The 72,089-nt window shown below is 48.7% G+C and overlaps 3 protein-coding genes across 4 annotated transcripts; all 3 read right to left on the bottom strand.

Moving 5' to 3' along the window:
- Positions 1-32,857: 32,857 nt before the first annotated feature.
- On the bottom strand, positions 32,858-36,063 carry LOC136453878 (uncharacterized). The gene is made up of 5 exons (XM_066454433.1): positions 35,750-36,063; positions 34,669-34,848; positions 34,067-34,193; positions 33,823-33,936; positions 32,858-33,437 (listed from the first exon to the last, which is right to left on the bottom strand). Exons 1-5 carry the CDS (start codon positions 35,969-35,971, stop codon positions 33,322-33,324), a joined length of 759 nt encoding a protein of 252 aa, XP_066310530.1. The 5' UTR covers positions 35,972-36,063; the 3' UTR covers positions 32,858-33,321.
- Positions 36,064-39,626: 3,563 nt separating this feature from the next.
- LOC136453877 (cysteine endopeptidase Rep1-like) lies at positions 39,627-40,736 on the bottom strand. Its single transcript, XM_066454432.1, has one exon. It carries the CDS (start codon positions 40,734-40,736, stop codon positions 39,627-39,629), a length of 1,110 nt encoding a protein of 369 aa, XP_066310529.1.
- A 1,309-nt stretch (positions 40,737-42,045) lies between these two features.
- LOC136453876 (lysine-specific demethylase JMJ705-like) lies at positions 42,046-48,608 on the bottom strand. 2 transcript variants are annotated; one of them, XM_066454430.1, is made up of 7 exons: positions 47,617-48,608; positions 47,447-47,525; positions 47,291-47,358; positions 46,373-46,523; positions 45,257-45,924; positions 44,227-44,904; positions 42,046-43,875 (listed from the first exon to the last, which is right to left on the bottom strand). In XM_066454430.1, the coding sequence occupies exons 1-7, from the start codon at positions 48,446-48,448 to the stop codon at positions 42,305-42,307; spliced, it is 4,047 nt and encodes a 1,348-aa protein (XP_066310527.1). In that variant the 5' UTR covers positions 48,449-48,608; the 3' UTR covers positions 42,046-42,304. The 2 variants fall into 2 exon arrangements, with proteins under 2 accessions (XP_066310527.1, XP_066310528.1); XM_066454431.1 differs by having other exon boundaries at positions 45,284-45,924.
- Between the last annotated feature and the right edge of the window lie 23,481 nt (positions 48,609-72,089).

Genomic DNA, 72,089 nt, shown 5'->3' with positions numbered 1-72,089 from the left:
CTATCCGGGAGAGACGGCGATTCGAATCGATTCCTATCCAGCTGGAGGGGTATTCCTAAACACAAACCCTGCTTCCCCCGTCAGGGTCGCAAACGAGTCACCTTTGGTACGATTCAGGAGTCGCGAGTCCGAACAGATCAACATTCTCAGAGAACCACTCTGCCAAGGTTGTTCGGGACTCTAACCCGCCTTGGACTTATGCCAATGGCTCTCCGCACATCCTTACTACCTCCAGAATGCTGCCACTGCTCGCGTCCCCGGCCTGAGTCGAGCTACTAGGCTTCGCGGTCGGAACGACTTTATCCGGCCAGCTAAGTGTTAGGCTGCGTTCAACATGACATGAGGACGTACAGCGTATCGGTCCTTAAATGACACAAACGGGGATAGATTCACACCCAAGACCTCCATGCCTTGTTGCTGCACTACCATCATCCCGTCCGGTCTCCTTTTCATTATTAACACATGGTTCTTTTTCATGATAGCAAATATAGCCAACCGTGACCAAAGCTCATCCTACATCTCGTAGGTGACAGGAAATCACCCGACTTCTACCGGTCTATGCATAGCTAAGCATCATTCGATCCTACACTTAATTAGGATTCACAGGATTTTATCTGGACCAGGTAGGGATATAATGCAATAATTGGTTCCAACCAATTCCTATACTTAATGCATCATCAACAATAAGAGATACTCAATATATTTGTAAAAACATGGGAGACTTAGAATGCTCCGGGGCTTGCCTGGGATCCCACACTGAGTCAGTGTTAGTTAGACGACACTCGCTAAGTGAACATCTCCCGTCCTAGCACTTGTCCAGTCCTTCCACCTTCGGGATAGGTCCATCAAACGCCGTCTCCAGGTTTGGCTCCAACATCTCATCCTTCACGTGGTGCATCTAGCGTACCTAGATGAGATGCAAGATGCAAGTGCATGAATATGAAGAATAGTACCATGAGACGCATCACAAATAGCAAGCAAGACAAGCATCGTTTACACTAAACACACTTAAGTACTTTGCGATGCTTAACTTAACATCACACAATCTATCATGCTAAGATAACAAAGAATATTATACATGGCACATAAGTCTCACAAGATCTCAGGTGTATCTAACTTAATTACCAAGGACGTGAACCACACCTAGCAACATGCAAAGCAAGTCAAGGTGAAGCAACAACTATAACCGGAATATGCCAATTTCTGGACTTGCAAACAGTAGCTTCATAAATCAATCATATCTGGAGTTTTATAAATCCAAATGATATGAAACAAGACATTCTGGAAATCTTAGGAAATTATCTACATTTCATCTTTAATCATCTCAGCATGATTCCCAAGTTAAGTAGGTCGAAATTATACATTTACAGAAACTGGTCCACAATTGACAGAGAGCAGCCATTTCTGAAACCCAACTTTAAACAGGCATAACTCACAAACTACAAGGCCAAATACCACCAAATTTTAACAGCAGCTAGATACATGAATTATCTACAACTTTTATATAAACAAGTTTCATTAACATCACTCACACATATATCTTGAAAAGGGTTATCATGTAAACAAGGTGTTTTATCCAAATTCAAGTTGAGCTCAATTTCATACATTGGACTTTGACATCTTCAACACCACTTGATCTATCATGTTTGGGCTCAAACCCATGGCTTAGCTGGTGGCAAACACCCGGGGTGTTACACCACTCGCCCTATATGGTGCGGGACGGCCAGACTACTTGGTAGGATATTGCCACTACCGCTAGGTTGATAGCGGACAGTGTAAGGAGGTATGGGGCATGGAGGATTTCCCCCACACCCTTTCGAGACTTCATGGAGACCTTGTGGACCTGGCTCATGACTCACAGTTTCAGCCACCACAGACTAGACTTGGGGTGTACCAGGGCTGAATGGTAGAGTGGCATTATCCTAGGCTAGCAAGCGGTCGGAATCAGCCCAGTTGATGATGGTTAGCGAAGAAGGCAAATCTTGTGATTATGTGGAACCTCTACAGAGTGTATGGTTGATCGATCGATACATGTGCCGACTTGTCAGCTATGGACCTTTCCTGGGTTTCGCTTAAACTAGATAGCGAGATGAGTCCTTCTCTTCTTCCCCCGTGAGAGAGTGTCGGTCGTAGCCAGGGGCTACGGGCCATGAGACAGCGCCGAGAGGGAGTTGGCCTGTCGACTGAGCGATGGTATGGTGATGATATGGAGATGGTGGTATATCGATCCCAGGATCGAAACCTGGCTCTGGACGGAAATAGGGTGGAATGTGTGTGGGAATGGTGTTAAAACATGACCAACTATTATTATATACTTGATATGCTAAAACATAGGAAACCCCAACCTTGTAGGTTCGTTTTGATTATATCCAACTTGCATCTAATTTCCACAAAGCAATGCTCATAGGGTGGGAGTGGCCAGTACAAATCGTACTGATAAATTTTGGCACAAGGTTCTGCTGAGGAGTATAGCGCTGAGGAGTTTGACGGTTGAGGAGTTCGTTCCTACGCTCGAGTTTGGCGATCTTATCTTCAAGCTGTTCTGAATGAATGCTACTTTTGATTCCGCCGGTGCGGCGATGTAATAATTTATGTAATTCCACACTTTATGTACTCTGATATTATCGTTGTATGGATGTGGTATTCGACTGGAATTTGGATAATATGATCTACAACGGTCATATTACACTTCGACTCTGTGGATTTCCCTTCGCAGAAATCAGGTCGTTTCAGGCACGTCCAGTCAACATGATCGGAGCGTCCAGTCACCCCACAGAGGCACATAACGGTTCGTTTTTCAGCCCATATTTTAAATACTTCCTCCATTCATGTGTGGAGGTACTTTTGCTCAGTCCAACAGCTGAGAAACATCTTTGTGAGTGCCAAGAAGAGCAAGGTCCTAGTGAGGTGATTGAGATTTAAGAATCCCAAAGAGGGCCCTCATTAGTGAGATCAAGAGTAGTAAAGTGTGCATCCACCCTTCTCATTAGGCTTGTCGTGGTCAAGTGAGAGTTCGTGCTTGTTACTCTTGGTGATCGCCATCACCTAGACGGCTTGGTGGTGATTTGGAGCTTGGTGATCATCCAGCGGAGCTTGTGGATGACCCAACTTAAGTTATGAGCGGTTGTGGGTGATTCACCGCGACGGAGTGTCGAAGAATCGACCCATAGAGAGCACTTGATCCTTGCGTGGATCAAGGGAGAGCTACACCCTTGCGTGGGTGCTCCAACGAGGACTAGTGGGGAGTGGCGACTCTCCGATACCTCGGCAAAACATCGCCGCGTTCCTCCTTCTCTCCTTACTTTGAGCATTTACTTCGAGCAATTCAATACTTGTCTTTACATCCATAGAATTGGCATGCTAGAGTAGGATTGGAACTTAGGTTGCAAGACTTTTTGTACGGTAGAACATTAGAAACACTTTCTAGGCACAAGGGGTTAATTGGGCTAACCGTTGGATTTAATTATTGAAAGAAATTTAGAATTAGCCCAATTCACCCCCTCTCTTGGGCATCTTGATCCTTTCAGTTATCCATCAGTTGCAAAGACCATGCCAAACCCTAAGGCCAACATCATCGACCTCAATAAAGTGAAAAGAACTAAGTAGATAAGCAAACAAACCAACATTTGTAAAGACTAAATGAAAACCTAATGTCATCTCGGCATGACGCATTATAGGAGTGGGGGTCGATTTCACCTTGGGGTTGTCATTGGAGCAAAGCAGATGCGCACCACGGAGAAGAAGACGACCCGACAGTGGAAGAAGGAAGCAAATATGGATGAACAGGAAGCACATCCGGGTGGCACGAACATCAGGCACAGCATGAGAGCCGAAGAGGACAAAAGGAAGAAGACCGCCTCCACGGAGTTTGGCGGGAGACGGAGCGATGCCGCTTCCAAGCAGATCTAAGGCTGGGAAACAGAGATGAAGCCCTCTGCGGAAGGACACCGCAGCGACGGACATCACCTCGCCAACACCGTCGGTCGCTCATGGGATTGCAGCGAAGGGGGAAGAACGAGGGAAAGGAAGGAAAGCACAGCTACGGGAGGCGCCTCTTATAAAGGTGGTGGATTTCGCTAGCAGAGAGAGAGCGCGCGGAGGTTTCTACATTCATGCGTGAGCCCCTGTCAACCAAAATCGACCATAAATCGCCTGCATGGAGACAAAAACAGCCGCGCTCAAGAGAAACAAACCCTAATTTCCTTTTTCAGACGCAGAGGCAGAGTGCGTTTTGCACTGAGCTGTTCGAATTTATTGATGGAACTATGATATCAAACACGCGCACTTGCAGCCCACGGCCCTCGGCCATGCCGTCGGGCCACATATCGAACACACCCAAAAGGCAGTCTGGAGTATATCCGCCGGCGCGAGGGCTAGCTCCCCAGGCTTCGTTCGGCTGGCTGGCCGGCTGGGGCTGGGCTGGCCAGCGCACTCACACCGGCACTGTTCACGTGAATCAGCCAGAATAGTATTTTCAGACAGAATAATATTTTTCTCTCACAACAATCAGTCAAAACGGTATTTTAGCTTATTTTCCAGTCCTGCCGAACAAGCTCCTGGTCTCCAACGGTGGCATGGGTTAAGCGTGGGTCCCAGCGTAAGCGGATGTCCGGTCTTGTCGAGGTGTATATTGTGTGTATTTGCCACAGTAGGTATCCTTATCGCCGCAGCCTGACACCTGTATTGTCATTCCACAGCAGGAGTTTTCATTTCACCTCCTGTTGCCTTCTCGCTACGCTTGCGTGATTGCGTCCTCTGATCAATTGATCTTCTCTTCACATGGATCATGGCGACATGGAGAAAAACAATTGATGCCACATTGCCACTGTTGGTTTGTGTTCTGCTGCCGCTGCTGTAGCAGGTGAAGGAGCCATCTGCAGGTTGGGATTTGCAGCAAGCCGCAGTCCGCTCCGGCCTCCGGACAGGCCGAGATGGCGCGGGACCAGGCCAGAGACCACAGGGATTCCACGGAAATTTTTCGGATGGGCGAGCGAGACGGGCGTATAAAGCGATCAACGCGTGGGCGCAGTGATACCTGCATCGCCGTAGGGCGCAAGTGCAGCGCAGCATGGTCACGCTGGCAACGCTCACTCAGGCCTTTTCATAATCTCGCATTCTTGCTTAGGCCTTGTTTAGTTCGAGAAATTTGGATTTTGGGACTACTGTAGCACCTTCGTTTTTATTTAGCAAATAGTGTCCCAACATTGACTAATTAGGCTTAAAACGTTCGTCTCGTAATTTCCCACCAAATTGTGCAATTAGTTTTTCTTTTCGTCTACATTTAATGCTCCATGCACGGGCCGCAAACATTCGATGTAACAGGTACTGTAGCAACTTTTTAGATTTTGAGGTGGAACTAAACAAGGGCTTAGCGTGAATGTTCCACATGAGGCATGCAGAATCTCAGGCTTTTATAGAGAGAAAAAGAGGAGAGGAGGGACTGAGGGCAGTTCGGCATGTCATGGACGTCAGCTGCTGCTAAACGATATGGACTGTCAGGTTGGGCAGAAGGAAAAGTCTCTCCACAGATTAGATGGGCTTTAGCCCAATTGTACAGGACACCCTGCGATTTTCCTGCTAGTACTACATGATAAAGCGCAGAGAATAGATATTGGGCCCGCGTGTGCATGCATTATGCATATCGCCCATAAGCTCGATGCAAAATAACCTGGCGGACTGGCACGTTCGGGCGTTCGGCTCCTATTCCTAGCTATATATGGCTCGGAAAAATAGTGGTACCAGGTGTGTGTGTGGGGGTGGGGGTGGGGGGGGGCACTGTCGTATGCGATGCGTCTGTATAGAACAGTAGAAGTACGCCCTGGCAGCAGCGTCGGCCCAGCCCAGCGCAGCCTACTGAGAGCAGCTACTACGCTAGCTGTCTCTCTCATATGCATGGTCTGATGGACGTGGTGATTTACTGTGCTGGCGGCCGGCGAACAGAGTCGGCGTACAGTAAAAGAAGGGCCATTACAGTTGTATGCTATGCGGCCATACCCTGAGCCCTGAGCGCCGCGGCTACACTGCTGCCAGCAGCCACGCCACAGCGTGAAGCATCATCAGAGAACGCAGTCGTCTCATGCGGCGGCCCGGCCTCCAGGCTCCAGCCGAGATGAGCACGTCAGCGCGGCCGGAGCGATCCCCTAGGCCGTAGCCGGACGTGCCCGGCCCGGCGGCCGCCGACGAACGCGAAAGGCGAAAGGCGAAAGGCGAAAGGGCCAGGGCGAGTGGTTGTTGCACGAGGAACGGGGACACGGGGGCCCTGCTGCACCACGCGGCCGTTGCACCGAAACGGCGCCGGCTGGCCCCGGCGCCAGTTGCTCCGGGCGGTGGGGATGGATGGATCGCGCGGCAGAGCCAAGCCCAGGCTTCATTTATGTGCACGGGGACAAAAGGGCCCAGCACGCTGCGCCCTAGGCTGTTCATCACGCACTACTACTACCCTATACGTATCGTACGCGCAGGCGCAGGGCTCGGCTGTGCCGCTAGGCCGGCAAGGATGATGATACTCTTTCGCCTAGCTATACATGGCTTGCAGTTTGCAGTACCGGTGCAGCAGCAGACCGAGCAGCTCTCCACCGAGAACTAACCACATGCAAATAGCCCTCTGATGATCCGATATCGCTTGCTAATCACTGGAGTGCTACCCTGTTAGTACATGCGGTGTCAACAATTTCTCAATTAAAGGATTAATGGGCTCATACCATATATGTCCCGATGGACTCATACCATGAGCCTGTTTGCTTGCTCGTATACGATCGTGGATTATAAGTTAGAATAATATTTTTCTCTCACACCAAATCAGCCAGCAATAAATAATCCACGATCGTTTACGATCTGCCGAACAGGCTGCATATATGCCAGAGAGGCTATCATATATGCTCTGCAAGCATCTATAAAAAGGAACACATGTACGCCTATATCAATTAATGAAGAGATGACTCGCTTCATATACCTATGTCTTTTACGTGTTCTTGTGTCTTATTCTTGGGACTGGACAAGGGAGACGGGATCTATCTACGAAATCTATACCTCTTTCTTGGGCAGCTCTTTCAACTAGGTTAGCCCTTCATAATTTGTTTGCCATTAAATCAAGATCTATTTGATTTTGCTATTCATAAATTGATTTTTCGACGTGGCTCGATTCGGCAACACGCGAGTCTTGGCGTCCATCCATGCGCTCAGGCTGGCGTTGGCCATCCGCGTTGTCGTCAGGTGCCTGCGTGTAGCCGTGGATCCGATCCACTGGCCCAACGCCCCGCCCCGCCGTACGGCTCCGCCCCAGGCCTCGCGGTGCGCCGCCGCGGGGGCTGTCTCCGCCCCTGGCCCCGTCGCGCCTCGTCATGCGAGCGCCGAGCGGGCTTCGCGCCCCTCAACACTAGGCAGGACAGGCCAATCAAAGCTCTGACGCTTCAACAAGTGCATGCGTATATATACTCCATGTTCCCAGGAATGCAAGAACGAAGGCCTTGTTGTGCGGCATGGCTTCGTCATCCGGTTGACAGGTTCCTGTTTGCCGTTAAATCCCGTCAATATATTTTCTACCATGAATCAATCTTGTACATTTATTTTGCTGGTAGATGAATTTTCTATAGCTGTTTAATCTTGTTTGTCTTTCGATATATAGAGTCGACTAGAATAAATTACTCTGCACAAGTTCTACTTCATTAATCCTGCGGATTACACACATAGGTCCGTTGGGCTTGCTGAAACTTGGCTCAAAGTGGCTGAAAAATACTGTTCTGGCTAAAATATTGTGAGAGAAAAACACTGTTCTGACTGAAAAAAAAAGTCGAACAAGCCGGATATAAGGTAAGCCGGACGGGGCTATACATGCTAGTAGATTGATATTTTTGTCTTCAACAAGCACATATTGGACGTACCGTTGTCGGCCATCGCCGCAACCAGACGTGCAAACGTTCGGTATCGACCATGCTACCTCTACTAGTTGTCAATCTGCACTACAGTGACATGTATCGTCGTCATCAAACGGGTAGATCTACGACAATGCCAAACATCCTACGCGGTATGTATCTACTAACCACTGCCCTACACGATATGTGACGTAGATCAAATTAACATCCTCTACAAGGTATGAATAAATGGTATCTCGAATAATGCATTTGTCTGACCACTAAAGTTGGGTAGTTATTAGTCCGTCACTGACTAATTTTCTTTATGATCTATGATGTTTCTATTAATTAAGGCTCTGTTCGCTCGGAAGAATTTAGAGAAAGATGAAGAAATCTGCGGGAGAGCAAACAGTGTTTTCATCCCTAAACAGTGTTTTCCGGCTGAATTTCAGGGCAGCCGAACGGCCCGTAAGACTGCGACGTGCAGACGTGCACTCGCCGTTAGCTGTCGGCCTTGCCACAAACACATATGGGTTGACGTGGGTAGATGCTCACATATGGCTTGACGTGGGTAGATGCTCCCGTTTGTTGCCGCGGTCGTGCACATCGATCCTATTGCGGTCTGTAGATGCAATGCTTCATCGTGCCTCCACCAACTAGTACAAGCCCTTGCTAACATTTTCATGGTGGACTTCCGTCCCGTATTGTTCACGAGAGCCCGCAAACTTGTGCGCGTGGCCTGAAGCCAGAAGCATGCATAAAAGCAGTACACTGTCTTATTTTTTTTTCTGTTGGGACACGCTCGCCTGTTGCCGAGCTGTCGCTTTTCACATAAGCATAACATATACTTCCATTTTGGCACGTGCCTTCCATGCCATGATATTTGTGCAGTGTGATATTACACAATTTTTCTCGGTTTTATTTTAAGCTTCCGGAAAATTGTGCTAAGTTTTTTTTAGACCCCTTGGTAGTTTAATATGGGTTTATATTTTTTCCTTGCAATATTTATGTATGATTATGTTTTCTATGGGTTAAATAATCCAGATGTATTATCCTAAGACCAGTATAAATATCCTAGAAAACCCACAAGCTTGGAAAATTCTGGGAAATAAATGAAACATGTAGGACTATATATGTGACCATTTTCTCTCTCTCTCTAGCGCTCTCTTTAATGCTTTGGTTTATTTAACCGAAGTAACATGAAGAAAAACCATTGCATTAGACTTATCGGTATATCAGACACCTGAATTTGGGAGTCATTTGTACCTTCCCTCGAGGGGAGATAATACCTTGCCTAGGTATAATTTCTAAAGATGATAATACAGGCTTAAAAACATTAGTTGGGTCAACAAGATCTGAAGTCAACATGTTGCCCTTGTCTCTCTGCTCCAAAACCAGCATGAGGTGTCATCCTAACCGAGCATGGTATGTAGAGGTATGTAGAGACCTAAGACTTGAAGAGAAGCGGGACTGCGTGCCCACTTCAGTGATTCAAAACACTGAATTTCTCAATACTTGTTGATATTGTATGACTTATACAACACCTGTTGTTGGCTTTTCGAAGAAGATGAATAATGTAAACAAGGATCTTATGATACAGGAGCCTTTAGAATCAATTGCTTCTTAGCAATGAAGAGCAACAACAGCCCCATATGAAAGTGCCAGTAGCTGAGGTCCTTGAAGGTCTCAAAGAATTAGTAAACTAGTTTTCTGATGACTATGAAGTCTATGTTAGTAAAGAAACTCAAACGAAGGGTGATCTCACCTCATTTGAAGAAGCCATGTGTCGGGTTCATAAACCCGAGGTCCCCAATGGGCCTGCTTCCTAGAAAAAACTCAGCCCAGCAGACGGTGTAGCGACAACGCGCGCCTCCTGGGCCGGCCCAGATGCCTAATGATAGGCCAGGAGAACGATTTGGTCTCCTACTGGAAGGCCTGGCCAAGGTGGGGACATAGTCCGCCTCTGACCTCCTCCTCTGATTGGGGATACACCGGACCTCTGCTTGTAGCTCTTCCCCGACCGACACTGTCAGGGCCAACTAGGAACGACCGACCGGGGACGCCCGCTCAGCGAGGGCCCGAAGCGTGAAGCATCATCAGAGAACGCAGTCGTCTCATGCGGCGGCCCGGCCTCCAGGCTCCAGCCGAGATGAGCACGTCAGCGCGGCCGGAGCGATCCCCTAGGCCGTAGCCGGACGTGCCCGGCCCGGCGGCCGCCGACGAACGCGAAAGGCGAAAGGCGAAAGGCGAAAGGGCCAGGGCGAGTGGTTGTTGCACGAGGAACGGGGACACGGGGGCCCTGCTGCACCACGCGGCCGTTGCACCGAAACGGCGCCGGCTGGCCCCGGCGCCAGTTGCTCCGGGCGGTGGGGATGGATGGATCGCGCGGCAGAGCCAAGCCCAGGCTTCATTTATGTGCACGGGGACAAAAGGGCCCAGCACGCTGCGCCCTAGGCTGTTCATCACGCACTACTACTACCCTATACGTATCGTACGCGCAGGCGCAGGGCTCGGCTGTGCCGCTAGGCCGGCAAGGATGATGATACTCTTTCGCCTAGCTATACATGGCTTGCAGTTTGCAGTACCGGTGCAGCAGCAGACCGAGCAGCTCTCCACCGAGAACTAACCACATGCAAATAGCCCTCTGATGATCCGATATCGCTTGCTAATCACTGGAGTGCTACCCTGTTAGTACATGCGGTGTCAACAATTTCTCAATTAAAGGATTAATGGGCTCATACCATATATGTCCCGATGGACTCATACCATGAGCCTGTTTGCTTGCTCGTATACGATCGTGGATTATAAGTTAGAATAATATTTTTCTCTCACACCAAATCAGCCAGCAATAAATAATCCACGATCGTTTACGATCTGCCGAACAGGCTGCATATATGCCAGAGAGGCTATCATATATGCTCTGCAAGCATCTATAAAAAGGAACACATGTACGCCTATATCAATTAATGAAGAGATGACTCGCTTCATATACCTATGTCTTTTACGTGTTCTTGTGTCTTATTCTTGGGACTGGACAAGGGAGACGGGATCTATCTACGAAATCTATACCTCTTTCTTGGGCAGCTCTTTCAACTAGGTTAGCCCTTCATAATTTGTTTGCCATTAAATCAAGATCTATTTGATTTTGCTATTCATAAATTGATTTTTCGACGTGGCTCGATTCGGCAACACGCGAGTCTTGGCGTCCATCCATGCGCTCAGGCTGGCGTTGGCCATCCGCGTTGTCGTCAGGTGCCTGCGTGTAGCCGTGGATCCGATCCACTGGCCCAACGCCCCGCCCCGCCGTACGGCTCCGCCCCAGGCCTCGCGGTGCGCCGCCGCGGGGGCTGTCTCCGCCCCTGGCCCCGTCGCGCCTCGTCATGCGAGCGCCGAGCGGGCTTCGCGCCCCTCAACACTAGGCAGGACAGGCCAATCAAAGCTCTGACGCTTCAACAAGTGCATGCGTATATATACTCCATGTTCCCAGGAATGCAAGAACGAAGGCCTTGTTGTGCGGCATGGCTTCGTCATCCGGTTGACAGGTTCCTGTTTGCCGTTAAATCCCGTCAATATATTTTCTACCATGAATCAATCTTGTACATTTATTTTGCTGGTAGATGAATTTTCTATAGCTGTTTAATCTTGTTTGTCTTTCGATATATAGAGTCGACTAGAATAAATTACTCTGCACAAGTTCTACTTCATTAATCCTGCGGATTACACACATAGGTCCGTTGGGCTTGCTGAAACTTGGCTCAAAGTGGCTGAAAAATACTGTTCTGGCTAAAATATTGTGAGAGAAAAACACTGTTCTGACTGAAAAAAAAAGTCGAACAAGCCGGATATAAGGTAAGCCGGACGGGGCTATACATGCTAGTAGATTGATATTTTTGTCTTCAACAAGCACATATTGGACGTACCGTTGTCGGCCATCGCCGCAACCAGACGTGCAAACGTTCGGTATCGACCATGCTACCTCTACTAGTTGTCAATCTGCACTACAGTGACATGTATCGTCGTCATCAAACGGGTAGATCTACGACAATGCCAAACATCCTACGCGGTATGTATCTACTAACCACTGCCCTACACGATATGTGACGTAGATCAAATTAACATCCTCTACAAGGTATGAATAAATGGTATCTCGAATAATGCATTTGTCTGACCACTAAAGTTGGGTAGTTATTAGTCCGTCACTGACTAATTTTCTTTATGATCTATGATGTTTCTATTAATTAAGGCTCTGTTCGCTCGGAAGAATTTAGAGAAAGATGAAGAAATCTGCGGGAGAGCAAACAGTGTTTTCATCCCTAAACAGTGTTTTCCGGCTGAATTTCAGGGCAGCCGAACGGCCCGTAAGACTGCGACGTGCAGACGTGCACTCGCCGTTAGCTGTCGGCCTTGCCACAAACACATATGGGTTGACGTGGGTAGATGCTCACATATGGCTTGACGTGGGTAGATGCTCCCGTTTGTTGCCGCGGTCGTGCACATCGATCCTATTGCGGTCTGTAGATGCAATGCTTCATCGTGCCTCCACCAACTAGTACAAGCCCTTGCTAACATTTTCATGGTGGACTTCCGTCCCGTATTGTTCACGAGAGCCCGCAAACTTGTGCGCGTGGCCTGAAGCCAGAAGCATGCATAAAAGCAGTACACTGTCTTATTTTTTTTTCTGTTGGGACACGCTCGCCTGTTGCCGAGCTGTCGCTTTTCACATAAGCATAACATATACTTCCATTTTGGCACGTGCCTTCCATGCCATGATATTTGTGCAGTGTGATATTACACAATTTTTCTCGGTTTTATTTTAAGCTTCCGGAAAATTGTGCTAAGTTTTTTTTAGACCCCTTGGTAGTTTAATATGGGTTTATATTTTTTCCTTGCAATATTTATGTATGATTATGTTTTCTATGGGTTAAATAATCCAGATGTATTATCCTAAGACCAGTATAAATATCCTAGAAAACCCACAAGCTTGGAAAATTCTGGGAAATAAATGAAACATGTAGGACTATATATGTGACCATTTTCTCTCTCTCTCTAGCGCTCTCTTTAATGCTTTGGTTTATTTAACCGAAGTAACATGAAGAAAAACCATTGCATTAGACTTATCGGTATATCAGACACCTGAATTTGGGAGTCATTTGTACCTTCCCTCGAGGGGAGATAATACCTTGCCTAGGTATAATTTCTAAAGATGATAATACAGGCTTAAAAACATTAGTTGGGTCAACAAGATCTGAAGTCAACATGTTGCCCTTGTCTCTCTGCTCCAAAACCAGCATGAGGTGTCATCCTAACCGAGCATGGTATGTAGAGGTATGTAGAGACCTAAGACTTGAAGAGAAGCGGGACTGCGTGCCCACTTCAGTGATTCAAAACACTGAATTTCTCAATACTTGTTGATATTGTATGACTTATACAACACCTGTTGTTGGCTTTTCGAAGAAGATGAATAATGTAAACAAGGATCTTATGATACAGGAGCCTTTAGAATCAATTGCTTCTTAGCAATGAAGAGCAACAACAGCCCCATATGAAAGTGCCAGTAGCTGAGGTCCTTGAAGGTCTCAAAGAATTAGTAAACTAGTTTTCTGATGACTATGAAGTCTATGTTAGTAAAGAAACTCAAACGAAGGGTGATCTCACCTCATTTGAAGAAGCCATGTGTCGGGTTCATAAACCCGAGGTCCCCAATGGGCCTGCTTCCTAGAAAAAACTCAGCCCAGCAGACGGTGTAGCGACAACGCGCGCCTCCTGGGCCGGCCCAGATGCCTAATGATAGGCCAGGAGAACGATTTGGTCTCCTACTGGAAGGCCTGGCCAAGGTGGGGACATAGTCCGCCTCTGACCTCCTCCTCTGATTGGGGATACACCGGACCTCTGCTTGTAGCTCTTCCCCGACCGACACTGTCAGGGCCAACTAGGAACGACCGACCGGGGACGCCCGCTCAGCGAGGGCCCGAGGATCAGGCAGAGCAGGTAAGGTAAGGCACTCAAGTCAAACCGTAATACCTAGGACCGTACCCTGCCATGCCCTATGCACCTATAGGACTGTGCCACCAGACCAAGCTAAAAAGGCACTATACAACCTTCTAGGCATGTCAGAACCCAAACAGTATTATAGACGCCAATATTTTTCATACCAGGCGAACACGGTAGAGCCTGCCACATGCATCTAGACATAAACAATATTGTGGGTGCCGACGACCATCTCGTACCTGACAACGTGGGCAACAAGACTAGGTAGCACACGTATACATTCTCTCTCTTTCTCTAACTTCCAAGAGCCCATCCCCTTTGATTATAAAAGGGGATGAGCTCTCTCCTAAAAAGGGATCTGGCTATTCTGACTCTGGATCATCTGCTCTCCTCAAAGAAAGAGAAGCGAGATGATTTGAGCACTCAATGACCTGAGAACTCGAGTAGCTCAATAGCTCTAGAACTCTAAAGCTTCATAGAGCATACGCTCCAATACTTAGCGCACGTTAGAGCCCCCATCACTCTCAGCCCTTCAGTTCAGAGTCTGACTGGGCCTTTAACACCCCCTTTTTATTCCTACTTATTTGTAACCCCATAGCAAACTTCAAGCGCCTAGGCTCAGGAATAAAGTCTTCGATCGACTAAAACTGGACGTAGAGCACATTGCTTGAACCAGTATAAATCCTATGTCATTGAGTGCAAGGCCACATCCGATCACAATGCATGGCAAAACTTCAAGTATTTACTTGTTGGTCATTTTTCGCACTGACAGTTGGCACCATCCATGGGGAGGACGCCGTGCGTTCACTCTTTTGGTCATCAGATGGCCCATCTTTCCACCATCTTTGGCATGGCGGGCTCAAGTGATACGATTCACTTTGGCTCGCTAGAGTTTCCCATGCTCCCACCTGTTAGGATGTGGGTTCCTCCCGTCTTTGATCCGCTCCAGACCTTCCTCTTTGGAAGTCTAGACTTCATCGCCGACTAGCTCGGCGTACACCGCCTCTACGAGGAGGCATTTGTCCCAGCGCCCACTAGAGGAGGAGCACCCTCTGCCGGCCCTGGGACACTCGATGATCTCAACGTCAAGACACCCGCGCTTCGCCTCGAGCCCATGCTGGGCTCAAACTCCACGGTGAGTAACATACATATTGTTCTTTATTCACTATTTAACACCTTCCGCTGACTCTCTAGAAGGACCCTGTTGTCATCACCACGACCGCCGTACGATCGGTTCCCCTATGGCTTCGTGTCCCCCGTGGACGCGTGCGCGCGGGGGCTCTAAAGGATACGGACGCTGATGTAGACTAGGCCTAATCTTCCAAAAGGTATGATAGCATCAATTGGTAGAGACTCGACGTTCATGATCTAGGCTTCGAACCAAGACTGATTCGGACCCCCACAACCGTTACACCACTGCTCCACTGGTTATCAACCACGCAAACGCGATTGACCTCGCCGAGAAGGCCTTCCTGCAAGCGAATCGAGAACACAAGCAAGAACGAGATAAACACAATATGAAATTGCAAATAAATATGAGGCTTATGATAATGAGAAAGAGTTCAAGTCTTTATTCGAAAGGACTAATCACCACAGGCGAACAAGATCAAGAACTAGGGCCCTGGTTCACAGCAAGCGGCCTTGGCAGCGACAGTTGCAGCAAAACGACGTCTATTTCACGAGGAAATCAAGAACTAAACAAAACCCAAACCCTAAGGAGAGCGACGGCTAGTATTTATAGAGTCTTGGGCATCACCCCCCTGGACGTGCCCTCTAATGGGCCCAAACACGATACACGGTCCAACGGACCAAAAGACGGTGTCGCAGCACCCTGGCAGATTCTGGATGCTAACTTGTTTCGACGATTCCCATTGATTCTGAAGGTCTTTTGATGTGAAACCAATTGGGTTGGCTTCCTTATCCAATTAGCTTTCCATCCATATATGGATCATCAAAAATGGAGTCCGGATGCATCCTGGGTGACCAATTTAAGGTAGACTGGTCCTGGAACCCGAGACAGACTCAAACTTGAGTTGCTTTGGGCCTCCACCTCGGGGACTCGAACCGAATTAGCCTCGGACCTCCTTCTTGACTTGGACGCCCTCCTTGATCTCCTTGGTCTCCATATGGTTCTCCAAGCATGGTCATATGTATGGAGGTCATGTCCTCATCATCCTTCCTTTCTTGACGAAAAGTCATGCTTGGCGTCGATTTTGCTTGAAGTCGATCCTGCACAACAGGAGGACAAACGAGGTTTCCAAAATAATAGGAATAGACAATGTTGTGAGAAAGAATATGACCACATGTCTAGGTTTGTAGCATGTCTTGTCCTATATACATGTAGTCTGCTCGATTGAAATACACACGATCTTTGCCATTACTATCCTACAAACGATTAGTACTAATAAGAAATATATGCTCTCTTTCTTTGGATTCCACTTGTGTTTGAAAAGCAAAACTAGAGGAATATGGCATAACAACAGTGTTGATTTTACTGTCCTCTAGTTGATCATTAATTTGTACAACAAAAGGAGAATTCAGATTTGTACAAATGTAAACTCGTTGTATCAAATATTACCCTTGGTTGTTATATTTACCAAAAACATGATATGTATGTCTAGAGAACCATGGCAAATTAGCATATGCATAAAGTTTCTCCTCTAAAGAACTAAGATTACATGGAACATCAAATTCAATGTAACCCAAAGTATTTAAAGAAGACACCAATTTCAGTTCATCAACTTCACTAGCATTATGAATAATAAGTCTATTTTCAGCACAAGTGCTCGATTTCAGCACACATATATCATGATCATTCTTCAATGATTGCATAGGTATAACATAAACATCATCATGCAAGTCATCTTCATCATAAGAAACATCAAGCAAATCATCTTGTGACAAAGGTAAATCAAGCGAAGGCTCCACTAAAATTTGCTCTATCATAGCATGATTGGTGAAAAAATTCAGCACATCAAGAGAACTCTCACCTTCCGTGAGTTTAGCATCGTGGGCATTACCTTTGCTCTCATGTTCAGTAGGCGTAATAGTTGATGGTTCTGAATTTTCACATGAGGTTGTGAGCATCTCCTTTTCTATCACGTCATCCTCGCTCTTTTGTACATTGTCCTGCAAAAGGTTAGGCATAGCAGGAGGAATAACAAGAGATTGATCTAGTTGATGCACCTCATCATTTGAATTAATTACAAGAGATGGATTAATAAATTTTTCTCTCATAAGATGTTTCATATCATTCCAAGTTGGAGGTTTATCAGAAGGATCTAAAGACTCCCACCAAGATAAAGCAGAATGTCGCAAACACTAGCTGCATTTTTTACCTTCCTCCTTGGACACATAAAGCGAGTAGCAAATATATTATCGATGGCAATTTCCCACTCCATGTACTCATCAGCACATATACCATTATAAGTCGGTGGATACGAACAACCTGCCATTGTTAGAAGACAGCAAAAGACAACACAAAACTATTATCCCTATCAACTACTTAGGTTGTGGACAAGGAAAAATAAGGCACTCAACTCTCAAGCGTCTTACTACGGTCTTACAAGTGTTCTTACCAAAGCAACAGGCGGTGTAATCGGTCGGTGACTGTGATACCGTTGTAGCTTGAGTGTAACAGTTGCAAGGCGAACCTATACTTGATTAGAAGAAAATAGAGCTTGGACAGACACAATATAGTAGCAAGGAATGGCAATAATTTAATTTAGAAATGGCAAGATTGAAAAGTAGTCCCAAGCTAGTCTATGTCGCTAGCCTAAACCCATTCTGAACCTAGTTCAAGCAAGCAATACAATACAACTCAGCACAAGGACTCAAAAGGATGCAAGCACTTCTGAACTTTTTTTTCCTTCTTTATTTTCTCTCTCTCTCTTTTTAGGTGCGGTTTTTTTCCTTCTTTTGTTTTTTGCACCTCTTTGCCTTTTTCTTTGTTTTATGTTTTTTATCTCACAAAAGTGCCACACATAAGAGATTAGACTTTAGATATTTCCACCGTGGAAGAAAAATACTTAACCGAGGAAGCCGTAGAAGGAATTGCTAGACAAACCAAACTCAATCACGCAACCCACTCCGTGACTATTTTAGATCCAAAGAAAAACTAGAGATCAATCTGATGCAAGCCACACTAGGAAACAAGACTTGACACTAGACCAAGAACAAGATTAGAACACAACGAACACTAAGACGCGGCGAGGGACGACAGATCAATAAAGCAAACTAAAATTAAAAAAATTGCAAAGGTACAGCGGGGCTATAGGACTAGAGATATGTGATAGTGTATATTTTTTTGGGCTTTTTGTGGACTATAGGTAAAACAAAAATAGTAGCAATCTAAAGGGGAAAACAAAGTTATACCTAACGAGCAACAAGGTCTCTGATACCACTTGATATAGACTAGGCCTGATCTTCCGAAAGGTATGATAGCGTCGATTGGTGAAGACTCAACGTTCACGATCTAGGCTTCGAACCAAGACTGATTCGGACCCCCGCAACCGTTAAACCACTGCTCCATTGGTTATCAACCACGCAAACGTGATTGACCTCGCCGAGAAGGCCTTCCTGCAAGCGAATCGAGAACACAAGCAAGAACGAGATAAACGCAATCTGAAATTGCAAATAAATATGAGGCTTATGATAATGAGAAAGAGTTTAAGTCTTTATTCGAAAGGACTAATCGCCACAGGCGAACAAGATCAAGAACTAGGGCCCTGGTTCATAGCAAGCGGCCTTGGCGGCGACAGTTGCAGCAAAACGACGTCTGTTTCACGAGGAAATCAAGAACTAAACAAAACCCAAACCCTAAGGAGAGCGACGGCTGATATTTATAGAGTCTTGGGCGTCACTCCCCTGGACGCACCCTCTAATGGGCCCAAACATGATACATGGTCCAACGGACCAAAAGACGGTGTTGCAGTACCCTGACAGATTCTGGATGCTAACTTGTTTCGATGATTCCTGTTGATTCCGAAGGTCTTTTGATGTGAAACCAATTGGGTTGGCTTCCTTATCCAATTAGCTTTCCATCCATATGTGGATCATTGAAAACGGAGTCCGAATGCGTCCTGGGTGACCAATTTAAGGCAGACTGGTCCTAGAACCCGAGACAGACTCAAACTTGAGTTGCTTTGGGCCTCCACCTCGGGGACTCGAACCGAATTAGCCTCGGACCTCCTTCTTGACTTGGACACCCTGCTTGATGTCCTTGGTCTCCATATGGTTCTCCAAGCATGGTCATATGTATGGAGGTCATGTCCTCATCAGACGCCGCCCCTTCTCACATCTAAATTCGTGGGGATGGCGGCTATGCTCGTGCCTCCTTTCACAACCTCGTAGATGATGATGTCAAAAGTAAAGGCTCCAGCATCAGCGATGTCATGGCATCTGGCCAACCTCTATCCCGAGAGTGCACAATGGTAGATGTCTTGGCGCAGCCACCGGTGGTAGCAGAATCTTTGCAGACTCACACCCCTTCGAACCCTCGTGCGAAGGCCCTTAGGCGTGCGTAGGAGCACGGCGAGGAGTTACGACAAAGGCTACAGAGTCAGCCACCACCTGTGTCGGCGAGCGATGCTCGGGGTCACGCTCGCCAGGCCTAGTGTAACATCCTAGACGGAGGGAATGATCCCCCACAGTTTGGTCAAGCTAACCAGAACATCACTGTTGTGGCATTGCTTCTACGCGACCTTCCTGAGCCTACCGACCCCTAGGAATAGGCAATCCACTGGAACCTTCGGGCGCTGGTGGAAACCACTGCCGTTCAACAGGCGGAGAGTTCCACGTCAAGACACCGGCTTGCAGCCTCTTGCCCCACCAGGGGAATAGGGTTGCACCAGTCGAATCACTCCATCCACTCACCACTATAGTTGCCGCTTGTGGGGTAGGAGGCCCCGGCTACACCATAGACCGACTCGGTGCCCGCTCCACACTGACCACCTATGCGTGAATGGCTTGGGCCGAACCACAACGCTCGCAGTATCATCAGCAATCAATGTCATGCCCGGTGCGATGATGACATCCATCAAGTGGCAGCGAGAGCAAGCGACATGGGCCTACCCTAATCATTGAGGAGTGCGGGGACACCCATCCTAGCCATGGTGGCTGACCAAATGACTGGAGCCCCAGCCCAGATGGCCCGAGGCCACAGGCCTTTGGTCATCGCATCCAGGGAGCACCGTTCCCACAGCGCTTTCGACCATCCACCAACATCACCAGATACACCAAGGAAACAAACACCGGTATATGGCTCGAAGACTTTTGGCTCGCTTGCCGAGCTAGAGGAGTGGATGATGACCACTTCATCATTCAGTACTTCCTATCTATGTGGGGGAGCATGTTCGAGCATGACTCGAATTCCTCCCTCCCGACAACATTCGTGACTGAGCGGATCTCAAGAGGGTCTTCATCAGAAATCTCTAGGGGACATATGTTCATCCTGGAAATTCCTAGGACCTCAAGAGCTACCAACAGGAGTCCAATGAGTTCCTATGGGATTACATCTGTAGGTTCTCAAAGTGGTGCAACTCCGTTCCTGATGACGTTGACGTAGATGTCATCAGCGCGTTCCTCTCTGGGACAACCTATGAGTCCTTGAACCACAAGCTTGGCTGTCTGAAGCCCTATACCACCCGCGACCTGCTCGACATCGCCACAAACCACGCCTTCAGTGAGGAGGTAGTCGGGGCGGTCTTCAGTGACGGTCGGGACAAGGGCAAGGCCAAGCGCAAGTACCAAGGCAAGGGCCCCGCCACACAAAGAGGCAAGAAGAATAAGAAGGATCGGCACTGACCGACTAGCCCAGCTTTGGTCACCGTGGCCCATCGTATGGGCAAGCAGCCCCAGCAGGGCTAGCTCGACCACTTCAACAAGCTCATGGAGAGTCCATGCACCAACCACGCCTACCCTATAAAGCACCCCTACAAGGACTACGAGCTCCTTAAGCACTTTCTGCGATAGGCCGGCAAGCCAAAGGAAGGAAGGGGCAAGGAGGAGGCGGCCAAGAAAGGAGGCACGACGAGCAAGGATGATGATGGCTTCCTCGACCCCAAGGAATGCATCATTATCTTTGGGGGATCTGACGCCATCCACTCCAAGCGCCAGCACATGGTACACTACAGAGAGGCATGTGCTACCGAGATGGTCGTCCCCTCTTTCCTTAGCTGGTCGGACTCCCTGATCACTTTTGATTAGAGAGACCATCCTTCCCACGTCGTATGATTGGGTCGCTACCCGCTCATCGTCAACCCCATCGTCCGCAAGAAGCGCCTCACCAAGGTGCTAATGGACGGAGGCAGTGGCCTCAACATTCTCTACATCGACACCCTTAACACCATGCGCATCCCCTGGTCAAAGCTCTGCCCAGTGAGCTCTCCCTTCCACGACATGATCCTAGGGATGCAGGCATACCCACTTGGGCAGATTGACCTACCCATCACGTTTGGTGACCGAGCCAACTTCCACTCGGAGGTCTTCACCTTCGAGGTGGTGGACTTTCTAGGGTCCTACCATGCCATCTTGGGGTGGACATGCTATGCCAAGTTCATGGTGATCCCCAACTACACCTACCTCAAGTTGAAGATGCCAGGACCAAACGACATCATCACCATAGGTAGCACCTTTTCGCATGCCTACACGTGCGGCCACGAGCATTACGAGCTCGCCATGGCCATCATCAACTCCACCGAGCTCCTAGAGCTTAGGAATTCATCGAGTCCAATAGTCCCAGACTGTAATGCGCTGACCTCCTCGAGTGCCTTCCACCTGACTGAGGAAACCAAGGCGGTGGGGATCGACCCTGCCGACCTGACCAAGACGGTGCGGATTGGGACCAAGCTCCCAGCCAAATAGGAAAGAAAGCTCGCTGACTTTCTACACACCAATAGCGATGTCTTCACATGAAAACCTTCTGACATGCCAAGCATACCAAGGAAGGTTGCCGAGCATGCATTACGCCTCGTCTTGGGCTCGAAGCCCACCAAGCAACGTTTGGGTCGCTTTGACAACGAGAGGCGCAGGGCCATAGGCGAGGAGATCACCAAACTCCTAGCAGTCGGGTTCATCAAAAAGATAGACCACTCTGACTAGATAGCTAATCCTATTCATGTGAAAAAGAAGACCGAGAAATGGAGAATGTGTGTTATTATACTGGCCTCAACAATGCGTGTCCAAAGGACCATTTTCCTATACCATGCATAGACCAGATAGTCGACTCTACCTCAGGATGCGAAATCCTCTCCTTTTTGGATGCGTACTCAGGCTACCATCAGATCACGATGAAAGAGTCCGACCAGGTCACGACTTCATTCATTACCTCGTATGGTTCGTACTGCTATGTAACCATGCTTTTCGATCTGAAGAACGCTGGTGCCACCTATCAACGGTGCATGCAGCGATGCTTCGCCAACCAAATCAACCCGCCCAACCAGCCTAACCAAGTCAAGTGGCCGAAACCAACAATCGCCATCTATGTAGATGATGTAGTGGTGGAAACGGCTCAAGCTAGCGACCTGATCATAAATTTGGCCACAACATTCACAAACCTCCGAGGGTTCAATATCAAATTGAATCCCAAAAAATATGTTTTTAGAGTTTCAAAGCCCTAAGCCAGTTCATCTCCCGACTAGGGGAACACGAGATGCCTCTCTATAAACCTCTCAAGAAGATAGACATATTCGTCTAGACAGAGGAGGCACAGTATGCTTTGGAAAGCCTCAAAGCATCACTAACGTCGTCCCCAGTCCTCGTTGCTCCCGAAGGGGGCAACCCCTCCTCCTCTACCTCACGGCAAACAACCACATTGTGAGTGCCGCCCTCATCATCGAGAGGGAGGAGCCAAGATGCCCCCTAAAGGTTCAATGACCGATATACTTCATCGGTGAGGTACTCACCGACGCTAAGGCTCAATACCCCTATGTGTAGAAGCTTCTGTACGCCATGCTGATGGCGACCCGGAAGCTCCTGCACTACTTCACCGACCACGAGGTCATGGTCGCCACCTTGTACCCACTTGGAGACATTATCCGCAACCGCGATGCCACCAGACAAATCTCCAAGTGAGCTCTTGAGCTCATGGGTCACGACATCAGGTATATCCCTTACACCGCTATCAAGTATCAGGCTCTCACCGACTTCATCGCCGAATGGACAGAATTCTAGCTCCTAACCCCGGATGTCACCCACAAGTACTGGACAATGTACTTCGATGGGTAGGTTATGGCGCCCAGCTCAGGGGCTAGAGTGGTCCTAATCTCCCCAGATGGGAGCAGGCTCTGCTACGCGATCCGTCTTTATTTTTTGGCCTCAAACAACGCCACAGAGTACGAAGCCCTCATTAATGGACTGCACATCACCATCGAGCTTGGTGCTACGTGGCTGTACGTCCATGGTGACTCAGAGTTGATCATCGACCAAGTCATGAAGGAGTCCTCCTACAAGAGCCCTCTCATGGTAGTATACTGCCAGGAGGTGCGCAATCTTGAGGACAAGTTCTGAGGGATCGAACTACATCATGTCCCCCGAAAGGACAATAATGTCGACCCCTCGGCCGTGTGAAAGATCCTAATGGCTAGAGAGGGGTGAATAGCCTATTAAAATTTCTACAACAACACTTAACAAACCGGTTAGACAATTATGAGGCGAAGCAAGTGTTGCGCTAGCCTACTAAAATAGCAAGCCACCTACCTCAATTCTAGTTTATAGTTTCTAACCACACAATAGCTATGACACAACACTAAGTTAGTGTGCTCTCAAAAGCTAACTAAAGAGCCACACTAACCAAACTAATAAGTTTTCACAACTAGCTACACTAAAGAGTTTGACAACTAGTTTGCGGTAAGGTAAAGAGAGTGAGCAATTTATTTATACTGCCATGTCGAGGAAGGAGCCAATCAATCATAAGAATGAATACCAATGAAGACCAATCACCTTGGAATCAAATGATGAACACAATGATTTTTTACCGAGGTTCACTTGCTTGCCGGTAAGCTACTCCTCGCTGTGGCGATTCACTCACTTAGAGGTTCACGCGCTAATTGGCATCGCACGCCAAACCCTCGATAGGGTGCTGCACAACCAACATAAGATGAGGATCACACAAGCCACGAGCAATCCACTAGAGTGCCTTTTGGCTCTCCATCAGAGAAATGTTAAGAACCCCTCACAATCACCACGATCGAAGCCGGAGACAATCACCACCCTCCGCTCGATGATCCTCACTGCTCCAAGCCATCTAGCTGGCGGCAACCACCAAGAGTAACAAGCGAATCCCACAGCAAAACACAAATACCAAGCGTCTCTAGATGCAAACACTCAACCAATGCACTTGGATTCTCTCACAATCTCACAAAGATGATGAATCAATGATAGAGATGAGTGGGAGGGCTTTGGCTAAACTCACAAGGTTGCTATGCCAATGTAAATGGCCAAGAGTGTGAGCTTGAGCTAGCTATGGGGCTTAAATAGAAGCCCCCACAAAATAGAGCCATTGTACCCCTTCACTGGGCACAATGCGGGGTGACCGGACGCTCCGGTTATATTGACCGGACGCTGGACCTCAGCGTCTGGTCACGTGATGCGTGCCACGTGTCCCCTCTCTTTGAATACTGTTCACCTAATCTCAACGGTCAACAGTCGACCGAACACAGCAGCTAACAGTGACCGAACGCAGAACCTCCAGCGTCCGGTCATTTCCAATAAGCTTCTAGAAACAATTTTTCCCGATCGGACACGTCCGGTCATGCTTGACCGGACACAGTCAGCGTCTGATCACATGGTGTCTTCCTCTGTGTTGCCACATCAGCATGACCGGACGTAGCCTTCTAGCGTTCGGTCGCTAAGCGGCCCAGCATTCGGTCATAAGACCAAAACGCACGCCCTCTGCTGCTACTAACTGGACGCACTGGTCCAACCGAGACCAGCGTCCGATCACTTACAGTGACCTCTGTCTTTTCTGTCTAGGGCGTCGGTGGCATCGTCGGACTGTCCGCACTCTATGGGCGAACACTCTGCTGGTGAAGTTACTAACCCTTGCTCAAATGTGCCAACCACCAAGTGTATCACCTTGTGCATATATGTTAGCATATTTTCACAAACATTTTCAGGGGTGTTAGCACTCTGCTAGATCCTAAATGCATATGCAATGAGTTAGAGCATCTAGTGACACTTTGATAACTGCATTCTGATATGAGTTTCACCCCTCTTAATAGTACACGTATCGAACCTAAATGTGATCACACTCTCTAAGCGTCTTGATCACCAAAACAAAATAGCTCCTACTATTTATACCTTTGCCTTGAGCCTTTTGTTTTTCTCTTTCTTCTTTTCAAGTCTAAGCACTTGATCATCACCATGGCATCACCATCATCATGTCATGATCTTCATTTGCTTCACCACTTGGAATGTGCTACCTATTTCATGATCACTTGATAAACTAGGTTAGCACTTAGGGTTTCATCAATTCACCAAAACCAAACTAGAGCTTTCACCGCGCCCGACACTTGGGTTGGCACTCTATCTTGCCCGACCCCTCGGCCGTGCCTGACACTTGGGTGGACGCTCCGTCTTGCCCGACCCCTCAGCCAAGCCCGATACTTGGGTTGGCGCCTGACACTGGGGTTGGCACTTCGTCTCGCCTGACCACTCGACCACACCCGATATTTGGGTTGGCGCTCCGTCTCGCCTGACCCCTCGGCCGTGCCCGACACTTTGGGTTTGTGCTCTGTCTCGTCCAACGGCGACCTACAATCTTACACCCACCGGGTGCACTCGTGAAACGAGTGTAAACAACCCCTTCACGACTTCACAGAAGTCCCAAAAGGGCTCAGGGGCTCCTGTCGGGTTCATAAACCTAGGGTCCCCAATGGGCCCGCTTCCCAGCAAAAACTTGGCCCAACAGACGGCGTAGCGACAATGTGCGTCTCTCGGGCCGGCCCAGATGCCTAATGATAGGCTAGGAGAATGATTTGGTCCCTAACCGAAAGGCCTAGCTAAGGTGGGGACATAGTCCGACTCTGACCTCCTCTTCCTACCGGGGATACGCCGAACCTCTGCTTGTAGCTCTTCCCCGACCGACACGGTCGAGACCGACTAGGAATGACTGACTAGGGACGCCCGTTTGGTGAGGGCCCGGGGATCAGGCGGAGCAAATAAGGTAAGGCGCTAAAGTCAAACTGCAATACCGAGGACCGTACCCTACCATGCCCTACGCACCTACAGGACGGAGCCACCAGGCCTTGCTAGAAAGGCACTATGCAACCTTCCAGGCGTGTCAGAACCTAAATAGTATTGTAGGCGCCGACATTTACCATATCAGGCGAATACGATAGAGCCTGCCACATGCATCTAGGCATAAACAGTATTGTGGGCGTCGATGACCGTCTCATACTTGACAGCGTGGGCAACAAGACTAGGTAGCACACGTATACATTCTCTCTCTTTCTCTGACTTATAAGATCCCATCCCCTTCGACTATAAAAGGAGATGAGCTTTCTCCTAAAAAAGGGATCTAGCTGTTCTGACTTCGGCTCATCTGCTCTCCTCAAAGAAAGAGAAGCTAGATGATTTGAGCACTCGAGGACCTAAGAACTCGAGTAGCTCAATAGCTCTAGAACTCTGAAGCTTCACAGAGCATATGCTCCGATACTTACCGCACGTTAGAGCCCCCATCACTCTTGGCCCTTCAGTTCAGAGTTCGACCGGGCCTTTAACACCCCCTTTTTATTCCTACTCATTTGTAACCCCACAGCTAACTTTGAGCACTAGGCTCAGGAATAAAGTCTTCGACCAGCTGAAACTGGACGTAGGGCACGTTGCCTAAACCAGTATAAATCTTGTGTCATTGAGTGCAAGGCCACATCCGATCACAACATATGACAAAACTACAAATATTTACTTGTTGGTCATTTTTCGCACCGACACCATGAGAAGCGTTTACTCGTTTAAATGGCAAGAAGCTATGCAAGTTGAAATGAATTCGATGTTTGGGACTTAGAAATAATTCCTAATGGAGCCAAAATAGTAGGCTGTTAATGGGTCTACAAGATAAAATGTGACTCCAAAGGGAATGTAGAAAGATATAAATCACGACTTATGGCAATATGCTTTACATAAAGAGAATGAATAGATTACAATGAGAGTTTTCTCTCCAGTCTTATGTAAGGATTCTTTGAGAATCATAATGGTGTTAATGGTACATTACGATTTAGAGTTACATCAGATGGATGTAAAGACGGCATTCCTCAATGGGGATTTATATGAAAACATTTACATGGCACAACCCAAAGGTTTTGTCATGGAAGAAAAAGAACATATGGGATATCGCCTGTAGAAATCCATTTATGAGTTAAAAGTAAGTCTCTAGACAATAAATGGGGTATTTGAAGTTGATGAAGCGATAAGAAAGTTTAGGTTTTAAAGAAAAATAAGAAGGACAATAGCGTTTATGCGAGGATCAAGAATGGAAAATTCATTTTCCACATCCTATGAACAGATGACATTCTACTCATTAGTAGTGATGTTAATCCATCATTGGAGAACAAGAAGTTTTGTCCTCAAGTTTCAATGTGAATGATCTTGGTAAAACGTCATTGATTCTAGAAATCAAAATTTACCGAGATAGAAGAAAATAGGGTATTAGGACTATCGCAAAGACATACTTAGAAAAGATTCTAAAGAAGCAAAGTATGCATGCAAGTAAACCTACGCCTGCTCCTATAGTCAAGGGTAATAGATTTGGAAACTTTAAGTGTTATAGGAACCGATATGAGATCGATCAAATGAATATGGTTCTATATGCTTCAGCTGTTGGAAGCTTGATGTGTGTACAAGTACAAGTAAGAACTTACCCTGACGTAGTTTATGTATCCGGGATATTTTGGCAGAAGTCTAGTTCAGATATAGATCACTGGAATGGAGTTGAGAATGTCCTGTAATTTTATAAAGTATCATAGGCCTCATGCAGAGTAAGAAAGAATAAGTACTCTCAAATAGTTGAGGGTACAAATGTTAAGTCATAGCGAGATGTGTAGTAAAATCCACAGTAGTTGCTAACACTCGATGTTGGAGTATTATTGTGGAAAAGCTCCAAAGAAACAGTTATTATGTCATCAGTGATGCATACCATAGTATAGCTTGACATGAGGCTTAAGGAACAGGCAAAAGGAGGTTAAGGGAATTTATACCTAGATTTAACAATGGTAGACAACAGCAATAACAATTTAAAATAAGTTAAATCCTAAGACAACAGGTCAAGTGTGCTACCAGACACATTGACACTAAGTTATATGTTGTAAAGGAGAAAATCCAGAATCATTTTAAAAACATTGAGCATATAAGTACCGAGTAAGTACTTGCGGATCCGCTTATCAAAGGCTAACCACCCAGTGCATTTAGAGAACACATAGTCGACATAGATTTATGGAAAAGCCTATGATTTCTAGATACTAAGGGCCTAGTTGAGTATATGTTTCAAAATAGAGAGGTGCATTATAGCTATTAAATCTAATGGCAACTGACCGTGACGATGACACACGCTCTATGCACTGATATGTGATGAAATAGGAACAAGATAAAGTAAGTAAGTTAAGTTTAAGTCATAAGGTGAGATCAAGGGGGAGAATGTTAGTTTGATCTTCACCAATTGGCCCAACGACCAATCGGACCTCTTGATCGCGTCCTGATCGGGGACGCTTAACCGACCACTGGTCGGCGGACCCCTGTCACACAACGCTATATAAAGAGAAAGGTGGGGGTCAGGGCACAAGGGACGACGTTTACCGCCGCCACTGACCCACCGAAGTAACCCTAGTAGGCCCCTCCGATCGTGGGCAACGTTGCAAGTGACGGTAAACGTTGTCGACCGCGTCGCCGGCACCTGGACTACACCGTCACGCACTACGTAACCGCTGTCGTAGCGATTTCTTTCCCTCCACCTCCTCTGCCAAGTCCGAAGGTATGGGTCTCTACTCTATCTCCCTCTCCCGAGTCTATCTCTCTCCTAAATCATGTACTTGATCAATTTGAACCAAATAAAGATGAATCCATCTACTAATCTACATCTAGATGATCCTAAAAACTTAACAAACAGCAGATGAACTAAATTCCCCGAGCAGAAAAGCCGGCCTGGAAACCCTAATTTTCTTACTAAATCTACACACTAGACAGAGATATGGGTAGCTAATATCATACCTACAACTATAGGTATATACAGATCCCTCACCGAGATTCACATCGCAAAGCTCACCCGCAGGCACCGGATCCGCGCACCGCCGCCAGGCTCGCTCCGCAGGAGACCGCGGGAGGGCCTTGGCCCACTGCCGAGCTCGCCCCGCGGGGCCGCACGGCACCGCCGGGCTCGCTCTGCGCGTGTCTCGGTGAGGGAGAGGAAGATCTGGAAATCGCCTGTAGATCACCTTCCGGACTGTAGCAAGCCGAGAAAGGTCTCCTGAATTGCTGATGGCTGATGAGAGCCGGCCGCAGCACATTCTATTACCAAGTGATTGAATTCGTTCGGCCCAGCCCAACCAGGCCCTGTGTGCGTAGCCAATGGAGACATGGATGGAGTCACGCACAGCGGCGGCCCATGAATCCGTCTAGTCACGTCTGTTGGTACGCCGACTGCCCTGTAGGCTCCTCCCTGCGTACGGCCGGGGGGATGACGCACGGGAACGGGCACGGCCACGAGTTCCCACAGTGCCCACTACTGTGCCATGGTGGCTCGAGATTGATGGCAAGAATATCCTTGGATATTTTTTTTTCTAAACAGGAGATTGCGCAGTGCGGCTGTGCGCGGCCAGCGTGGGTGGGCGGCCACGCACACGGGGTTTGGTTTGGCGGGCGGGAGCACAGCGTACCAACTCAAATCAAACAGGATGGGGATTGGACGCGACCTGCCGTGCCGGGCTCGGAACGCGTACTGATCCCTGCTCGCGTTCGTGGCTTCCTGCCGCCGCTGCTCCCTTGCCCATGCGGCTATGCCGAGCGCAGCAGTCAGCAGCAAGCTTTGTCCTGTTGCCATCGTTGGGCCGTGACTTCTACGGTGCAAGACGGTCCATGAAAATGAAGTGAGCGCAGCCAACCTAGACGCCTCTTTCTTCCTGTTCCGGCCCGGTTGCAGATGCGAAAGGAGGTTCCACGTCAACCCAGGGCAAGAGCCCACCCATCCGTGGTTCCGTGGCCTGTACGTCCAGGTTTTAAGTTTCACAAAACATGAATGGATAGATTTCATCGCAAGGAATTTAACCAACTCAACTGTACTCAGTTCACAAGGATTTTAATGTTATTAGAAAAGAAAAAGATGCACAAACTGTACACTAGGGTGGATCTGAGCATCCATATACCATTCTTCTGACTCCCTAGGAACGCCGCTAAGACGTGTTGTATTAAACTTTTTTCTCTACTTTAATACAAAGACGCGTAAACCTTTTACGTGATCGAGAAAAAAAAGAAAAATAAAAAAACTACATTAATAATATTGGAGGGTCATATATATAGACTTGAACAGTAACCTACTGAAGATGCTCTGACTCGACACAAAGTTCAAATGCTACTGTTCTACACTGAAAAGTGGATTACTCATCTTGGTCATCGACCTTCCAATTCCTACTCGGTTACTCATTATTTAGGGTGGTGCAGCTCCCATACCTGAGCGGACAGATCCACCCAAATGCTCATGCGAGTAGGAGCACTTCTGACTGCCCGAGCCCAAAGTAAGAGCTATTTTCGCGTATGGAGATGGAACTGCGAAAATTGGCTCCAGCCGGGGGCTCCATCTCATCACCGAAACACACGGAGCGAGAGGTGAAAACTGACGAAAATGGCGAGAAAATCTCTTTCCTATTTTTGCTTCTATATTTTTTTTTAGAAAACAGTATCAGGATATGCTGCTATACGAAAACAGACAAATGCAGATATAGAGCTGAAAAATTAAATTATGATTATATGATCTAATGTTCTCAGGCATGTATGTATCAAGTTACACGACCATATACGTACACGTGATCAATCTAATATTCAATTGTATGTCATCTGTGTTAATATGTTCACATGCTGATTAGTACGTATATTAATGTAGTACTGATTATTGGGCATCGAGATTAATCCATGTCCATCCCGAATAAAGACAGAATTTTACAAAAACAAACAAAAAAAAACTCTCTTTTATTTTCCTTCTCGTTCCTATATTCTTCCGTACGAAATGGGGTAAAAGTAGAACGAACGGGACGAGACGGGGTTTATTCCGTCCGTTATCATCACTGCACAGAGCGTACTACACAGAGCATGAACCGCACCAAAACGCGCCCTGATTACACTTCTTCGCCATCGGTGGCTAACGACTTCGGATTTTCTGGGCCTAAAATTTGCCATGCTAAAACTAGGGCAAGCCAAAACTAGGACGTGCCAAATTTTGGTTGCTAAAACTTTAGCAAGAATTTTGGTATAGCACTTGGTTGGATAAATTTTGGACCTTGATTGATTTGATGCCAAAATAAGAAGTGTCTTTTCTCTTTTATGCAACTTAAGAACTTTCTAGAGATTTACTAAAACTTTAGCCATAAATATTGGTGTGTCAATTCTTAAGTAATAAACAAATTGATGACTAAAAAATTTGGCATGCCATAATTTTGATTGGGCAAAAATTGATAGCCAACCATTTAGGCCCTCCATTTTTCCTTCTATAGCTTTGAATTGAAATTGTACAAACGACTACGGGTCGCCTCTTCCCACGATCTGGGAAGGCGAGATCGAGGCCAAGACACTACAGTCTACAAGGAACGTATCGCCATCGACTGGGAGGTTTGAACCGCATGGAAATGCAGTTTTTTAATCGAGAAGGCATCGTTACAACATAGAAAAAACGACTTTGTATCGAGGAAAATACAACAACAACAACAAAGTCTTTAAATCCCAAATAAGTTAGGGTAGACTAGAGTTGAAACCCAACAGAAGCAATCAAGGTTTATGCACGTGAATAGCTGTCTTCTAAGCACTCCTATCTAAAGACTAAGGGCCTGTTTAGATTTCAAAAAATTTTGCGCAGTACTCGTCACATCGAATCTTGCAGCACATGCATGGAGTACTAAATGTAGACGAAAAAAAAAACTAATTGCACAGTTGGGTGAGAAATCGCGAGACGAAACTTTTGAACCTAATTAGTCCATAATTAGACACTAATTGACAAATACAAACGAAAGTGCTACAGTAGCCAAAATCCAAAAATTTTTGGATCTAAACGGGGCCTAAGTCTTTAGGTATATTTCATCCTTTCAAGGCTCCTTTTATTGCCTCTACCTAAGTCAACTTCGGTCTTCCTCTGCCTCTCTTCACATTACTATCCTGGCTTTAGGATTTCACTACGCACCGGTGCCTCTGGAGGTCTTCTTTGGACATATCCAAACCATCTCAACCGGTGTTGGACAAGTTTTTCTTCAATTGGTACTACTCCTAATCTATCACGTATATCATCGTTCCGAACTCGATCTCTTCTTGTATGACCGCAAATCCAACGCAACATACGCATTTCCGCGACACTTATCTGTTGAACATGTCGTCTTTTCGTATGCCAATATTCTGCACCATACAACATAGCATGTCTAATCGTCGTCCTATAAAACTTACCTTTTAGCTTCTGTGGTACCCTTGTCACATAGAACACCAGATGCTTACCGCCACTTCATCCACCATGCTTTGATTCTATGGCTAACATCTTCATCAATATCCCCGTCTCTCTGTAGCATTGATCCTAAATATCAAAAGGCATCCTTCCTAGGCACTACTTAGCCTTCCAAACTAATATCTTCCTCCTCCCGAATAGTAGTGCCGAAGTCACATCTCATATACTCAGTTTTAGTTCTACGAGTCTAAAACCTTTGTACTCCAAAGTCTCCCGCCATAACTCCAGTTTCTGATTCACTCCTGTTCGGCTTTCATCAACTAGCACTACATCGTCCGCGAAAAACATACACCAAGGGATGTCCCCTGTGACCTCATCCATCACTAAGGCAAACAAATAAGAGTTCAAAGCTGACCCTTGATGTAGTCCTATCTTAATCGAAAAGTCATCCGTGTCTCCATCACTTGTTCGAACTCTAGTCACAACATTGTTGTACATGTCATTAATGAGTCCGACGAACTTCGTTGGGACTTTATGTTTGTTCAAAACCCACCCCATAACATTTCTTGGTATTTTATCATAAGCTTTCTCCAAGTCAATAAAAACCATGGGTATTGAGGAAAATACCAGAGTTCAAAATGATCATGCAAGTTCGCACTTGGGAAAGCATCTCTAACAGTCTACCGTGCGACAAGTGCAAACGCAACGCAATAAACCAAATCCTCTTCCGTCCCACCTTCAGATCGATTTGCAGGTATCTATTTGGATATAGTCCAGGTATGTGACGCACAAGTGCCTCGAACAATTACCACTGAAATATGCCGCCTAGCCATATTCATCCATGTTTTTCTTCACGTCGTGTTACTTCTGGAATTGTACGCTGTAAGAACCAGTGTTTGGGTCTTTGACAGCTTTGAAATTGTCAACACTCATTCCGAAGCGGCCCAGCACAGAGTTCCCCAGATCTTTCAGCTTTGCTGCAAGAGATAACATGGGTCCATTAGTAGGAAAAGGAAAAATGATTCACGGAGAAGAACATGTGCATTACTTGGTCACTAAGCGCAACGGCACATGAGATTATCAGTAAAAAAACAAACAAATCCTGATAACAAAAGGAGGGCATTGAAATTAATTTTGTTCAGTGGTTAGCTTTATGAGCAACGTAAAACTTTGGCATTTTCCTTGCACACAATGCATTCTAACTCCTAAGCACTTCACATTTCATCACCAAGTGTTCCCTGAAACAAACATGCTTTGCAAGAAAAGCCATTTTACAGAAGAGATATCTACAGCTTTCCACAATGGGATCACAAAGCGCCAACAATGCTGTTTGTGATACATGGAAAAAAGGCAGCACATTACCAATCATTTCTTCCTTCATCTTTTCCCTCTTCTCAGCTGCCAGGGGCTCAAGTCGGAAAAGAGACCTCGTGGCTTGTTGATTTGAAGGATCCACTTCAATAACCTTTTTCATATCTATGAGCAGTGATCAATTGACACAAATGACAGCAATCAGAACTACTGAACTTCAGCAATGATGCATGCTTATGTGAAAGGCGATAATGTGCAACTGACACATAAAAAAACATAAGAGAAAACATCTAACCGGCAATAGCTTCATCATAGTGTTCAAGCTTTTCATGCGCTTCTGCCCTCCGAAGCAAGGCTTTCAGGTATGTTGGGTTGAGTTCAAGTGCTTTTGTGCATTCTTTAATCGTCTCATCATGTTTTCCCTAATAACACAAAAGTCAGCATTGGGGTCTGCTTATAATGAGACAAAATAGCTTTATTCAACAGATGTGGTGATCCAAGTAATTAACGAAGAGATTAAAGGTGAATAGTACAATACATTTGAAACTAGACTAAACAAGTGCAAATATTTAGCAAAACTAGAAGCAAAGATTTCGACTACCAAGACACCAGGTAGAACAGCTCAGAGTCCAGCAAGTTCAGGCAGCACATTCAAAACAGTGTTTGCTAGCAAACTTAAACAAGAGCGCAAGGACAAGTCCTCTCAGGTTAAAACAGTAAGAAGGAATCATATCAATCAGGGGATAACAGTAGTGGTAGCAGGCCAGTGGGTACCATCTTTATGAAAAATACATAACCACACTGCACTAATGAACTTCCACAACATTAAGGAATAATCATGGCCCATAAATATGATCTGCCCACCAAAGCTATATTACAATCAGAAAAATGGCTTACCAATTTCAGGAAGCACACAGCACGATTTGAATGGCATGCGGCGCGTATATCCTCAGAAGATTCCAGCTCAGCAGCAATTTGCAATGCCATTTCATATTGAGATAATGCTTCCTCATATTGTCCAGCACCAAAAAGCTTGTTTCCTTCTGCTTTTGCATCATTTGCTTGGCTTCTAGCTTTCTACAGCAAGTAGTAGGAGTACTCATTTACCAGAGTGCAATAAATCTCCCCAGAAAGGATGCTAGAGAATTTGGACCCAAACTAACAAATAATTTAACAACAATAATAAGCTCCAAGCAATAGCCTCCAAGAGGTTGTAAGATGATAATGAATTGAATTGCTGTCTATATCATGCAGTGGCAGTTACTGCTAGCAGCCTAGCACAATTATATACCAAGACACTACATCTGATTGTTCGGGGTCATTCATTCCTACCTATTCTTGCCGCAAAAATTAGCAAATTTTACAGATAAGACATGGTTTATCATTAGTGAAATTTTGAGGATAAGTCTTTTAAAAATCGCGTTGGCCACATCAGCTTTGTATGTTTCACATGTATATGCATAATTTTCTAGCAGAAGAGTTTGCTTTTACTGCATTCATTCATCCTACCTATTTATAACCAAACCAGACACCTGATCAGTATCTCCTATAAAGCATGGTATAATCAAACTACCAACCACTTTCATTCTAATTGAGCATGGTACGAAGCTCAGATATTGTAATATCATATATATGAACAAAAGCACCATTGTTTCTTCACCAGGTAATCTGAAGGAGTTGTCAAATTAGAGAATATATGAAGTCTGACCAATGGAATATAGCTAGTCAGCCACTAAGTACTAAACATATCACCATCTTACAGCTGTTCATAACAAACAGGGCGGTTATTGGGGGTTTATCACTACCCACAATCAAATCTAGCAACGAAACTACTAGCTACTCCAACTCTACGCACGAATCAATCAATCAATCCTACAACCTAGTTCAAACACCGAGAAACTGAACCCAGATTCGAGCATCGCAGTCAGCAATCGTGAGGGGAAATGCAATAAGGATGCGGTGGCGGTCACGGCACTACCTCTCGCAGCTGCTCGTCGGTGAGCGCGTCCTCGAAGGCCTCCTCCTCTTCTTCCGCCGCCCTCGACGCCTCCCCGCTGGCCGCGGCGGCGGCCGCCTCCTCGGGCGCCGCTGAAGACGAGGAGCGCACCGCCTCCCCGCCGGCCGCGGCGGCCGCCTGCTCGTCCGCCGCTGGCGACGAGGGCCGCGTCGGCTCCTCGGGCTCCAGCTCGATCACTACCATGTCTTGCCCACGATGGGAGGATTGGATTCGCGAACTCGCTCGGGAAGTCTTCTCGGAGACGTGCGTAGAGGGGCACCGATGGTTTGTGCGCTTTTGGGACTTGTTCGGAGGATTCTGGAAACGGGCACGAATGGGCATGTTTGGTATTCGAGACTTTTCCTGCGTGTCGTTACAAAAGATCGTAATTTTCTCTGAAAAAATTCAGCGGTCTTCGACGTTATTACTCTAACTTTTTTTTTTTTTTTTTTGTCCTCCATGCCACTTCTGTCAATTTGGACTCTAACGCTGTCAAACTACAGGTGTGAAAAGACGAAAATACCCTTAAGTTCAAATATGTTATTAATTTTTTTTAGCATCTTAACGACTTCAAATGAAAAAACTCAAAACTAGAAAGTTGTAGATCTCGTCGAGATCTATAATTTTCATATAAAAATTATTTTCATTTAATTCCACAAAAAAATATGATTTGATATGATTAATATATCTTAGAAAAATCATATTTTTTTTACGGAATTAAATGAAAAAAAAATTTATATGAAAATTATAGATCTCGACGAGATCTATAACTTTCTAGTTTTAATTTTTTCATTTGAAGTCGTTAAGATGGTAAAAAAAATTAATAACATATTTGAACTTAAGGGCATTTTCGTCTTTTCACACCTGCAGTTTGACGGCGTTAGAGCCCAAACTGACGGTAATGGCATGGAGGACACGAAAAAATTGGAGCAGTGACACTGAAGACTGTTGAATTTTTTTAGAAGCACAGAAAATTACGATCTTTTATAATGGCACACAAGAAAAAAGTCTCTTGGTATTTCAACCACCACGCTTTAAATCAAATCAGGATTTCTTCCACCACTGGCTAAGAATCACGGGCAAAAAATCGTACCATCTGGGAACTCTACGGGCACGTTTGGTTACTTCGTTGGACAGTGTTTAGCCTGCCCAATCAAGGATGCTGGGTGGGTTTGCTTGTTTGGTTCTTTGCCCTGAGTGTCTAGGAGCCTGTGCAAGCGAGATCTGGCTTGCCTGTGTGAGATAGCAAAATTGGCTTGCTGGGCTGGGCGAGCTCCTCGTTTTCTGTGTCAGCCAGGCGAGGCGAAGCGTTGCCAAGAATCAAACGTGCCCTACGGGTCTCGTGAACCACGCTTACGTCATCAAATTTTGTTATGCATGAGTAGAAATTTTATCGTGTGTTAGTTAGGACAACAAATCTTGGATCCAATATAGTAGCTATGGCTTCTAGATATAATGCATTGAGAAACCCCTTACGTGGAGAGTCATAGTTTGCTTAAGATCGTAGAAAATAGATGCCATCACCCAAAGTGCATAGAGGTCTCGTTGTAGGACGGTATTAGCACTAAGGCCTTCTACAATGTGTAGCTAAAGTGATGCCCAGAATAGAACGAAAAGATTTGGGCACCACTCGAAAGTCAAAACACTGCAGCCATCAATGCTCGTCGTTTGGAAAACTAGGAGTGGCGCAAGTACATGCGGCGGTGCCATCTTCGTTAAAAATTGTTTTTAACGTGAGAGTCTGATTGCCACTCAATGAGAAACAAAGAACGAGCAACAGCTTTACCTTTCTCTTAATATATCACATGGGGTCCCAGCGATGCTCCATGGTTTTCGGACTCGATTACTTTTAAGCATCACTCCACACTTTGGAGGGTCTAGGGGCATCATGATTGTAGGAAATAAAGGAATCTTAAGCTTCTTAGTATTGACTACATACACTACATAATAGTGATCTTATACACAGCCCTAGTCCCAAAAGTTTTAAGACTGACCCCAAGATTAGGGTTCAGCCTCACGGAATAATAAAGTCGGTGAGGAAAACACATGCACGAGGGGTAGGCAAGTAGGTTCAGCGACGGCGTGCCATTGGACCATGTGGATGGACTACTGTGGCAGTGGCATCTTTGCTGTGGACGACGACAAGAGCTTTTCTACACTCATGCGCGCAAAAGGCGGAGCTTAGTTGAGAAGGTGGATCATGCCCTCCCCTCTTGTCCACCTAATTCTACTAGATAAACAGTAATTTTAGCATTGTTTATGGTTATTATAGTTTAGTTTAGCTAGACCGACCCCTCCTATTTGCTTTCTCATGCTCCGCCTCTACTTGCGTGGACAAATAATGATGGGTTTCCTACGTGGGTGTTAAACGGGCGGCACCGACGATGGAAGTCTCCACTGCAAGCGAGAGACGAGGGACCTCTATAAACATTTTGGCTTATAGCATGTGGGGCACACATTTAAGGCCTCTAGAAGCCTTAGAGCATCTTCACCGGTCTTTCTAAAATGTACTCTATAAATTATTATTTGGAGGAGTCATTTAAGTAAAATTTTTGTTTTATTTATTTTTTATCTTTTAACAACTTTTATATATCTTGTGCGCACTCTAGAGAGTCATCCTCGTTCTCAATCTTTGGTTAGCGAGAAATTTGGAATAGAGAATATATATTTAGAGATTCAATTAAAAAGGCTTTTAGAGGATTCTTTTTACTAAAATTTTATTCATATAAATTAGGAAGATAGATTAGGAAGGATGGGTTTGCTCATTCGCTCTTGATGCCCTAATGGAATCTGTGTTCCACTCGTACATGTTGGTATGGCCGGAACGTTTGGCATTTTTCCAGTACGGGATTAAACCATTTGTATCTCACTCTATCGACTTGAACTGGGCATTGCGGCCAGTACCAAGACAGATTTGATAAACTTGCTAAACCCAGTGTTTGGATATGCTAAAAATTAACATACCAGTTCTTGACAATTTCTAACATACCTATTAGCAAATGCATGTTTGATCCGATAATACTAGTTTTTAGTTGCTAACTGTTACTAGTACCTGTATCTAAAGGACCTAGTCTCTGCTCACTTCCGTGCAGAAATGGAGCCATAAATGTAAAAATTTATTTCTGTTGCGCCGCAAATCTTACATTTTCGCTAAAATTTGATCGATTTTAAGAATTATCGGTGGAAATGAGTAGTCCACGCTACAGTAAAAGAGCCGCAGCCGCAACGCTACAGTAAAGAGCCGCCGAGCAAGCCCGAGAATTTTCCTTTCCAAGGAGAGGCCAGCGGTATGTATTTTACCAAAATTTGGTTAATTCAAAAAAAAATTCCGGTGGAAATTGTACACGCGAGCATGCCGTATCTGAATGAAATACAGCCCAGTCCATGAAGAGTGCAGCATAAATATATTGTCAGTTATAAACAAGCCGGATTCTGATTTAAATGTCGCCAATTAAACATTCCCGCTTATACTACCTATCCAATTGTCGGAACTGAATGGGAGATCCTCTTCCTCTGCGAAAGTCACAGCTCACACGCGGACACGCCACCGATGGTAGAAGATGAAGAACACATGCATATCCAAGCACGGCAAGCATGCACTGCAACAACTGCTAGCTTACGCATAGCTCCTTCAACACACGCCTAATCTTACTTTGTTGCGCACACGTGCTGCTATACTTATTTATTCTAGTATGTATATATCGTCTCTGATCGAGACCGGCACAATCAAACTGTCATCAGTACAACCCAATCGATAGTAGTACAAGCAAACATCAAACAGTAGTAGTATGTCATCTTAGCAACGTATACTTACGTGCCAGTTGCTGTGTGTGGTACGACGCCGAGATGGATCAGTCTGTCACTGGGAGGAGGTGTCCCTGGAGATGAGCGCGCGGCGGGGCTTGCGCGCCGGGTTGGGCGAGGTCTTGACGGGGAAGGACGCCTCCATGGCGATGCCGCAGAGGCCGCCGTTGCCGGTGCCGCGCTGCATCCGGATGTAGCCGCCCTCGCCCCAGGAGGGGCCCCACGAGTTCTTGACGATCCAGTAGGCCGTGCCGTCGCCGCTGACGCCGTAGCCAACCGCGGCGACGCCGTGGTCCAGGTCCGTGCCGCAATCGCCCGTGAACACGCCCTTCGAGTAGAACTGGAACGCCTGGCCACCCGCGTCGATGGCCACGGACACCGGCTGGTTCGCCACGGCCTTGCCCAGCTCGTCCTCGCTGCCGGTCGGCACCATCTGGTGGCCGTCGATCGACACCACGCGCCCGCGCCGGGCCCGCACGCTGTCGCAGGTGCCGTTGGAGGCGTGGTACGGGTACGCGGACTCGGTGGTGATGCCGCCGTAGGACTTGATGAACTCGAAGGCGTTCTCCATGAGCCCGCCCTGGCACCCGTTCTCGTCCGTATCGCAGTCGATCAGCTCCTGCTCCGACAGCGACACCAGGCTCCCCGTCCGGATCGCGTTGATGCCCTCCACGGCCACCACCGTGGAGAAAGCCCAGCAGCTGCCGCAGTGGCCCTGGTCCTTGACGGCGGTCACCGCGCCCTCCTTCCGCCAGTCCACGGACCGCGGCAGGTCGGTGACGTCGTCGTACATGAACCCCGGCACGGCCGGCGCCGCGGGGGACTCCGCCCGGCGGAGGTCGTTGATGCGGGAGTCGGCGAACGTGGAGCGGAACTCCTCCCGTCCCATGTCGCCGAAGCGGTTCAGGCGGAGGCGGTAGGGTCGGTCGCCGCGCTTGTTGTGCGCGTGGATGAAGCGCACGTTCTCCTTGAAGGTCCCGAACCGGCGGCCCTTCTCGCCGTGGTGCCGGTGCACCCGGTGGTGCGTCTGCCACCGCTCGTACAGGTCCCACAGCGCCTCGTCCGACGCCAGGTCCCGCTCGTCGAACTCGATGGCGCGGCACAGCTCCACCGCCGACACGACCACCAGGGCCACAAGGAGAAGCGCCTTAGCGAGCTGCGCCATCCTGCTAGTGCTTGCAACCTCCTAGCACTAGCACCCTTGTGTTGTGTTACTAGTGGCTGGCTGTGCTAGCGACTGGGGAGCTCGATCACTCGGCTGTTGGAGTGTGAGCTGATGGGTTGGGACGAGAAGGGAGGGGCCGTATTTATAGCGCGGAGCCGGCGAGAGGCGCCTTGCCGCCTTTGCCTTTGCGGCGGGAACGATTTGATTTGAATTGATGGCGGTAACAGAAAGCGGGGGGAGATGGTGTCAGATTCAGCTCGGGAGTTGAGGCCGAGACCGGCCGATGGCTGCGGCTGTGCGGCAGTAAGTTGGTTGCCTCGGCTGGGCTCTTGGGCTGCCCACTGGGGCGTCGAAGATTCAGGCTAGATTCATCCGCGTCTCCTTCCATGGATCGTTCGCGTCCGGTGCCTTCGTGGTGGGGGTGGCCGATCCGGGCCGGCCGTATTGATATGTGTGCAGCAGTTTTATGGATGCTACTCGGTAGCCATGTGTGATGGCCGTCGAGGAGATCACTGATCACAGGCGGCGTTAATGGCGGTGGTCGCTGAGGCCGAGGAGCTACGAGTACTATGAATCTATGGTTGCAAGTCGGTTGCGATAAGGATTCTGGGCGTTGTGACTGCGGTACAGGGACAAGATTGCGTTCCCATGCTCTACAGATTCTTGGACGTTTTCACGCCTTCTTAGGAGAACTGAATAGTGAATACCCAAGTTACGTGTAGGTGTAGAGTGTAGTTTTAGCCAGACGCCCAGCAATACACAGGACGGCGACGCAACTCTCAAAAGTCTCGGTTGATGGCCAAAAAAAGAAAGAAAAAAGACAGTAACCGGAAGTGGTGACGACGCCTTCTGAAATCTTCACTGCCAATTGATGCATAAAACCCCCGCGCAGTGCTAACGATTGGGCAGAAACCTTCGAGGTTAAGTCGTTGTGCTTGAACAGAAATACCGGAAAGGGGAAAACGAACTCGTCAGAAGTGCGTGTCCTGCTTCACGGGCCTCCATACCAGTTTTCAGGGTTGGTCAGCAGATGTTCTCTTGTGGGATCTCCAGCATGACGCTGACGCACCAGGCAGGCAATCTCAAGCCTTGGTAGCAACATGCCCAAGCCGGTAGGCGGCAGCTAACATCAAACACAGATCTACGACAGCAAACGAACCCTTCCGTGTTCACGTGGCAACAGACAGTCTTAGAATTAGCCTAGAGAAACTCTGGGATCAAACAGAAGAAACAGTACCACCAAGGCAAAAGGGTTAGACAGATCTTGTGCTTACCATAATTAAGACATCATCCAGCAAAAGATCAACGAACGACAGGCAACCAACTATATCTGCCTGTTTACCAAGTACGGGGCTACGGGCAAGGATAATTATATGAGAATTAGTTAATGTCTTAATGATAACCAAATTACTGAAAGGGACCAACCAAATTGTGGGCTCATTAGAACCCGTTTAACTACCAACTAATGGAATTGTGAGCAGAGACCATCAGGGGTTCTGGGAGCTAATGGAATGTACAAACTGTCTTCTATTCCTTCCACGACTACTGTAAGTTGCTGCTGCTTTGCCTCACTTCTTTGCTTTCGCTTTCTTGGCTGGCATGCCTGCATGGCCTGTCCTGCGCTTGTGGCGGCTGAAATCAGAGACGAACCTGAATGTCTGCCCGCACTCTGGTTCAGGGCAAACATAGGGCCTGTCACCCGTGTGAACCCTCATGTGCTCTGTCCTAGCCCATGGCCACTTGAACGCCATGCTGCAGCCCTTCCACGGGCATTTCAGTGGACGGTCATCGGTGTGAACCTTGCGGTGCTGCAGCAGATACTTGTGCGAGAAGAACTTCCTGCAACAGCCCTTCTCTGGGCAGATATCATTCTTATGCAGAGACAGCGCCTGTTTTGTGCCAAAACTCATGGAACAGCCTTCAATGTCGCACGCATACTCTTCCTTGCGCTTTGGAGAACTTGGGGGAGCCCTTCCTCTGTATCTAGATTTCTCCATTTGCTGCTTTTCTTCTATTTTAGCCCCCTTCTTACGTAAAGACAGCCGTTGTTTAGTGATAGAACATCCCTCAACATCATATGGCTGCTCTTCTTCATCCTCCTGAGAAGCTGGACTAGGAGACTTTCGCTTTTCTGCTCTAGTTTCCTTTGTTTTCTTCTTCGCGTCTACTTTAGTCTTTTGCCTTAGTGATTTTGCTCTTGAACGGCCAGCAGGGTTATCTTTGTCATCTTCAACCTTTGACTTTGGACGGTTAGCTGAGCCATTATCCTCTTCTTCCATCTTTGATTTCAACATGCTTTTCTTATTGGCAATCCTAGAGCTACTGCGGAATACCATCCCAGCAGGTGCAGGGAAGGAGGCTTCTGAAGGACCTTTTAGTGCTTCCGAAATGACCTTTTCAGTATGTTTTAGCTTCTTGGTATTTGCTTTCTCCACATGTTCTTTCTCTTTGCTTATTTTTTCTAGAACTGTTCTGCTCTTTATCTTCTGTGTGGAGGCTTCAGCAGTACCTTCTAATGATTTGGAATTGTCCTCTTCAGTAAATTTTGGCTTCTTGACATTAGCTTTCTCCAATGGTTCTTTCTCCCTCTTGCTTGTTTTTCCTTCGATTGCTCTGCTGCTACTCTTTCTTGTGGAGGCTGCCTCTCTACTTGAATCTTCAACAGGTTCAGCATTGGATTTCTGATCAGAAGGGAAGGTTTCATCAATTCCTTCCGGCTCATGAATTTTGATTCTGTCAGCCAGGTATGGATGAACCTGGTTTGACATCCATACTTTCCCACACCACCTGCCAGCCAAGACTATTTTCTTTGCCCGGACTTGCCTTCTGGAATAAGTCTTCAGCTTTACTGGTGAGTCATTGGGAGAACCGTAGCCAAATGCCTCATAGATAACTCTATTGTATGGCACTTGCATGTTGTATAAAGGAGACTTAGCAAGATTAGCACTATAGTAAAGATTAATGCCCAGTTTTACAGCCCAATCACTATTTGTTGGTATTGCTTCCTCATCCCGCACAACTTCCTGTATCTTCTCCCTACCCTCGATAGTGGCCTCTTTGAAAAGAATATCCTTCCAATCATACTCAAATTTCATTTCTTCAGCCAGCAATTTTGCTTCTACTTCTATTCTGGGATATTCTGTACAAATGATAACAAATATGTCATTTAAGGTTTTGAGAACCTAGGAAGCAGTGGTCGTTATTTGGTAATTATTATGATCTGGAGCAATGAAGGTCTGAACCTACTTATTCTCACTTCACCAAAGCTAATGGAAGTATAATGTGCCCTCAAATCATAAAGGATGATAATGTAGGACAATATGTCCAATGGCACATGTGTTAATGTATTCAAAGTGTAATAGTTTGGTCAATGATGAACTCATGCACTCTCGAAGATCATGAAGCAAGTGCTCATAATGGTTGATAAAAAAAAGGAACATATTGCATTGCATTAGAAAAGGGTAACGACTGAGGAAGCCTAGTGACTGACCCGGACGGCATAAAAGAAAAATATCGGCACCACCAATAGCTTGAAGTTGCTTCTCGACCTCAATAGCATGTTCAAGACAAAATACATGCATTCTTGATGAATCCTTATCAGGTTTCACAACTGATGTAACTAAGTTGTTCACCATAGTCGTAGAGCCTCTGTTGCTGTCCATACAGATTGTAGCACTGTTATGGCTAACATGATAATCTGTGCCACAAGGACTCTCTGTTGAAGTCTTGTTTGAGCTTGATGGTTCACACTGAACCTTCTTATGCGTCTCTGAATATATATCTTTTGGTTGAAAACCTTCAGAAAGCACCATCTTAAGTAGATCCTTATTTCTAGTGCGAACACCTTTTGGTCCATTCAAGGTGTTTGAGTTACCAATACACTTTGAGCTCTGGGAGGTTGGTCCTTGTTGACGTTCTTTACTACTTGAGGACACCTTTGTTCCATCACAATCACCATTATTTGAAGTATTGGGTTGTGATTCAAATGTGTGATTTATTAATTCGTTGGAGACATCAGGGACCTGATTTTTTTTGTTCATAACATCTTCATCAGAATCTGATGGATCTCCATAAGCTGATACCAAAAGATCAAGAGCAGAATGCCCATTGAGAGGTGCAGCATCAGCATCAGAAATTATACTATTGCCATTCATTTCAGAATCTGACCCTGCATGTTGATTAAAATTACATACATGTATCAGATGCAATTTGAAATATGAAATAAACTATAAAGTTCAACTACTACACTAGGAACACTGCACCTTCCACAGGCTCCTGCATTTCTTGCTGTGTTTGAGTGTCTATGATGGCGAAATGCATGCAGATAGACTAATATCACAGGGAGAGGAACCAGACATAAGATACGCATCATAAACTATTCAATTCCATGACAAGAAAATGAAAGGAAATAACTCAGAACTAAAACACCAGAGGTTGAACTAAAGGTCTTTCAGAATTCACCAATGGGAGAAGAATTAATACAGCATGTGTCCAGTGTCAATTGAAAGAGTATGACTTACGTAAAATTCCACCAGTTGTCCTCCCACCTTGTGATGCATATATATGATGTTCTCCAGAACTAGCAAGTCGATCGTTGATCAAACTAGAATCAGCAGTCATCAACCATTTTGCTGCACACTCCCTTGGTTTGATCACTGCCACACATGAAAAACTCAAAATCCCGCAAGTGACACAGGATAATAAACCCTGGTCTAAAAGCCCAGCAGCACTGTAAATATCCCCCTTGTCACATTCTGCATTATGTGCATATGATGAGCCAGACACGTTTGCACAGTCATGTATGCACGTTGTAGGTGGGACTGTCTTTCCCGAGCAGATTGACAATGAAATTTTGTTGGATGACGACAATTCCCAGTTCTTGTCAGCCCCATCCATTGGTACGCATCTTGAGTCTTTCGGAGCTTCTGTCTTACTGCACTGGTCATGCGATATCCTGGAATCAGTTGTTGACTGAAATTTTGAGAGCAAAGTTGATAGTGGAGAGCCATCATTGTAATTGACTGGAAGAATAATGCAAGGAGACCCATCACTTAGAAAATGACCAAGCAGTTTATTGTCTTCAATAACATTTTGCACAAATATCTTTTTGATCAATTGGTCCCCTTCACTTTTCTTCTTCTCCTTCAATCTACAGCTTCGTGGTTCCATAGCTCCATTTGATGGATCCCTAGAAATGTACAAGTTTAAGCCAAATCAGATAAAAAGGGTCCAGATACACATGTAATGAGAGGCTTCTTGCAGCATAGAAGGACCTAGAAAAGAATGCAACTCCAATAACAGATACATGGTCACTGTAATATAAGAAAGCAGAAATCTTATGCAAATTATTGCCTCATATTGCAGAAACCCAAATGGAGATATCAGACATAGACACCACTGAGAATAGAACCTTATATAAGTAACTAATCAGATGGAAGGTCTTTATAGCACACCCAATACTGTTGTTGATAAAATGATGGAAGTTGAACCCACGAAAAGACAAGCACTACAGCCAAATTGGGCAGTGAAATCAGTTTTTCTTTCTTTTTTGTTTCCCCAAACGGGATGCAGCAGGCCAAAAACTATCTCATAAGAAAAAAATCTGCACTATGAAGCATGCAAAATGTGATGAATACCTCAAGCATAATGACAGCGCAAGTTCATAGAGCAACTGATAGTGCGAAACCATGGGAGGACGATTGATGGAAGCTCTGCGGACTGCTGCCTCTTTTGCAACTCTCAACCATTCAGGAGTGGCTAAATTTGATGCTTCCCCACAATTGAACCCTGCCACATACAAAAAAAACTTCCTCATAAGCTGATCGGAAGTACTAACCACAATAGACAGCAAAGCAGTGACCAAATAACAGCCTAAGCTTACTTTTCCAATAGCATGTGATAGAGAAGGAAATCCTAATGTGGCCATATGCACATGCACTGCTACATTTCGGCAAACATGTACCTTGCATTAGCATACTACACACCAGTCTGGCAGTCTATATGGCATGGATTTACGAAGACTCAATGCAGAGTTGCATGACCAAACCTAATAGGTAAAAGGCGAAACTGAAGAACTTTACCAGAAAGGAAATAGTTCAGTTTCTGAAGAATAAATAGTTTCCTTTTATTGGCAAATGTTAAACCCAAGCGTAAATGTCCTACACTTGTCCGTTCTAAAGCTCAAACAATCCGCTGCCATTTTATTTTCTTCCGTTACACCTTGTATCCGTTACGCAACGTATCTACCATATTTGAATGTTTAAGCCAAAAAAGGAGTTTTCTTTCCCGCCATACCATTCCTAATAAATCAGTCCACATCACATGGACATAAAATTTGCCAAACTACCTTACTGTTTAAGGCATATCTAGTTCCACAAATCTAGTGATAAAATGGGGTCACATTAAGACATTATTCGGGCAGGCATAGTTGACTAAGCAATGAGTCAGAAAAAAGTAGAATATAATGATTTAATGAGCCAGGCATTATTCTACATTGCTCTCTGCAACATAAAAAGGGAAGATTTTCATGGAGGCTAGCTTTTGAGACCGCTCACCATGACTGAACCCGCTGTGATATGCTCCGGGGAAAGTAACCACGAACTCCCCTGCATTCTGAACTAATCTGTTTGGACACACAGAACCAACCGTTCATCAACGACCGAAGGTATCAAAGGAAGTCATTCGGTAAAGGAAGGAAGCAGTAGAAACACCTGCAACAGGGAATCCCTGAATCCACGAGCACTTCAGGGGACATCACCGTCGTCTTATCACCCAGCATTGCAAAGGTTTCTGCACCCCAGATCAAAATTCCGAAATACAAAATCAAGCGACAGTTACAATAGCAGAGAACAGAGAAAACGATGCAATGCGGGCGCCTCACCTAAGGAGTTCACCTCCCCGCCATATCCATGGACGCGCACCACCTCCTCGAAGGCGAGTGCAGCGTCGCGCGGCACCCCGTACCACGTCTTGGGAGCCCCGTAATGCATGTAGTTGAGGCTGTGCAGGTCGTGGTCCTCAACATGCCAGGCGAACCAACTGAACATCATGCCGACGTAGAGCATCGGCGACGTGACCCCGGGCACCTCCTCCCGCACGAAACGCAGCAGAGAAGCGGGGCTCCTGGCGACGCCGCGCATGTTCCACGCCGTCTCGCCCACGTTCGCCGCGGGCAGCTGCGTCGGGCGGGCGGCGCAGGGGGCGAACCCGGAGCCAGGCATGTCGCTGGCGTACTCCACGACGACGGGGCGGTCGGCCGATGAGCGCCAGAAGAGCGCCTCGACGTCGAGCGGCGAGAGCTGCTTGGAGGCGGGGACGCTGAGGCGCGCGAGCAGCGCCTTCCGGGAGGCGCCGGCCTTGGCCTCGAACTTGGGGAGCGTGTAGCGGTGGGAGGAGAGCCACACGGGCTTGAGCGCGGGCCGCGGGCGGCGCGGGCAGAGGCCAAGCTGCTGGTGCCGGATGGGGAATGTCGGGGTGGGATCGTCCGGGTGGAGCGCGGCGAAGGAGCGGGAGAGGTTACCGAGCGTGGTCCGCTTGGGCGGCGGCGGGAGCGGTGGCACGATCTTGCAGATGCCGAAGGGCGCCGCGGCGGGCTCGATCTTGAGGAGGTAGGCGATGGGGTCGGCGAACTCGGCAGCGGTGGGGCGGAACTCGGGCGCCAGAGGGAGGGACTTGAGCCACGGGGGCACCGACTCCCCCTGCGAGGACGCCATGGCGGCGGGCGATCCTTGGCCGCGCGGGGATCGATCTCGCGGGCGGCGCTAATCGCACATTTGGCCGGAGCGGAGCAGAGCGGAGGAGCAGAGGAGGGCTTTGGCCTTTGGGAATTGGGAGGGGAACGGGAGTCGGGACTCGGGAGTGGAGTGGAGTGGAGACTGGAGACTTTACGGCAACCGCTGGCGCTGCTTCGGTTGCTGATGGCGCTCCTGGAAGGGAAACGGTGCCGGCCGCGGGCTGCGCTCTCGCTGGTACACGGCAGGCGGCAGCGCCGCAGCGGGGCGGTTCCGGGTTTTCCGCTTACAGACAGCGGTTTGGCATTTTTGCACATACTTTTTTTTCCCCATGAGTATATCATTGGTGGTTTTTGGTGCGTGTATTGGACTTGAGTCTTGGACCCCCGGCTTACGTGGCGTACGCCTGCGTATGTCAATGGTAGCTAATGATTGATTTGAGTGTGTGATCTCTGGTGCCGCGACGGAGAATGTGAACTGTTAAGGGTCTTTGGTTGGCTACCGCATTTTGCCAAACCGCGCTATAACTCTTATGCCTAACTTGCGGCAAGTGTTTGGTTAGCTCCTATATTTGTGGCATGCTACAAACACGACTACAACACCTTTGTTTATTTTTTGCGCCACAATCTACCAAAAAACTGGCGAGCAAAACAAACGCTGCAATTGTTGCGTCGCCGCTCTTGCGGTTTGGTGAGCCGATGCGCAAGCCAAACATGCCCTTAACACGCACCTTTACCGACAACTTTGTTGTTCCCTGGTACAGTCCGTTTTGGAATTCTTCGTTTTCTTCTCTAGATTTGGTTTTATGCACTCCCTCCGCCGCCTTGATGAGAAATCAATTAATTCTTAATTTATAGATAATATTTATATATTTAAATATGTTTGTTAGCAAAATATATTCTACAAATAATCTAGTGATGCTTATTACACATGGTAAATATCAATAGTTGTTTATGGCCATGTCCGCTTCTTTTATAATTCGTACTTTTCAGCTTGTTTTTTCAGCTGAAACAGTGTTTTCTCTTACAACAAATTAGCCGGAACAGTGTTTCGGCTTTTTTCAGCGAAGCGAACGAGGCCTATATCTACTTGGTCAAATTATAATTATTTGAATCATATTCTTTTAGGGGTGATGGTAGTAGCTAGGATTTAGGAGTCAAGTTCGGGAGCTATTTTGTTGCGGCTGAAAACAAAAATATCTTTCTTCTATGACCTTCCATCCAATTCAGACTATTGACGGTGTTAAGTGTGGTAAAATGATCATTTTACCCCTTATGAAAAAATAAGGTGCAGAGTTTAGTTTATTTGTTTTAGATTTAGAGTAATATATTGCATAAATAAGCTCACACAATAGTAGATAAATTGTAGTTTCAGGGCTTGCACGTGATTAATATTGCCGCTAAAACTTTATATTATTTTTTGAGCATCTTATAGCCATTTTAGTTGGGTGGCTAATTCTCAACCAAGCTCCAGGAAGCCAGCTTTGAGCTGTTTAGTTGCCTGTAAATAGCTCTAAGCCAGGCCTAACCAAGCCACTTTGGAGGCTCTAGCCTGGCTCCCGAAAACAAGATTGAGATCCGTTTTTCGCTGGCCAGGCTTGGCCAAGCCCTTGCGTGCATTCTCGTCACCTCCCCGCGCTGCTCCTCCGCTCGCGGTCTCACGCCCTGCTCCTCCGCTATCCGCTCCCCTTCTCTGGCCGCCACACTTGCGAATCTAGGGCCGCCGGACTTCACGCTCTGCTCCTCCCTTCGTCTTCACCACCGTCTGTGTCCTCCTCACTCCTCCAATCTCGAATCGCCGGGTGCCTGCTTCCCTACGGCGGTGCCGGCGGGTTGGCTGAAGAGCAGTTGCAGGCGCTCCTATCTACCGCCACCGCGGGCAACAGCAGGCACAATAGCAATACGACTGCGTGTCCGGCGTGCCCAGCACCACGAAATCGACCTGACCTGCAACGGCGGCGGCGGCGTGGTGGCGTCACGGAAGGGCGGCAGGGACGGCGACCTCGAGCCTCAGTACCACGGCGGACGCGCTGTTGGCGGCAGCGGTGTCCACCAGCGGGCGCCTGTTGTCCACGGCGGACGCGCTGTTGGCGGCGGAGCTGTGCCAGCAAGGTGGGGAGGTGGACGCGCTGGTGCTCGTGCGGGTGCGAGTGCCTCCACGCGCGCGCTGGAGTGGGCGACGGCAGCGGTAGTGCGAGGTGTTGGCGCGCGTCGCTGCGGCGGGCGCCTCGCTTGAGCTGCGGGAGAAGGAGCGCGAGCTGGAGGCGGCCATGGCGGATGATGTTGCAGTGGCCATGGCGTCGGGCACGTGTTCGACGAAATGTGTCAACGGGTAAATTTACCAGTCTTAGGATAGGTTGATTCTATGTAAGGCAAAGCAAATAACCAAACAAACCAAAACTTAGCCAAGCTTCAGCAATCATTCCAACCAAACAAGTGGCTGTTGGCTTTTGCCAACCTGGCTAAGTCTAGCCTGGCTCAAAAAGCTAGTCAGGCTTGGAATTGAACATGAATCAAACATGCCCTTAACAATCTCAAATGAAAAAATGTGAAACTATAAAGTTGTAGATCCCATCGAGAGCTACAACTCTTATATATAAAATATCTCCATTGACACCATATAAGAAAGATATGATTTTTCGAATGCGACAAGCGCTTGTACGCGATTAATATACTGCTGAAACTTTGTTTATTTTTTTTGAGTATCTTAACGACCTCAAATTAAAATATTCAAAACTAGAAAGTTGTAGATCTCGTCGAGAGATACAATTTTCATATAAAAATCGTCTTCATCCGAGATCATATGGAAAAGATACAATTTTCCGCTGAAACTTTATTCTTTTTGTCAGTAGCCCAAATTGGACGGAAGGCCATAGAAGGAAGATATTTTCGTTTTCGGGCCATACATGTGAGGTAAAAAAAAGACCATAGAAGAAAGATGCTTTTTTTAAGTTAATATAGATAAATATCTTTTTAATATTAAAGCTGGTGATGATAATCTTATCGTTGCAGGACCTAACTAGAACCATTCATGGTGATGGCCGATGGAGTTACTAGCTCAACATAGGGAGACACCACGGGAAATGGAGGGGGGGGGGGGGGGGGGGGGGGGGGGGGGAGGGGGAAGAGAGAGAGAATAGGCCATTGTAGTTTTAATCATTCATGTTATGAATTATAACGGACACTCTGCATTATGCTAAAAAGGCTGTGTCGGTCGGACTCAAGTTGGCAAGCTCTTTTGTTGTAGCTTGGATGTGAATTGCAGAGTCGGCAATGATGAAGGATGATAGGAAAGGACCAAGACCAACCTAGTTTTAGTTGGCTACGGTGGTGGACCAGTCCAAAATTTTAGGTTGGGTAAACATTGGAAATGTGTTCTTGATAATAATGGTATCATGATATCCATTTCTTTTTGAAAAATACAAGGACACAACTATTACGTATTAAATTTAAATATAAATTTAAAGTAAAATAAAAATACAGTATGTATTATCAAAACTACATTATCATCACGTAGCAAAGGTAACATTTGAGCGAAGTGTTGAACATCAACGGAACCTAACGATATAGCGTTTTGGACACTACATAGGTTGGGCCTTGGATCTGACTTTTTCGGCTCTAGCCCTCAATATTTCTCATGAAGTCGAGGATCGGAACATATACTATCTAATAGTTAGCTGCCTAATTTTTAGCCACAACTAACCATAAGTTGTAAACAGTGCAAATAGCCTCTAAGTCAACGATTCCATCAGCTCGGCGTGTAACCTCCGGTGCTTAGTTGCATCTTTCGCAACCTTGAAGAAAGGATGGAGCACCAGTTGTAGCCCGTAATCAGAATCTTGCATTGGGCCAACAGGGTATTATAACATTGTAGAGCACACCAAATGTGTCGGGTTCATAAACCCAGGGTCTCCGATGGGCCCGCTTCCCAGCAAGAACTCGGCCCAGCAGACGGTATTACAACGACGCGCGACTCCTGGACCGGCCCAGATACCTAACGACAGGCCGGAAGAGCGATCCAGTCTCTGACCGAAAGATCTGGCCAAGGAGGGGACAACGCTCGCTTCCGACTCCGACCCGCTTGTTCCGACCGAAAAGACTGGCCAAGGAGGGGACGACGCTCGCTTCCGACTCTGACCCGCTTTTCCGACCGAAATGCACCGAACCTCTGCTTACGGCTCTTCTCCGACCGGCGCGGTCGGAGCCAACTGGGAACGACCGACCGGGGATGCCCGTTCGGTAAGGACCCAAGAGTCAGGCGGAGCAGATAAGGCAAGATGCTCAAGTCAAACCGCAATACCGAGGACCGTACCCTGCACACCTGCAGGACAGTACCACCAGGCCATGCCAGAAGGATGCTTTGCAACCTTTCAGACATGTCATAACACGAAGAGTGTTGTGGGCGCCGACATTTGTCCTACAGTATGGTGGGTGCCAACATTTGCCATACCCGAAGAGCGCGATGGAGCCAGCCACATGCATCTGGGCATCAACAATATTGTGGGCGTCGACAAACTATCTTGTACCCAACAGCGTGGGCAACAAGACTAGGAAACACACTCTCTCTCTCTCTCTCCTAAACTTATAAGGTCGTTCCCTTCATCTATAAAAGGGGATGCGCTCTCTCCTAAAAGGAGGACAGTCATTCCGACTCTCTTTCTCTGCTAAGCTTTAGACCTTTTGAGCACTCGAACAGCTCCACAGCTCTAGAACTCTAAAGCTACACAGAGCATATGTTCCACTACTTAGCGCATGTTGGAGCTCCCGTCACTCTTGGCCCTTCGGTCCAGAGTCCGACCGGACCTTCGACACTCCCTTCTCATTTCCACTCGTTTGTAACCCCACAACAAACTTCAAGCACCTGGGCTCAGGAATAAAGTCACCGACCAACTCAAACTGGACGTAAGGCATGTTGCCTGAACCAGTATAAACCCTATGTCATTGAGTGCTAGGCCACATCCGATCACAACGTACGACAAAACTACAAATATTTACTTGTTGGTCACTTTTCACACCGACAGTTGGCGCCGTCCATGGGGAGGACGCTGTACGTTCACGCTTTTGGTCATTGGATGGCCCACCTTTCCACTATCTTCGTCATGACGGGCTCAAGTGATACGATTCGCTTCAGCTTGCTGGAGTTTTCCATGCTCCCACCTGTTGGGATGTGGGTTCCTCCCGTCTTCGAGCCGTCCCAGACCTTCCTTTTTGGAAGCCTGGACTTCGTCGCTGACCAGCTCGGCGTGCTTTGCCTTCGCGAGGAGGCACTTGTCCCGGCGCCCGTCGGAGGAGGAGTGCCCTCCGTCGGCTCTGGGCCACCCGGCGACCTCAACGATGAGACGCCCATGCTTCGCTCTGAGCCCACGCTGGGCTCAAACCTCACTGTGAGTAACATACATATTGTTCTTTACTCGCTATTTGATATCTTCCGCCGACTCTCCAAAGGAACCCTGTTGTCCCCACCGCAATCGTCATGCGACCGGTTCCCCTACGGCCTCGCGTCCCCCGTGGACGCGTACGCGTGGGGGCTCCAAAAAATGCTAATGCCTCCTCCTCTAACTTCTGAATTCATGGGGATGGCGGGCTATGCTCCCACCTCTTTCCATGACCTCGTAGATGACGAGGTTGAAAGCGACAGCTCCAGCATCGGCGACATCGTGGCACCTAGCCACCCTCTGTCCTGAGAGTGTGCTATGGTGGATGCTCCGGGACAGCTGCCGGTGGTAGTGGAGTCCCTACAGACTCACACCCCTATGGACCCTCGTGCAGAGGCCCAAGAGCATGACGCGGAGTTACGACAAAGGCGGCAGAGCCAGTCGCCACGAGCGCGTAACCCGGTGAGCGATGCCTGGGGTCACGCCCGCTAGGTCCAGCGCAACATCATGGATGGAGGAAACAATCCCCCATAGTTCGCTCGGGCTAGCTAGAACATCGCCGCTGCGGCAATGCTTCTGCGCAGCCTTCCCGAGCCTATCGACCCTAGGAGCAGGTGATCCACTAGAACCCCCGGACGCTGGTGGAAACCACCGTCGTCCAATAGGCGGAGAGCTCCGCGTTGCGACACCGGCTCACGGCCTCTTTCCCTACCAGGGGAATGGGGGCGCACCAGTCGAATCGCTCCATCCACTCACCACTACAGTCATCGGGCGGGGAACAGGAGGCTGCAGCCGCACTACGTCCTGACCCGGCGCCCGCTCCACTGAAAGCTCTAGTTTGGTTTTGGTGAATTGATGAAACCCTAAGTGCTAACCTAGTTTATCAAGTGATCATGAGATAGGTAGCACACTCCAAGTGATGAAGCAAATGAAGATCATAGCATGATGATGATGATACCATGATGATGATCAAGTGCTTGGACTTGGAAAGAAGAAAGAGAAAAACAAAAAGCTCAAGGCAAAGGTATAAACCATAGGAGCTATTTTATTTTGGTGATCAAGACACTTAGAGAGTGTGATCACATTTAGGTTTAATATCCGTACTATTAAGAGGGGTGAAACTAGTATTGGAATGCGGTTATCAAAGTGCCACTAGATGCTCTAACTCATTGCATATACATTTAGGATCTAGTGGAGTGCTAACACCCTTGAAAATGTTTGTGAAAATATGCTAACACATGTGCACAAGGTGATACACTTGGTGGTTGGCACATTTGATCAAGGGTGGTGAAGTTTGGGAGCTAGGGTAAGAAACTCCACCGGTGGAGTGTCTGCCCGTAGAGTATGAATAGTCCGATGGTGCCACCGGCGCCGTAGACAGAAAAGACAGAGGTCACTGGAAGTGACCGGACGCTGGCCTCGGTTGGACCGACGCGTCCGGTCAAGTGTAGCAGCGAAGACGCTGGGTAGCTCTGCGATCGGACGTTGAAGGGCTATGTCCGGTTGTGTTGTCGGTCAGCACAGTAAGAAGTTATAGTGTGACCGGACGCTGGCAGGGTCCGGTTAAGCATGACCGGACGCATCCGGTCGGCAAAAATCGGTTTTGGAACCTTACTGTAAACGACCGGACGCTGGGTGTTCAGCATTCGGTCAACTCAGGCGTAGTGTCCGGTCAAGGCAGATGACCATTGAAGTCAGGACACGTGGTTGACTATGAGCGACCGGACGCTAGGGGCTCAGTGTCCGGTCAACTGACCGGAGCATCCGGTCAGCCCATGTTATGCCCAGTGAAGGGGTATAATGGCTCTATTTCGTGGGAGCTTCTATTTAAGCCCCATGGCCGGCTATAGCTCACACATTTGGCCATTTTCATTAACATAGCAACCTTGTGAGCTTAGCCAAAGCCCTCCCACTCATCTCCATCATTGATTCATCATCATAGTGAGATTGGGAGTGAATCCAAGTGCATTGCTTGAGTGTTTGCATCTAAAGGCACTTGGTGTTCGTGTTTCGCTGTGGGTTTTGCTTGTTACTCTTGGTGGTTGCCGCCACCTAGATGGCTTGGACCAGCGAGGATCATTGAGCGGAGGGTGGTGATTGTCTCCAGCTCCGATCGTGGTGATTATGAGGGGTTCTTGACCTTTCCCCGGTGGAGCGCTAAAAGGTACTCTAGTGGATTGCTTGTGGCTTGTGTGATCCTCATCTTGTGTTGGTTGTGCGGCACCCTATTGAGGGATTGGCGTGTGAAGCCAATTAGCGCGTGAACCTCCAAGTGAGTGAATCGCCACAATGAGGACTAGCTTGCCGGCAAGCAAGTGAACCTCGGTAAAAAATCATTGTGTTCATCATTGATTCCGAGGTGATTGGTCTTCATTGTTATTCATCCTTGTGATTGATTGGTTCCTTCATCTACAAGGCGGTATAATCTTCTTGATCACTCTCTTTACATTACCGCAAACTAGTTGTCAAGCTCTTTAGTGTAGCTAGTTGTGAGAGCTTGCTTGTTTGGTTAGTGTGGCTCTTTAGTTAGCCTTTGAGAGCACATTAAGATAGGGTAGTGTCATAGCTATTGTGTGAATAGATACTATCTAAACTAGAATTGTGGTAGGTGGCTTGCATTTTGAGTAGGCTAGCGCAACACTTGCTTCGCCTCATAATTGTCTAACCATTTTGTTAAGTGTTGTTGTAGAAATTTTTATTAGGCTATTCACCACCCCCTCTAGCCATTAGGACCTTTCATCCACACCGACCACCTGTACGTGAATGGCTCGGGCCGAACCGAGCCGCTCACAGCGTCATCAACAATTGGCGTCAAGTCCGGCATGATGATGGCATCCATCAAGGGGCGGTGATAGCAGGCGGCACAGGCCCCGATCGAACCATCGAGGGGAGCGGGGAAACGCACCCTAGGCATGGTCGCCGACCAGACGACCGAAGTCCTAGCCTGGATGGCCCGGGACCATGGGCCTTTGGCCGTCGCATCCAGAAAGCGCCGTCCCCACAGCGCTTCCGACCACCTACCAACATCACCAAATACACCGGGAAAATGAATCCCGGTATATGGCTCGAAGACTTCTGACTCGCCTGTCGAGCCTGAGGAGTAGATGATGACCACTTCATCATTCAATACCTCCCCATCTGCATGGGGGAGCATGTTCGAGCATGGCTCGAATTCCTCCCACCTGACAGCATTTGCGACTGGGCGGATCTTAAGAGGGTCTTCATCAGGAATTTCTAGGGGATGTGTGTTCATCCTGGGAATTCCTATGACCTCAAGAGCTGCCAGCAGGAGCTCAACGTGTCCCTATGGGATTACATCCATAGGTTCTCAAAATGATGCAACTCCCTTCCTGATGTTGTTGATGCGGACGTCATCAGCACGTTTCTCTCCAGGACAACCTATGAGTCCTTGATCCACAAGCTCAGCTGTCTGAAGCCTTGTACCACCCACAACCTGCTCGACATCGCCACGAACAACGCCTCCAGTGAGGAGGCAGTCAGAGCGGTCTTTAGTGGAGGCTGGGACAAGGGCAAGACCAAGCACAAGGACCAAGACGAGGTTCCCTCCACGCAAAGGGGCAAAAAGAACAAGAAGGATCATGCAGGCAAGCAGGGCCAGCCCAACCACTTCAATAAGCTCATGGAGAGCCTATGCACCAACCACGCCTACCTCATCAAGCAACTCTACAAGGACTATGAACTCCTCAAGCGCTTTCTACGACAGGCCGGCAGACCGAAATATAGAAAGGGCAAGGAGGCAGCGGCCTAGAAAGGAGGCATGACGGGCAAGGATGGGGACAACTTTCCTGATCCTGAGGAATGCCTCATGATCTTTGGGGATCCGATGTCATCTACTCCAAGCGCCAGCACAAAGTGCGCTACAGAGAGGCATGTGTCGCCGAAACGGTCGTCCCCTCTTTTCTTAGATGGTCAGAATCTCCGATCACTTTTGATCAGAGGGACCATCCTTCCCACGTCGCTAGACCAGGTCGCTACCCGATCGCCGTCGACCCCATTGTCCACAAGAAGCGCCTCACCAAGGTGCTGATGGACGGAGGCAGCGGCCTCGATATTCTCTATGTCGACACCCTTGACGTCATGCACATCCCCCAGTCGGAGCTCCGCCCAGTGAGCTCTCCCTTCCATGGCATGATCCTAGGAACACAGGCATACCCGCTCGGGCAGATCGACCTACTCGTCATGTTTGGTGATCGGGCCAACTTCTGCTCGAAGGTCCTCACCTTCGAGATGCTGGACTTCCCAGGGTCCTACCACACCATCTTGGGGTGGCCATGCTACGCCAAGTTCATGGCGGTCCCCAACTACACCTACCTCAAGTTGAAGATGCCAGGACCGAACGGCGTCATCACTATGGGTAGCACCTTTTCGCACGCCTACACGTGCGACCGCAAGCATTACGAGCTCACCACTACCATCATCAACTCATTCGAGCTCCCTCAGCTCGGAAATTTGTCGACTCCAGCAGTCTTGGACTGTAACAAGCCAACCTCCTCAACTGCCTTCCACCCACTCAAGGAAACTAAGGTGGTGGGGATCGATCCCACCGACCTAACCAAGATGGTGCGGATCAGGCCGAGCTCTCGGCCAAATAGGAATACGAGCTCACCGACTTTTTATGCGCTAATCGCGATGTCTTTGTATAGAAACCTTCTAACATGCCAGACATACCACGGGAGGTCACCGAGCACGCATAATACCTCATCCTAGGCTCAAAGCCCACCAAGCAACGCCTATGTCGCTTTGACGATGAGAGGCGCAGGGCCATAGGCGAGGAGGTCACCAAACTCCTGGCAGCCAGATTCATCAAGGAGGTATACCACTCCGACTGGGTTGCCAATCCTGTTCTTGTTAAAAAGAAGATCGGGAAATGGAGAATGTGCATTGATTATACTGGCCTCAACAAGGCATGCCCAAAGGACTATTTTCCTTTGCCACGCATAGACCAGATAGTCGACTCTACCTCAGGATGTGAAATCCTCTCCTTTCTAGATGCCTACTCAGGCTACCACCAGATTACGATGAAAGAGTCCGACCAGCACGCAACTTCATTCGTCACCCCGTATGGTTCGTACTGCTATGTAACCATGCCTTTTGGTCTGAAGAACGCTAGCGCCACCTATCAATAGTGCAAGCAGCAATGCTTCGCCGACCAAATCAACTCGCTCAGCCCCAGTTCTCGTCGCTCCCGAACGGGGAGAACCCCTCCTCCTCTATAAGGCGGCAAGCAACCATGTGGTGAGCACCGCCCTAGTTGTTGAAAGGGAGGAGCTGGGACACCACATGAACGTCCAGCGAGCCATTTACTTCGTCGGTGAGGTACTCACCAATGCCAAGGTTTGGTATCCCTAGGTGTAGAAACTTGTATATGCCGTGCTGACGGTGACCCAGAAGCTTCTGCACTACTTCACCGACCACAAAGTCATGGTCGTCACTTCATTCCTGCTGGGAGACATCGTCTGCAACCACGACACCGTGGGATGGATCTCGAAGTGGGCACTCAAACTAATGGGCCACGATATCAGGTATATCCCCTACACCGCTATTAAGTCTTAGGCTCTCGTGGACTTTGTCGCCGAATGGACGAAGGTCCAGCTCCTAACCCCAAACGTCACCCACGAGTACTGGATGATGTACTTCGATGGGTCAGTGATGGCGCTCGGCTCGGGGGCTAGAATGGTTCTGATCTCCTCAGATGGGAGTAGGCTCCGCTATGCGATCCATCTCTACTTTTTGGCCTCAAACAATGTTGTAGAATATGAGGCCCTTACCAATGGACTGCGCATCGCCATCAAGCTCGGCGCTACATGGCTGTACGTCCGTGGTGACTCAGAGTTGGTCGTCGACCAAGTCATGAAGGAGTCCTCTTGCAAAAGCCCCTCATGGCAGCATACTATCAGGAGATGCGCAAGCTCAAGGACAAATTCCAAGGGATCGAACTACATCATGTCCCTCGAAAGGACAATGATGCCGTCGATTTTCTCGTAAAATTGGCTGCCAGGCGGGTTCTGTCTCTACATGGGGTCTTCATCAATGACCTTTATGAGCCATCTGCCCGTGTCCTGGAAGGTCTAATCCAGACACACCCTGACACCAACCTAACACTCAGGGGCTCTAACCTTGGTGCCTCCATGACGATGTCGCCCACCGACGTCGCTGTGGTAGCACTCGATCAAGCTGACTAGAGAACACCGCTACTCACCTACCTCCTCGAGGAGATTCTCCCACCAGAAAGGACTGAAGCGCGATGAGTCACTCGATGCGCCAAGACGTTTGTTGCATTCGGTAATGAACTTTACAAGCGAAGTCCGCCGAGAGTACTCATGAAGTGTGTCCCTATCGACCAAGGGAAACAGCTCCTTCTCAAGGTCCATGCCAGAATCTACGGACATCACACGGCCCCGACATCGCTGGTTGGAAAAGTCTTTCGCCATGATTTTTACTGGCTCACTACGCTGTGAGATGCAGAGGAGGTCATCCGCATGTGTGAGGGATGCCAGTTCTACGCTCGGCAAACTCATTTGCCGGCGTAGGAGCTTCAAACCATCCGCATCACCTGGCCATTCGTGTCTGGGGCCTTGATATGGTTGGACCCCACAAAAAGGGTCTGGGTGGCTTTACTCACCTACTCGTAGCGGTGAACAAATTCACCAAGTGGATAGAGGTGAAGCCCATCACCAGCATTCACTTGCAAGAGGCGGTCAAGTTCTTCCTTGACATCATCTATCATTTTGGTGTTCCTAATTGTATCATCACTGACCACAAAACTAACTTCACCAGGAAGAAGTTCTAGACTTCTGTGACAGATACGACATTAGGATCGAATGGGCCTCAGTTGGATATCCACGTACTAACGGTCAGGTCGAACGAGCCAATGGCATGGTCCTTCAAGGACTTAAGCCACGAATCTTCGACCAACTCAATAAGTAGGCTGAGCGATGGGTTGCAGAGGTTCCAGCGACCCTCTGGAGCCTAAGAATGACCCTGAACTGATCCATAGGGTTCACACATTTCTTCCAGGCCTATGGAACTGAAGCAGTGCTGCCCTCCAACCTCGACCATGGTGCCCCAAGAGTGAAGGCCTTCGACCGAGATCGAGCCACGGAGGCTCAGTGGGACACGGTTGACCTGCTCAAGGATACTCACGAGACGACCATCATCCACTCCGCTTGCCACCAGCAAACTCTCCATAGGTACCATGAAAGAAAAATCAGAGGGAGGATCCTCGACGTCGGAGACCTTGTGCTCCGAAGAACCCAATCAACTAAGGAGAAACATAAACTCTCTCCACCATAGGAAGGACCCTATACGGTGACCGAGGTGATCCGATCGGGCACCTACCGATGAAAGGACGACAACAGTAACGTTCTCACCAACACATGGAACATCGAACAGTTACGTTGTTTCTTCCCCTAAAACTCGGTCTTACCGCTTTCTTTCATTCAACGTTTGCTCCCACAAGCACCCCATCCCAAATGCTCTCGGCCTAGGTTGCTAGGGGGCTCCACGAGGGTGCGAAACCACCCCTCTTTTTTACTATCATATAGTAATACTTTTCACCTAAACGAACGGGTAGTCCGTTCATTTATTTACCCTATGTAACTTATGTTTTAAACTCCCGACCAATCACACCCCGCCACGACCTATGGTTATGAGCAGCTGAGCCTCGCGGGCCACGCCTAGGTTCTTAAGGTTACAGCCTACGGGTCAAACAGGTAGGTGCGAAAAAGAAAGGATAAAAAACAAAGCTAAGCTAGGGTAAAAACAAGGAACGGATGTGATGAGCTTCCCCTTACAAAGTGATTCCATCACAAAACGAAATTAAAGTATTCATGAATACAAAAAACTATTCACATGGGGGTCCCCCATGAACTTATCATTTACATATACTGACTGTGTCTACTCTAAATTCTATTATGGCCGCCCGACAGCATCGGCTGACGGCACGGTCGACGAGGATAAGGGCTGCTCGCTCTTTGACATGATGATGTTCGGCTCGGTTGGAGGAGGGACGACGCTCGCTTCTGACCTAGTCTCCACTCCATCCGCAGGCTAGATGATATCTTTCTAGCACACGCCTTTAGCCACGCTCGAATGGCGAGCCTCCATCACCCACTATGTGAAGACTTACTCGACAACCATCTGTGCGTATGGCACCAAGCTCTCCCCAAGCGCATGGATTGCGTCCGTGCTCCAGCCATCGACGTACCCTCTGCAGATGGCGGCGAAGTCTAGGTCCAGGTGGTGCATTGCCACTGAGGTCAGCACCCCCAATGTCTCATAGAACATGCCGTCGGAGATGAGTGCCCGAACTTTATTCAGGACCTTCGCCAGCTGGATGGCGGGCGTGCTGGTGCTCGGTGCTGACCCGAACACCTCGAAAACAACCACCTAGGCGACGTTGTGGATTTGGTCAAGATCCCCCTCGAGAGCATGTCGCTCTTCAAGGGACTTGGCTAGCGCCTCCGCTCTCCGATCGATCACCGCCTTGGCTATCTCTAGCTCCGACTCCAGAGAACCAATTTTCCACCCAGTTCTGGAAAAAGGACGACAAGTTCAAAAGCAAAGGAAAGGAAAAACCAAGGCATTAACCAAAGATGGAACATGTACATACCAAGGTGGGTGTTTTTGAGGATGGAGAGTCCTTCCTATCGAGACACCTTCTCAAGCAGTCAAGCGTTTGACTCCTCCGCCCCAAGCACCTGCCACCGAAGCATGAGCACTTCTTGATCAGCCTCCGATCGAGCCTTCCGCTATGTCTCCAGAGCCTCCAAGGACTCCTGGAGCGCCACCTCGGTCTCTGCTAGGTGGACCTTTGCTGCATTAAGTCCCCGCTCGGCAGCAGTCACCCGTTCCATCACGAGCAGTTCCACTGCCCACGCTCCCGTCGCCTCGGCCGCCCAGTTTTGGGACTTGCGATGGGTGGATTCTAGCTGGCGCTCAAGCTCGTTGACCCGCTATGACATCACAGCTTCCCACTCCATCTGACTATGTTCCTCCCAAAGGAAATGGGACTTGTGGATCGACGTCGCCTCTAACTCCTATAAAGCGATAAGCAAGCATGCTGAAACAACTAGTGGAAGACCAAGGAGTCAAGGACAAACACTAAAAACACAGAAATATTACCTCTGCAATGCATGGTAGGTCGACTGAGACCGCCTGATGGATAAGCTCAACCCACTCCAAGGCCTCCTTGAGCCTCGCCTTGGTTTGGGCGAGATCAGACTCCATCGATAGTCCTCTCTCCTCTAGCAAGTGCCAGAGCCCCACCTCCTCCTCATTGCGAAGGATGAACCAAGCCTTCCTCAGGTCACTGGGGTAGGGCCACACCAACTCGCGAGTCACCCCCAACCCACTAGAAGATTTGGCCATCGCAATAACATGCGACGACCAGACCATCGCCAACTCCTGCGACGGTGGGATGTCTGGTGGCTCCACCCTAGTGCCTGCCTCGCCGGAGCAAGGGATCTCCACTATCTTGACTCCATGGCCTATTGGTGGATATTCTACCTCTGGCCTAGCCACATCTCTTCCCGACCCTTCTAGCTCTGACCAGGAGGGCGAGCCGCATGTTCCTCCGTCGGGTGAGGCAGGGAGCCCAGTTTCCCTCCTCTCTTTTGCCATGGCTGCTGGGGGAGGGATCATAAGGGTCACCTCTGACCCAACCTCCACCGTCGCCACGGGGATCGTCACCATCACCACCACTGCCACCATCGCCGTACTCATGACCGGCTGGGAGGACGCAACCCCTAAAAGGGAAGGTCGCACCGTCGCTAGTCTACTTTCCCCGCCGCTCATCACGACTTGCTGCAGGATGGGTCTCCACTCCTCTGGCATGGAAGGCAGGGCGATGCCTAGTCCCGTCAGTCCCTGGCCACTGTCAAACAAGTATAGGTCAGTCGCGCTCAAAACAACTCAACTATGAGATCGAAAAGGAACAAAGATGCATACCTAGACAAAAGCGGCAGGGCCCTGAAGCCCCGACCCACTGGCGATGAGTCCGCCAGATGAGGACCGCTCATGGGTCACGACCCGCGCCCCCTCGTATCAACCGAGGGAGGAGTCAACCTGGCCGGTTCCCGATCAGCCCGCGAATGGCCGTGACTACCGGCTCGTGGCGCACCCACTAGAGCAACTGATGGGGTATCTCCCCATTGTGGGTCGCATGCACGCATCGACCCCAAAGATGTAGGGGTACGAGCACGCTCCTCCGACCAGCTGGCATGCCCTGCCATGCTCAGAACAGGAGGGTGCGAAGCCAACGACGCCTCCAAAGGGTGCGACAACCACGCCCGCTTTGCCTCTCGCTCGACGGTGGGATCCGAGCTCGTGGCGTGGTTCCTTGATGCAGGAACATTGCTGTGCCTCTCTATATCCCGCTCACCACCGACGGACACGGCCACAGGCTCATGATGCTCCACCGAGGTCACGACGCCACCCCTGTCTCCTTCATCCTCAGAGGTGATCGCATCGCCACCCATCTCCATGGGCTCCACCAACTCAAGCTCTGCCTCCATATCGCTCCTATTTTCACCTGCCCAGACCCATCGATCGATCTCCTTTTCCTTCTCGAACCTTTCTCCGGGCCTTCTCAGCTCTCTTCTTATTTTTGGCAACCGCTGCCTCTTTTAGAGTGGCTTGCCGAGCTGCGCCCTCTAGCCCCTTAGAAGATGCAGTCGGGACTTGTAACCCGCAAGTCCCTACAAAACGGATGACTCGAAGTCAACATACAGGAGAACAAGAGGGAAAAGAACACAGAATAAGAAGAGGGAAGCATACTAGATTGGATAGCTTCGCGGCGTGAAGAGGTCCAGTCTTTCCTTCAAGGGACTCTTTGTCCCTTAGTTGTAGCACTCGGTCGAGTTGACTCCAGACTTCGTCCTTCGCCAACTCCTCCGGTGACACACGGTCGGGGTCCATTGGGCCGAAGTAGGCCCACATCGGTCGCTTCCTCTCATCCAGTAGAGCGACTCGACGATGGAAGAAGGTGTGGAACACCCGTAGCCCATCGGGGTCATGTTGCACCAGCTTCTGAAGCTCCGCCTCGATGACCTCTATCTTGTTCTACCGACTGGAGGGACCCCACGACCAGCTCTCCTGCCTCTCTGGCCTTATTCTAGTGAACAGCGGGAACAGTGCCTCCACTAGGTTCCTGATGTAGAACCACTCGCCATGCACCCCCCGATTGGAGTCATAGGGGGAGTACGCGGGATAGGAGCCCGACAGCCTCGGCTTCTTCTATAAGGCAAAGCCCCCAATCGGTGTGGTTCTGGGTGCCTTCCCCTCTGACAAGGCTCGCCCGATGAAGATCTGCTGGAAGAGGTCCACGTGCAGCTCCATCCCAAGGAAGGCCTCGCAGATGGTGACGAAACCGACAACGTGCAGCACCCTAGTCGGATTGAGGTGTTGCAGCTTCAGGCCCCACTTGTTGAGGAGCCCGCGCAAAAACCAGTGCGTGGGATATCCTAGCCCACGCTCGTGGAAGGCGAGAAAGGAGACAACCTCATTGGCCCAAGGTTATGGAATAGCTGATGAGGACATGGCACCTTCGGATACGAACAATGATTATAAGGTGCGCTCGTTCCTACATTTGCATAGTGGCTTTGGTTATAATTCACTTGGTTCCACATGTACATGTCACTATTTGATTGTAGGTTCAAATATGTTTCATAATGGAAGTTCATCAAAGTTGAACTTTCGGTTCGTCGGCAGCCCGACAGTGCCTCATTGGGAAGGTCATAACTCATCCATCCGGAGTGCGATCGAGGTCAATGAGCACTTGATGGAAAGCTTGTTTGATAAGATTTCAAATAGATCTGGTTCCATCTCAATATCACGTCAGCAAGGCCTCCAAATCACCAATATATTCTGTTACTATTTCTGGCGGGAGCTACACTGTTGTCATGGGCTTGTTATTCATCCTTGGGACCCTGGCCCAAGTGGAAGCACACCCCAAGGACTTGGAGAACCCACCAAGAAAGCCCTTGGACGTCCTCCTCCTTGGCCACCACCTTAGGAGGCCAGCAAGGACGTCCAAGCCAAGCCAGAGGCCCAGTCTAATCTGAGTTCGAGTCTATCTCGGCCGTCAGGATCAGTCTGCAATAAAATGGACACCCAGGACGTATCTGGACTCCGTTTTCGATGATCCACATATGGATGGAAAGATAATTTGATAAGGAAACCAATCCAAGTGGTTTCACGTCAAAAGCTCTTCGGAATCAACGGGAATCGTCGAAACAAGTCAGTGTCCAGAATCTGCCAGGGTGCTGCGACACCTTCTTTTGGTCTGTTGGGCCGTGTATCATGTTTGGGCCCATTAGGGGGCGCGTCCAGGGTAGGTGACGACCCTAAGACCTTTATAATCATATGCCGCCACCGTCATTAGGTTTTGAGTTTTGTTTTAGATCAATCTGTCATTGAACAGTCGCCGTTATCGGTTTGCAAGACCCCAACTTCGAGTGCTTAATCATTCATCTGCAATTGTCACTTTAATTGAGTTGCTTTTTATCTTGTTCTTGCTTGTGTTCTTCGATTCGCAGCAGGGATTAGCCTTCTTGGCGAGGTCAACCGAATTGTGACACGGTTGATAACCAGAGGAGATGTGGTGCTAAGGTTGCAGGGTTTGGGTCTTTGTGATCTGAAGCCGGATCGGTGTGTCACTCTCCGAACAAATCGTTGTTTATCTTGAACCTGACGGAAGATCGGGACCCCCGTCTACATTAATAGCTTCCCCTGATGTAGGAGCCCTCTAATGCGTCACCTCCTTCGATGGGAGCAGCCCCTTCTAGGTGAAGGTGGCTAGCACCACCATATCTACGTTGGATGGCCTCCAGTTTGACATCATGCTCTAGATTCACGAACAAATCTATGAGTTTTGCTCTCCCTTGCTTTACCCTCTCTCTCTCTTAGAAACCGCCGCAGTGCACGAACGGGCTTGGCAAGAAGGAAGAAGGAGCAGAGACGGCAGATGGAGAAAGGCAAAGGAATGTGACAAAAACCCTCTCCCTTCCCCTATTTAATGCAGATAGGCATGCGGTAGGACACATCCTGACTGATGGGACGCGCCCTGTCCAACGAAACATCGTCCGATTAAAATGGGACATGGCCTGGGTTGGGCCCACCACTACCACAACCTAGGCGTAGGAAACAAGGCGCAACCGCATGTAAACGACCCTCTGCCTTCCTATGTAGGGTTTGGAAGGGCCCACCAATAGGATCTCCATCGAGGAAAGACCAACGAGCTACCTGAGTCGATTGGACGGCTCAGGCGACTGCCGAGAGACAGGTAAGGAGCAATGGGCTGCCCCATGCGGGCTACACCAACTCCATCATGATTGACGAACACAGATCCCATTCGGACATATCCGATAAGAGCTCCTCAAACCCGCCACTCGAGTCATCAAGGTATCTTTACCAAACCTTCATACTTTATTTTTTTTGATGCATAATCATTCATTCATCCTTCCTCATATATGCATCCACACATTCATCCATGCAATCATTCATTCATCCCATACATCCAAAGCATTGCATATGCAATTGATGCATCACAACGCTTCGTGTTGTGTCACAAAGTGGTAGTCGCCTCATTTGACATGGGCGATGACTGACTAGGGTTCAACGGCTAGCCCACGAAGGGCTCGAGGCTGCCTCGTGTCAAACAGAGCCAGGGGAGAAAACGTAGATGAGCCCTAGCAGCCCTCGCCCGATCTGCTTAGGAGCAGACAGGGTCATCTCGACCTTCTCGTTTGATCCTAACCTCGAGCCATGCCCACAGAATCTCCATCAAGGGGAGGCCAGCGAGCCACCTAAGTCAGTCTCCGGAATGGCTCAGGCATCTACCAAGAGACGGGTTAAGGAGCAGTGGAATGCCACATGAGGGCTATACCGACCCCGTTACAAACGATGGATCTAGATTCCACTCGGACATACCCGTTAGAGAGCTCACCGAGCGCGTCACTCGAGCCATCGAGGCAAGCAAAGTTAGCTCAGCCCCTCCAGTTGTGGAAACCACAGATGGGGTAACGCACGAAACTAGACCAACCCTTTAGCCACGCCCGGCACTTGGGTCTGCGCTCCATCGCGCCTGACCCCCTAGCCGCGCCTGATGTTTGGGTTGGCGCCCGACGCCTGGGTCCATGCCCCCGGAAACGATGGCTTAGAACGTTGGCAAGTCGAAAAAATCCCCCAGATGATTCTACCCAAATCGCCCGGTGGCTCGGGGGCTACACCCATCGGGTGCGCTCACGCGCACCCACTGGTAAGTTAAAAAATCCCATAGGCGATTCTACCCGAATCGCTCGGGGCATGGGGGCTACATCCACCGGGTGCACTCGCGCGCACCCGCTGGCAAGTCGAAAAATCCCCTAGGCGATTTCTAGGACCACCAAGGCCACGACCCTTGCTGGGCTCTGCCTCATTCAACCCTCAAGGGTTGGCTCGGCCTTGCCCGACGTCTGAGGGCTAGCCCTGCTTCACCTGATCCCTCGGACATGGTCCCTAACGAAAGCTCACTCCACCACCAACCACTATGGGCCAGAAAGTACAATCCTAGGTCAAACTTCTGACATCGTACAGGGAGCGGTCATGTCTCAGCACGACCCGTCTCTGTGACATGACATTCTAGGGGACTCACATCGACCCACAGTGACGGACGCATGGTCACTATGCTGCCTACACCCGGTACGACCGCTAATCAGCATGCTAGTTCGTCGGTCCGACGCCTGGGTCCACGCTCCGTCACGCCCGACCCCTCTGTCGCGCCCGACGCATGGGCCCGACCCATTCATTGCTCTCATACAATGAGTATAAACAGCCCCTTCACGACTTCACAGAAGTCCCAAAAGGGCTCGGAGGCTTCTTTCGGGTTCATAAACCTAGGGTCCCAGATGGGCTCGCTTCCCAGCAAGAACTTGGCCCAGCAAACGGCATTACAACGATGCGCGACTCCTGGGCCGGCCCAGATACCTAACGATAGGCCGAAAGAGTGATCTAGTCTCCAACCCAAAGACCTAGCCAAGGAGGGGACAACACTCGCTTCCGACTTCGACCCGCTTCTTTCGATCGGAAGGACTGGCCAAGGAGGGGACGACGCCTGCTTTTCCAACCAGGAATGCACCGAACCTCTGCTTACGGCTCTTCTCCGACTGGCGTGGTCGTAGCCGACTGAGAACGACCGACCGGGGACGCCCATTCGGTAAGGACCCAAGAGTCAGGCGGAGCAGATAAGACAAGGCGCTCAAGTCAAACCGTAATACCAAGGACCGTACCCTGCACACCTGAAGGACAGTACCGCCAGGCCATGCTAGAAGGATGCTTTGCAACCTTTCAGACATGTTAGAACACGAATAGTGTTGTGGGCGCCGACATTTATCCTACAATATGGTGGGCGTCGATATTTGCCATACCAGAAGAGCGCGATGGAGCCTGCCACATACATCTGGGCATCAACAGTATTATAGGCGTCGACAAACTGTCTTGTACCCAACGGCATGGGCAACAAGACTAGGAAACACACTCTTCCTCTCTCCTAAACTTGTAAGGCCGTCCCCTTCATCTATAAAAGAGGATGCGCTCTCTCCTAAAAGGAGGACGGTCATTCTGACTCTTTCTCTGCTAAGCTTTAGACATTCTGAGCACTCGAACAGCTCCACGGCTCTAGAACTCTAAAGCTACACAGAACATATATTCCACTACTTAGCGTATGTTGGAGCTCCCGTCACTCTTGGCCGTTCGGTCCAGAGTTCGACCGGACCTTCGACACCCCCTTCTCATTCAGCAAACTTCGAGCACTTGGGCTCAGGAATAAAGTCACCGACTGACTCAAACTGGACGTAGGGCACGTTACCTGAACCAGTATAAACCCTGTATCATTGAGTGCTAGGCCACATCCGATTACAATGTACATCAAAACTATAAATATTTACTTGTTGGTCACTTTTCGCACCGACAAAATGACTGAGCCATCCATTTTAATTAGATCGGATGGTTAGGATCATCTATTACTTCATAGGAGGTGATAGGTGAAAACTATATTTAATTTAATTTTTAATTTTGTTAAATAGAATAAATATGGTAATTTTTATTAGATATACAAAATCTTTTTTAGATTTATTTGATGCATGCATGATCTATTGGATATGGTAAAATCTTTTTAATTTTGCAACACGACATGATATAATTTGATAAAAGTAATTTGAGTAGAATGTAACGTGATAGCTAATTTGGTTAGTACAATTTGGGCATAATAACATGATATAGCAATTTGATTAGCACGATTTGGATTTGGCATGTACTCCACTTTTGTGGGGGATTAGGGCGCTGCATCGTAGTGGCACGTAGGAGGGATACGGCATACGTCCTTACTGGGAGTCTGGGACCAGCAATGTCGCTGACAGAAAGCTTCGAAGAAGTCTATGAAATCCTTGTCCGTTGGGGCGGTGTAATCCTGGAACTAGAAGTAGAAGATATCAGTCACAGCTTCGGTGAAGTCAGTGGAATGATGGAACGGAGGTAGCTGTTGCAGCTGCAGCTCTTCTTCAGAAACGTTGCCCGCTGCATCCGGCGCCACGCTGCCGTGGCAGTGGCGGCGCGCGCGGCCTTCGTCAGTCCGGTCCACGGGAAACAGTTCCAGTTCCAACTCAGGAGGTACAAAGGAATCGTCACCCAGCGCCGTCCAGTCTGGAAAGCAGTAGCCCCGCGGCGACGGGTTCCTGGCCATTGTCCACGGGCGATCGTTCTCGCCGTGAGGCGTCGACGCTCCGTTCCTCGACTTCAGGAAATTGTGTCGACACGTCCCGCATCACCGACGTATGGCACCCCGCAAGACGGCAGCAGGAGGTCAGCTTCGGAAACTTGGGTTGCCACGTCCCGCTTCCCGCTGCTAGAGCCCATCGGGGCCGTCGCAACGACGGGCTCATATGCCGGCCGCGCGTCCTCGACGGTGAAGGGGGCGCGCCGTGCCGCGCCACGAGCCCCGCCCGCGTCGTCGTCCGCAGTGCCCCGACCGCGCTTCTGGCCGCGTGGCGATGGCAATTTCGTCGTGCTGGCGCCGGCGGCTAGCGCGGAGTCGGCGTAGGCGAGATCGAAGGCGTCCATGTCTTGGGTTTCGAGGTCCAGTGGCCACCACATGCAGCCGAAGAACGTGTCGTCGTCTCCGACGGCAACCACGTCGCCGAAGTCGCAGGGATCGACGCTACCTTGGACGGCGTCGCGCTTCTGGCTGCGTGGCGACCGCATGTCGAAGGTGCTGGCGGCGACGGCGTGATAAAAAAGTGGCTCCACCTCCAGGTCGTCGATGTACCCACCCACGGCGCCGTATTGCTCGAAGTAACCGGGTGCGAAGTAGTCGGCGTATCGGGCTTCCAAGGCGCAGATGTCGTCGATGACCTCCATCGAGAACGCAGCGCCGTCGATGCTCTCTGGTCGGGTTGCGATGCTCGGGATTGCTTTGCGATCGATATGGCATTAGGTTAGGGACATGCTCCACTTATAAAGAGCAGGACTTCGCCCGCCGCTTTCTTCCAGGAGTCCGACTCGAACCCGCGTCTCCGACTCCGAGGATCCGCGAGTGCGCGGGCCATCACCGCGTGCGATGCTGCGGGGGCAGGGTGGGCTGGCCCTGGCCGCGCCAACCTCGGCCGGGAGGCGTCGGTGGCGGCGTGCCGGCGTTCCCGTAGCCCTAGCAACAGATAGAGACGCCGACACGCCGTGGCAAGTGGCAGAGCTGCAGGCGAGGCATCACGGCAAGGCCGTGGACGCGGCGGCGGCGGACGTTCAGGACTGCGGCGGCTGGAGCACTGCCACCGTCTTGGAGGCCCGCCGGCGCGACGACAGAGGCCACGCGCCGCGTCGCCCTCCTCCTCCTCTTGCCGGTCGCCTCCACTTGAGGGACAGGCACGGCTCCAAGCGATCGAGGCAGGAGACCAACGGTCGCGGGCACGGGGCGGCAGGGCCATCGCTGGTGCACCCGCGCAAACGCGCACCAACGTGAAGGTTCGGCGCCTCCTTTGTCCACTCGCGCGGAGAGCCTCCCCGCGACCGCGGCGAGCCACAGCGGCCAGGCCGTCCCATACATTACACAAAAGCACCAGCCGGCAGCCGCTCGATCGCCTCGCATCCTCCCTGCACCCGCGACAGCCGCAACGCATGGGCAAGGTACGCCACGCTATGGGGTGAGTAGGCAAGTAGCGGTGGTGCTCGATCTGCTCGTGGCGTGCGCCTCGCGTCGCA

This window comes from Miscanthus floridulus, chromosome 5, assembly GCF_019320115.1.
Source record: "Miscanthus floridulus cultivar M001 chromosome 5, ASM1932011v1, whole genome shotgun sequence".
Classification (NCBI taxonomy): Eukaryota; Viridiplantae; Streptophyta; class Magnoliopsida; order Poales; family Poaceae; genus Miscanthus; species Miscanthus floridulus.
Note: the sequence above shows the minus strand (reverse complement) of the source record. Positions and strands in the feature narration are given on the sequence as shown.

Coding starts and splice junctions, on each gene's coding strand:
- LOC136453878 (XM_066454433.1), bottom strand. CDS start 35,971: ATGGTAGTGATCGAGCTGGAGCCCGAGGAGCCGACGCGGCCCTCGTCG. Junction 34,849..35,749: donor CCGACGAGCAGCTGCGAGAG/GTAGTGCCGTGA, acceptor TACTTGCTGTAG/AAAGCTAGAAGCCAAGCAAA. Junction 33,438..33,822: donor GATGAAGGAAGAAATGATTG/GTAATGTGCTGC, acceptor TATCTCTTGCAG/CAAAGCTGAAAGATCTGGGG.
- LOC136453876 (XM_066454430.1), bottom strand. CDS start 48,448: ATGGCGTCCTCGCAGGGGGAGTCGGTGCCCCCGTGGCTCAAGTCCCTC. Junction 47,526..47,616: donor CGGGGAGGTGAACTCCTTAG/GTGAGGCGCCCG, acceptor TCTGGGGTGCAG/AAACCTTTGCAATGCTGGGT. Junction 46,524..47,290: donor TCACAGCGGGTTCAGTCATG/GTGAGCGGTCTC, acceptor TGTATGTGGCAG/GGTTCAATTGTGGGGAAGCA.
- LOC136453877 (XM_066454432.1), bottom strand. CDS start 40,736: ATGGCGCAGCTCGCTAAGGCGCTTCTCCTTGTGGCCCTGGTGGTCGTG.